The sequence below is a fragment of the Ambystoma mexicanum genome, chromosome 4q, assembly GCF_040938575.1.
Source record: "Ambystoma mexicanum isolate Mex_15411 chromosome 4q, UKY_AmexF1_1, whole genome shotgun sequence".
NCBI lineage: Eukaryota > Metazoa > Chordata > Amphibia > Caudata > Ambystomatidae > Ambystoma > Ambystoma mexicanum.
Window position 1 is genome coordinate 134,862,219 of NC_090928.1, and position 72,089 is coordinate 134,934,307.

Consider the following 72,089-nt stretch of genomic DNA (forward strand, 5'->3'; position numbering starts at 1 on the left):
ACTCGAACAGGGACCCTCCCCCACTTGCCCCTTCGTAGACGTTGTAACGGAGTAAAGGCGAAGAACGGCGAGGACGGGACGATCGAGCCGGGATCAAGAGGTGTACAATGTGCCCTGTAGAAGAGAGGAGAGATTCCTTCACAGATCTGCACACATCTGATCCCTGATCGACGTACCGGGCCAGAGGGCAAAGGAGGCGAGGGTCCCAAAATGAGGCAGAAGCCAGAGAAGCGCAGACACAACGTTGGGAGAGGTTGCGTTAGGACACAGGCGACTTGTTTTATCAGGTGAGTCATTCCCCGATTCAAACAAAACCCTGATTATTGGTAGAGTGTTGATTTTGCAAATTCAAACATCCAGAGTAAGGTTGGTTAACCAAGGGGAAGGTTAAAAACATGCCTGGAGTACTGTCCACTTTAGCGGGGCTTTTCCGCTGCGGTAGACAGTCCTTGGAAAATGGCCAAAGTGCACCGCCTGGGGGAACGCCGGCTTATAACATGTATGCAAAATATGGTGTGGGTGCGATAATATTTTGTGAAATTTGGCATAGGCAAACTAGAAAGCAACAGGACCATTAGTGGCCGATTAATGGTAGCTTTGAGATTGCGAGGATAGATGACCTAGAAAGGGCGTTGATAAGGGAAAAAGCGCGACACGCAGCTTTTGAGACTATCAAAGATCGGAGGAGGGAAGCAATGCTCCGACTTAGGAGTAGAGAGAAGTACGCCCGTAGGCACAAATCGAAGCTTGAGGTAGCAGAAGAAAAGGAGTAGGAGGAGTGGACGGCAAGTCTAAGACGGGAAGGGAGACGTGAGCAAATGAACATAGAAGGAATATACCCGCAGCAGGAACTACACATAGCAGACAAATTAATGGAACATTTGTTAACCCACACGGGTCGAGGCCCAAAACCAGGATCCAAACACGCCAGTAGTGACTGCGCAGGCCCAACCAGTAGCTCTCATATCCCCTCCCGCAGCCCAAGCGCTTCCCCTCACGCAAGCATTAACCCACGCCCCACCCACAGCTCGAGCCCTCCCACAAGCGCAGACGCGCAATTTCCCAGCACCCAGCAAGGCCCTTCACAGATGCCACCTGTGTCACTTGTCCCATCCGCACCTCCCGCTCCAGAGACAGATTCAGCACCATCCGCCCCTCCCGAAGTCGAAATTGAGACCGGGGAGGCGGGAGGCGGGGCTGAAGGAACAGGATTTGGACGGGTAACTCGCAGCGCGATCAGCAAAGAAAGAAAGATTGAATTACAGCAAGAGGCAGACAAGTACATAGAAGGAAATGATCGGACGGCAGCATTGGCCTCATTATATGGGTACCGAAGAAGCAACGAGAGACAGGTAGTGTTGGAATACATGGGGACATTTTTGGTGGGAGAATGGAAAAAGTTACTTGCGATATTACCGCCACAACGATTGTTAGATTTGAACCAATTAGCATGTTGTAGAATAAAAGATGAAGAAGTAAAGGAACATGTGAATGGACTTTTTGATCTTAAAAATGAGTTGGATAATGATTATGCTGAAATGTTTGCTGCACCTGGATACAGGGGTTGGGATATTAGAAGAGATGGGAGAGGGACGGTAGAACCATACATACAGCGGAGACATTCAATGACATCTGTACAGAGGGGCGACAAGCTGAAAGTATGTATACGGGAAGCGATAAAGTGGATGTCGAATCCTAGTATCCCAACAATGGTCATACATGACATATTTGACGAATATTCCATGCAAATGAAAAGAAAGGCACTGCAATCGATGGCTGAACATTTAATAGACAAGGATATAAAAAACAATAAGGCTAGCCCACCAAGGCTAGCCCACCTGAGATACTAGCGGTATACAAGAGAGCATTCGAGCGAAGTACAGGGGAAACGGGCCTATCACTGGACTTAGGAATACTATTGAACCTAAGAGAAGGGGGAGGGATTGTGAGTGGGGCATTTCCAATGAGAGAGGTTCCGGCCACGTTTGTACCAAAAGTAGAGGTCCCTGCGACGGGAACAGTAGGAGCGCAGGTAACACCAGCTCATTTCACCGCCCAGTATGTGCATGTCCCCTTTTCCAGGCAAGAGGTGAATACTATAAAACAGACGCCTCCCGATATAAGAAAGAATCCAGCAGGTTTCTACAAGGAAGTAGAGTCAACCCTGAGATCAGCAGCGCTTACTATGAGCGATATAGATTTGATTTTCCCAGTCATTTTGCCAGCAGATATATGGAAACAGATAAGGACGGTAGATGACGTGGGGGCTTTTGGCGCCACATGGGCAGAGTTACTATTGGAGGACAAAAATAAAAAAGTAGGGGAAAATCCGGGAACCCGCATGGCAGATCTACCAGAACGGATAATGCGGAGATTGAGAGAAATAATTCCAGAAAAAAGGATTCAGTGGGACAAATTAACTACATGTGCACAGGGCAAGGATGAGCCAGTAACGGATTATTTCAATAGATTTGAAGGAGTATTCACAGACTTCAGTGGGCAGTATGTGAGCACAGAGTCGGGGAAAAGGCTATTTGTTGATAAAAATGTGAGGGGACTAATATTAGCAATTCAAGATATGTTAATGGCGTCGGAAAGTGCCTGGGCAGCAAAACCGGTGAGTGAGATATTACACATAGCTCAATATTACGAGAACAGGGTAAATGTGGCGAAAGAAAGAGAGATGAAGGATAGAGTAAATTTAAAAATGAGGGTGTTACTGCAGCAGGTAATTGGATACAATAGAGGTAGAGGAAATGCACAAGGCAGGGGAAATTTGAATAATATGCATGGGCTGTCACTGGGATTAAATCAATGTGCGTACTGTAAAGAGGAAGGACACTGGCGAGCGCAATGCCCGCAACTACAGAATAGAGATGGGTTTGGCCAGAGAAGGCCTCATAGAGGACATCAGGGGTCAAATGGCCCAAGCAGAAATAGCTTGCAGCAGCAGCAGGGATATACCAATGGAGGTAATCAAAACCAATCCTATGGTCAAAACCAAGCTCAACAGAACCAGGCATTGAACCAAAGTGTTCCGAACCAAAATCAGGGCGGGCAGGGCCAACAGAGAAATGATCAGAGTGGAGGACACCGAGGGGGAAATGGGAATATTTTTGATACCTGTCTGTGGGCAATGCATGATAATGATGTAGGATGCTTGAAAATAGAGCCAGCAAAAATAACTTTGAAAGAAGGTGTTACATTACCACGAATTCCCCAGTATAAAATTTCTGTTGAAGGTGAGAAGGGATTAAAGAGTATTGTCACTGACCTGGTGAGATTGGGGGTGGTTGAAGTATTTGCAGGTAGCATGTGCAACAGCCCGATTCTTCCAGTTTACAAGAAAGGAGGCAATGAAGTACCATATTGTTTCATAATTGATCTGCGCGCATTGAACAAAGTGGTAGACCCACAATTCCCTTTGGTCCCAGATGTCACAACAATACTGACAATGATACCGACCACTGCAGAATACTTTAGTGTAGTTGATTTGAAGAACGCGTTCTTTAGCATTCCAGTGTATAAAAGCAGTAGATATATGTTCGTGTTCACTCTAGGAGGTCGATCATTCACATTCACACGCATTCCACAAGGATACACAGAAAGCCAGAGCATTTACAGCAGGGCACTAAAGGAACAGCTAGATATGCTAGAACTACCAACAGGTTACGCACTCTTGCAGAACATAGATGACTTGTTACTAGCTGCTGACATGAAAAAGATCTGCAAAGAAAGTACTATATTACTATTGACACACCTAGCGACCCATGGTCGCAAGGTAAGTTTGAAGAAATTCCAGTATAATCAAAAGGAGGTGTCTTATTTGGGTTACCTACGTTCGAAAGAAGGGAGAAGATTAACACCAGAACTCATAGATAGTATTGCTAGTATGCCTATTCCAAAAACTCAAAAAGGAGTGAGAGCTGTAATAGGCATGGCCTCTTATTGTCGGCAGTGGATCAGTAATTTTGCGTTGATTGTGAAGCCGATGATAAAATTAACTAAAAAGGATGCAGTGATGCCTTTACAGTGGGATGAGGAATGTCAGAAAGCGTTTGAACAATTGAAAGTTGCATTATGTTCCGCGCCAGTTTTAGGCACACCAAACTACAAGAAAATATTTAGACTATTTGTGAGCGAGAGTGAAGGATGTGCATTGGTGGTTTTGACACAGGAACAAGGTGGAAGAAATAGGCCGTGCGGCTATTATTCTTCCGCTCTGGACCCTGTAGCGCGCGCACTACCACGATGTTTGCGATCTGTTGCAGTGGCTGCTGCGTCAGTGAAACAAACGGAAGGAATGGTATTGGGACATACTTTAATTCTGATGGTTCCACATGCCATAGACGTTCTATTAAACAGAACACAGACGCAACACCTCATCTCTGCTAGACTAACAAGATATGAGCTCATCTTGTTTCCACCCCACATCCAAATTATGAGGTGTAGCGCATTGAATCCTGCAGAATTAATGCCACTGCCCATAGCAGAAATTGGTGACAACGAATCACCACCGCATGATTGTTTAATGGTCACTGAATAAGAGACAAAGGGAAGAGTTGATTTGAGCGACACCCCACAAAAAGAGCCGGATGGGGAGTTGTTTTGTGACGGCTTTTGTTTTAAATTACCTGATGGTACATCAACTGCCGCATATGCAATTACTACCCTAGAGAGTGTTGTAGAAAGCAGAAGAATCCCCTACAATTCTGCACAAGCCGCAGAAATAATAGCACTGACCCGAGCCTGTGAACTTTCTGAAAATTTGAATGTAAACATATATACTGACAGTCAGTACGCATTCGGGGTGGTTCACAACTTTGGTCGACTCTGGGCTAAGAGGGGTTTCTTGACATCACATGGGGCCAGGATTCAGCATGGGCTTTTGATTGTATGATTGTTGTCTGCACTCACGTTTCCAAAGCGCCTAGCTATAGTAAAATGCGAGGCACATAAAAAAGTAACATGTAAAGTGGGAGAGGGAAACGCATTTGCAGACAGGATTGCGAAACAAACAGCTACTAATTTGGGAAATAAAATAATGACAGTACAGACTGAGGAAGTACCTTATATGGTAGAGAATGGAGTTGCCACAGTCAAAGAAATGCAGGCTGATGCCACGACCGAAGAGATTCAGGGGTTGGCTGAGGGCTCTCCTGAGTTAGATTTGGAAGGATGTTGGGTGGACAAAGAGACCAAGAACTGGATGTTGCCAAATTGTTACGTAACCGCAATGGTTACAATGGCGCATAGCCCTACCCACATATGCGCGAAGAAGATGGTACAGCATTTATCCACAGTATGGAAAAATGAGCACATAAAAAAGAATGCAGAAAGGCTAGTGCAGAATTGTATTACGTGCCTGCAACACAATGTAGGGAAGGGAACCGTGACTCCAGTAGGTAGTTTTGGCCCACCCTCTATGCCATTCGAGGTGATCCATTTTGATTTCATAGAAATGGAAAGGTGCCAGAACTACAAATATGTGTTAGTGGTGATTTGTGCATTTAGCAAGTGGGTGGAGGCATATCCTTTAAAAGACTGTACTGCCATGTCAACGGCAAAAGTAATGTTGAAGGAGTATTTCTCCCGGTTCGGACTGCCCCGTGTCCTGTGGTCAGATAAGGGCCCACACTTTGTGGGCGCAGTAGTACTACAGATCTGTGCAAGTCTGCAGATTGACAAGCGATTCCACAGCTCCAGGCATCCGAGTTCCGCCGGACTTGTTGAGAGACATAACGGTATCTTAAAGTCAAAGATAGCTAAAATCTGTGCTGGGAGCAAGTTGAGTTGGGTGGATGCATTACCCCTAGCACTATTGTGCATGCGCACGTCTGTGCAGGCTAAAACTGGGCTCTCCCCCTATGAAATTATAATGGGGAGATCGGCAAATGTATGGTGCGCACCGCAGCCCAAAAGATTATGTGAGGTTGAGCATCCTGTGTTAAGCACGTACTGTGGCCTTTTAATGCAGAAGTTGCGTTTGATTCATCAGCAGGTGCAGGAGGCGTTACCAGTGCGATACACCGGACCGGGGCACGCGCTGGAGCCTGGAAGCTGGGTCCTGATTAAAAACTTTCAACGGAAGACGTCATTAGCACCCAGGTGGCGCAGCCCCTACCAAGTACTTTTGGCGACACAGACGGCCATTCGAGTGGACGGTCGCAAGGCATGGATCCATGCGACACATGCCAAAAGATTCCCAGGACTGCTGACAACTTCCGACGACCAGAGAAAGGAAACGGTCTCGGAAACGAAAGAAACTGTTGCCAGTCCACTGCCACAGCATCAGCCTGAGCGAGAAGTGAAAGTTGAAACAAAGCCTAAGCGAGAAGTGAAACTCGAAACAGAGCCTGAGGAGGCTGCCAGGGAGGGGAAAGGGCGAAAAGTGCCCCAACGTTGCTCAGCAGAAACAACATCACTGCCGAGCGACACAAACTCTGCATTGCAAACACGAGCAGAAACAACGTGTGTACCCTTTTGGCGCCCACCAGCTTCTGCAAACGCACCAAGGCCAGAGAAAGAAACTACATCATTGCCATGGCGCTCATCGCTACCCATCATTGTGCCGCTGGCTGACACTGAGCCTGATACTGGAAGTGCAACGGCACTATTCACGGATCATACAGTACCAGGAGTGAAACAGTATAATTTGCGGCCTCGACAGGCAAAGTGATCCACAGATCGTTGGTGCTTTTCTTTTGCCTTTGGTTCCACTTACGGACGCAGTAGGAACCAGGGGCGTAGAGGAGAGAAGTGTGAGAGTTGTGCAAGTCGGACAATTCAAGAATCACGGCTCCTCGGTGCGCTTATAATAAAGTACATGTGTCAGGAGCCAGAGCAGGACAAGCTGGATGCACATAAGTACTAAGGCTGATAGAGTACATGTGTCCTAAGCCAGAGCGGGACAAGCTCGATGCACATAGTACTCTGTCAATAAAGAACTGTTCAGAAATCGTCTGAGCAGTGGGAGAAAGAACAACTAAACTTGCTCGGAGGGGATAAGTGATCTAGGCTGTGAAAGGGCTGGCAGAATTGAACTGTGACATTTTCATTGAACTTTTGGCATCAAGAACGAGAGACATTTGCGACGAAATTTGCCAGCAAGAAGAAGGACGATGAAGAACAAATCAAGACCGGTTTCAGCCTCCTCCTGCACCCCTGCTGAAAAGATGATAGTTTTAGAGACTGTAAATTTAGGGAAAAAACATGGTAAAAGGAATAAGGTACTGATTTGGACATTGGTCCTGTGTTCTCTAGGTATGGTAGTACCAACAATAATAGCTATTACACTATGGTTCCTGGAGTCCGCGCACCCATTAGAAACACTTTTGCTAAAAGCAGCTACTGAAAGCCCGGTTCATGTAATCACTGGTACTTTGTCCCCAATGGAAGAAAGACATAGAGAAGGATATGGCAACAATACATTGTTGCTCATCATGAACATGACCCATGCGGTTTTAAAGAAAAAAGATTGCTGGGTTTGTGCCCATTTACCACAGCACGGTGGGAAAGGGATTGGCTGATATGTACAACCGTTATCACTGGTTTATTCATGTGAAGTATCATTGAGTGCAATGTTTTTTGGGAAATGGAACAAGAGTAATACAGGTCAGCTAGATGAGACCAATATGAATGAATTTGAGGAAGTGATCATGAAACCTGTGGGTTGTTCCATATTCCACAAAGCTCACGTGTTTTCACCAGATCCCATGAGGAAAAATACACGAAAGACAACAAGACTAGATAGATTACATAGGCAGAATAGACCAACCCCACCAGCAGAAGAAACATCAGTAATGACATTTCGAACGAGGGATGAATGGAATAAAGATGCTGTGCCCCCTGCCTATACAGTGGATTACAGCCCCAAAACTGCTCCCCTATGTTTAAAGAAAAAAGGTTCCTATAAAGTAGGAACGTTCAGCAGCTGCCTGAACACAGTGGTTTTAAAGCACGAAATAGAACCTGTGTACGTAGGGGACCCTGTTTACTTTATATGTGGGGAAAAAGCATATCCATGATTACCTAGAAACTGGGGAGGTACGTGTTACTTGGGTCTACTATTCCCAGGAGTGTTCCTCTTAGAAACTGCAGAAGTAGTGAGGCGATTAAAAGGTAGATCCCGAAGGAGTAGTGAAGATGGAATGATAGCAATGGATGTAGCCAAATCGTTTATACCATTCTTGGCCTAAATAGAAAACTCCTATAACAAAAGGAAACTGTCCAGAATACTACAAAATACAATAGATACAACAACGGATATCTTATACAACATGACGTTGGAAGAAAAAGGAATTAGGCTAATGGCACTACAAATAGAATGGCTCTTGATATAATATTAGTTGATCGTGGGGGAGTTTGCAAACTCGTAAAAACTGCATGCTGTGTGTTTATAGATGATTACTCCCCTACGATATTTAAAGCAATACTGAAATTACATGTCCTAAATTCCACACTCTCTACTGAAGAAGGGGGTTGGGGGATAGGATCCTGGTTTTGGGGACTATTGCGGTCCTGATGATGGAAGCTAATTTCGATACTAATGGTGGTACTTGGTATATTCATAACATGTTGTTGTTGCATACAATGCCTACCAATAGTTTGCACTGAGATAACTGAGGGATGTACTAAGGGATGTATGCACATGGTGTCAAGAGGAAAACAAACACATGGCCGAAATAACAGAGACACTGATGAAACAAAAATAGTAAAACAATTCATGGCTATAGACATTAATGATGAAGATGATGCTTATGATAGCATGAAAGGTTCAGACATAGATACCCCAGACTCATCCTCATCAGAGGAGGATACAATGAATGAATAAGACGTTTGGCATACGGCCAAAAGGAGGGTTTGTCAATCTGGAAAAATGAATACCCTTCATTTGGATGATAGACGTATCTTGATGGCCAAAGGCCAACCGTCTTATGCACAGAATTATAGAAATACAGACTGCTATGCTTGACCAACAAGCGGCCATTTTAAACGTAGCAAGAATCGCCATTTTGCTTGTTAACCATTGCTCATTGCTTTCTGTCTAAACTGCTTTGCAGCTATTCTTTCGAATTCTGCTTACTCTGCTCAACTGTTAACATTGTTGTCTGAATATGAAAGGTCAAGGCCGCGGGACTGAGGAGTTTGTTGAAACTCCTCATGAGCAGCCCAGAAAGAATGCCCACGCTCCCTCTCTGTAGCCTTGAGGGAGAGCTGCAGGGTATTTAATCATTTCACAGCTGCCAGCCAGTCTCGTACTGTGGTAGAATATGTTAGAATAAAGCAGCTAAAGGCTTGAATTATGCTCTTCTTACGGCCCCCCTTCACAAAACCCTTTAGAGCGTGTCGGCTCCCAGGACACAAATAGCACCTTATAGATAGCAAAGCTTGGAATGTGACTCTTCCCCCGTATGCAGCTTGCTTCCAAGAACAGAAGCAACGTGTTCTGTTCAACAACTAGAAGATGCCTCCCCACTTTCTAAATTGCACATTGTTACTAACTAGAATAGACATCGAAAGTGTCATAATTGTCATACTCGTCGGAAATGTCCATCATCATCCCGAGTTCAAAGAAACTCAATAAAAGGGGGGTGTTAAACATGACATAGCTGATTGTATGATATGCATTTTGTATATATGTAACTGATGTACGTAATTCGCACTCTTGCGTCCCTCGAGGTCTAGAGAATACACGTCGCAGGGCGTGAGACCACAGTTGGCCAATTGGGACTATTTTGCTTGCAATAAACCCTAGCATTGGGAATTTGAACCTTGTGTCTGGCGCATCCTTTCGTGTATGGTTATTGCCTTGTTTCCATATTGCGAGGGACCCCTAAGGGCCCCTTTCAGACCAATTTATGACCAAATTAAAGTTCCCACTTTCAGGTACTCACATAGGATGGGATGGTGGACTTGCCATTACTTCATGGTAAGTTCTTTTATTAAGTTATATTCAAAGGTGAATAATAGAGATGCATAGACATAGGATCATCGATGATTCATCACCCAGTTAACTGACTGTAACTTACACCAATGGATGGAACCACACCAGCAGGAGCATTCTACACATGTTACATGCCATAGCATAGATGACATCTGTTAAGGATGGTACCTTCTTAGTCCAGATGACACGGTAGCCTCAGGCATACAAGGAAATCTTCTTTAATTAGTTGCAGATTTCATAGGTGAAGGTTACAGGTACAAGACATGTTCAAATGGGACACATCCAGCGGCCACCCTCTCTCTCAGCCAGCCTCCCATCAACTGACTGTCACAGAACACACAGCTGAGAACACTCACTCTGCATTCTACATCCAGAGCAGAATAAGTTAAGTCTCAACATGTCGCTCTCCAACATCAGTAACATTAGGCACACAGGCACAAATAGAGGGGAAAGATATTTGTTACTATATTACTACTACTTGTTGCTTTTTCTAAACAAAAGAAAAAAAGATTAGTTAAGGGCTGTGCATGGAATGCTGATTTTCATAGAAATCAATTGGTTGAAGGCACAGGTGTTTTTATTTCATCAGGATCCGCTTTATAACTAAAATGTACACATTACCTTTCAGGCCGGTGTTTTGCAGGTAGGCGTGGATGGTTTAAATCACCTTTGTATGAAAAAGAGTACAGATAACAAATTGATGAATTGGTATAGTGTGTTCATTGCCTTCAGGCAGCTGTTTCTGCAGGCAAACAATGTGACAAGGATTTAGATAACACAAAGACGGTGCCACTGACAATTCTACTGGAGTATATGTTTCCCTCCACAAAGGCCAGAATCCTCATATCCTTTCCACATCAATCCTTTTTCTCAAACAGGTGACTAGCACTACATCTATGAGAGAAAACTAAAAATCACGCTTACATTTCTACAGTGCTCCAGTGTTCCGGTCAACCCCAATTATTTCAACTCTCTCCCAAACAACACACAGTAGTTTAAGTGCTAATGTGTGTTTGTAACTGTGCAGTGCTCGCTAAACCGAATTTTGCATTACATGGACACACAGACTAAGTTCAATGATCTAGCATGATACAGTACCAGTATGCCGGGGGAAGTACAGTCTAGAACATGAGGGCAGATGAGGCAGGAATATAGGCAGACATGGAGGAGAATTAGGAAGGGAATAGTTCCACAAGTTATATTGTAAAAAAGACCAGAATTATTTTGGAATAAGACATTTGTTCATTTACACGCCAAACATATTTTACATTTGCCTGATGTTTCAATTGAAACAATGGATCCGGTGTGGTTCTTAGCAGATGTGTTGTGTCTGGTGCCATGGGACTGGTTGTTGGGTAGGGATTCTGCTGTAATGTAGGGCATTGTTGTGAATCTGTGGGGTGGTTATTTAGAGGAGGGATTATATGTTGTCGTACAGCTGGCGTTGAGATTTGTCGGCAGTCCTTCAAAGGATATAACATTCACTGTGATGTGTCTATATAATTGTTAGTATTTGTATTTATAGAGAGCAAACATTGGTGAATAGAAATAAAGAGGTTATGATGGCCAATATTGCTAAAGAGCTAATCGTATGCACCAGTCCATTTGACTTGGGCCTATTGGTGGACTCATTGAGCAATCTGGTGTCGGATTCTCGACCATCCAGAGTTAATACTGCCTCACAAACAGACGAGGTTTATAGTCCAGTCATCTGGTCTCAGGTATCTAATCAGGATAATGCATCTCAAGCCAACACAGAAAGGGAGCTATCAGATCGAGCCATACAAATGGCCTGCTGCAGTAAGGCACCCTTGCTGTGCACTATTCCCACAGAGGCTAATAAGGAATGGGATGAAACATCTAATACTGTCATCATGGGCCCCGTACAGGAACTTTTGTCTTCCCCCCTGGGACATTATCCGAAATTGGTTCAAAAAGGGTCTAGACAACACTCCTCTGCGATTCCAATACTGGATCTATCGCACAACTTCCGCCTGAGAAAGTCTCAAATGACAAAAATAGATGACCCGAGTATACACGGCTTCATTATGGACCAGAGGAACTTCCTCATTACTAATATTCGTAAGGTTGAAGGTAATGAGCCCAGAGAAGCCTTGCGTAACAAGGTCCTAGCCTGGTTAAGACAGAGAACTGGGCCTGGTGTGGCCAGATTATCTGACCTGAAGATTCTTCGCAGGCTGGCCTACCAGACTGGTGCTCACAACCCAATAATGACTGTATTTTAGTGGGATGCGGGTCCAGTAGTTTACCTGATTTTTTAAGATAGTGTAAATATCTCCCTAGAGGGTATTCTAAATTTAATTTGATTCTCTGATTTTGTAGAGACCTGCTTCGTATCCCTCTGTAGGTTGGTTGTTACCCTTTATGTACAATTTTATCGCTCATTATTTGTATTATTTGTTGATATTCATGTTTTTTGTACTGTCTGCACCCTCACACCTAAGGATTTATCGGTGCGCTATATAAATGTAATAAAGTAAAGTAAAAAAGTAAATTAAATATTCTGTAGAATGTCGGGCCAACTGAATTCTTTTGTCACAAATGGTGTGAAATGCTATTGGAGCTAAGGGTGGTCCAGTGGGGACCTGGGCACATGTTCTCACCTGTCTCAACCGGCTCTGTCTTCTGGTTGCTCTGAGGGAGATGTTAGCTGGCATTTGCCAAGCCAACACTTCTATTTCAAGAAAGCAACTATCATAAAAATCAAACAGGGCAGCCGCGCTTCAGGTTTCTAAATGAGTGCGCGATTAGCCACTTTCCTGTGTGTTTGCCAAAAATGATAACACGCCTCTGCTGAGAATGAGTGCGGCTTTAATAGCGTGTTCCGTTGGAAGTGCCCATTCAGGAGGTTCTACGATGACATTTAAGCAGGCGCTGCCGTACCAGAGGAGAAATACCCATCGCCATATCCGTCTGCCCACTCCACAAGGACGGTCCAGCACCAAAATGCTTGGAAATTCTCCTCTAAACCCAAGTGCCAACAGCAACCACAGACATACATTTGCCACTTGTTGGGCTTGACCAATGAGATGAAGCTGTGTTATTCTACTCATAGAGAACAAGGTGTCAACAACTTATTTTACTAAACTTAACTTAAAACCCCAAGTCCTTTAAAATTTGCCAGGAATGTGAGAGCTCCTCTACTGAGGATGAACATGGCTTAAATAGCCAATTCTGCGAAATGTTGCCCATGCAGGAGCCCACTGTACCTTACCTGAGGAAACATACCCATTTCTATTTCAGATTGGTCCTCCCCAAAATGTTGTCACTTTTCCTTGTACTTTCCATTATAAATTCCAGACTACACGTATCAGAAAGCAAACATCAGGCGTTTGTGAACTACTGACTCGTGATATAGGGTAACTTCTTGCATCTATTCACAAGCCATTTATATTAAGTATCCAGAGGGGAGAGCAGCCAAAAGTAGACTATTAACATAATTAAAACGGGCAAATCAATCTTTTTACAATGAGTTCGACACTTGTTTTGAAGAACAATGTGGGTTCATGGACATTTTGCCAACTGGTAAATGGGGAGGTAAACACCTCCTCAATACCAACCAAAAAGATTTTCTTGAACCCAAGACAGCGGACCTCCAAACCAAGGCTACAGATGATGCCTCAGCGAAGTGCTAACCCAGGCCAGAGCTCAAGTCAGCACTCAAATATTTAAAGTTACCACAGGCTATAACTAAGTCCTTTTCAAACACAGAGGATCATTTTATAAAGAGTTGTAATTCCATGGAGGCGGCCACCAACGTTAACACTTACATTCTGCCGGGTCCCCTGCATGCAATTTTAAACATTAGTAAAACAGAGTGCTAAATAAAAGAGTAAAAACAGGTAAAAACGCCCTACTCTTTCTTTTTGTTTCATTTTCATTTCATGTTTGTTTTGTAACAAATCTGCCTATGGCTTGCTTGTAGCAGGTACTAACTGGAAACTGAGTGTATAGGAATCCATTCAATGTGTACATTGCATTCCTGTACTCTCACTCGAAAAGTACAACTGATGCTGTCCTGTATCAATGTATTTTTTGAATGATGAAACAGCCTTTTCAGAAGCATGGAGTCTTTTTCATCTATGCAATCGAAATGTTGTTACTCATCGATATTTGAAGTTCACTAGAAATGTACTGGAATGTTACATAGTAAATTGCATATATTGAAACACTTTTTCATCCATTAAGTGACTTTCACATGTGGCTCTGAAATAGGTACATAGGTGCTTCTAACCTGCTGCTAGTAGTAGTTTGAATCATTTTCAAAATACAATCAATGAATATGTTTAGGCAGTCTGATATCAAACCTCCAGTTTTCTTTACATTCTGCGAAAGCCTTGAAATGAAAATACATGTAAAGGTGTTGATGTATTAGTCATATACCAATTTACCTCATTGATTATTCACTGAATGGCTCTGTATTTGCCCCAGGTTGAGCCGGAGTCTGTCTCCCGTGTGGTGCAGAGGAGCCCTGCAGTCGCCCGTGTGTACGGCGAAGTGTAACAATTGATCTGTAAATTAATTGCTACAATCCAAATGGAATGCGAGTCAAAATTGAACAATATTACATCCAGTTACTGTGAAATATCATGACTCAGTGTGGTTGTATAGTGGCTAAGTATCTCACAATTTATTTTCATTTATCAAATGAATGTAATATAGATACATTGAGCTCCATAAAAGCAGCTGTTGCATTTCTAACTGACACAGTATTTCCTATACTAGTCATTTCACAATGAAGCTGATTTAACTTGCTAATGTGGTTTCCTTAGCAGTGCTGGAAAATGCACTTTGAAGCAAGGTTGTTCATCGAAAAAATGTATAATTGCCCATGTCAGGGATACGTTGTCTGAATCATGGGGTGTAATATATGTGCAACAAGATCTGCCTATCTTCGCACAGACACCACCCTCCATACCGGTGAACGTATCGAGTATGTCTCTTTCTGCAGTGTCATTAATTTATTGGCCCTTAATTCTTCCCTTTTTGCATTAAGTGCATGCTTGGGATCATTTGCAAGCTGTACAATTTCCCTATATTTTATTTGTATCCACTTGGAGTTTGCTGCTGCCTGTATTCCTGGAACGAGCAGGGAAGTAAAAGCCTTTTCTCTTTTTGTGAACAGCAAGTACTGCATGGGATTGTTATTAAGCTTCTATGTTGAGTTTTGGGAAAAATAGTTTGAGTGTTTATCGTGCCAGAGGAGGGTCTGTGAGCAGAGGGCCTGCTGGTGGGTGGGGTGCATGGGTGTGGCCGGGGTGAGCACATTTAATATGGTGAAATGGTCCTCAGGTACAAGGAGGACAGAGGAATGTAGAAAAGCTAGGGAGCAGACACCCTTCCAGAATGGTGGGAGCTGGATATATGTGACGCCCCAAAGGTCCAGAATATATCCATAAGCACTGCAGTTCCTCCATTGACTTCTGGAATATGTTATGGTCTTATTACATTGTCCTTTTGTGCCAACTGGCACGCTGCCATTGCCCATGAAAGACAAGGAAAATTGTGTACTTTTCTGTACTTTAGTGGGTTGCTCACGTTGCTTTATCCATGTCAGTTTTTCCACATATCGTTCCCACACATCATAACATGTCTCACTGATATATTCCACTGTTTCCTCCAGACACCCTACCAGTCTTCCTGCTTTACACCCCACCAGTCTTTTATTCCACTTATTGCTGTCAAAAACAGCACCTTCCTTCTGTAATTGAGGTGTTATTTTGCACTGTAACCATTCTTGCCTTTTTTCCGAACGCTCACTGTTGTCTGCTTTTATCAAGGTTGCTTGAACCCTGTTTCCCTGGAGCAACCCACACACACTTCATAGGGCAAGGTGCACTAGGCATTGTGCTACTAGAGGTGGCATCTCCATTGGCAGAAACAGTTTGGGTGTGCCAGATGCATGGGGAATTAAAGAACAAATATAACGGAAGTCATTTTACTTTCCTCTTCACACCTGCCTCATGCGATTATACCTCAAGCTATCTGTCTTGGGGTGATGCACATCTACACTGCTGTTTAGGAGACCACCACATTCACAGTGTTCCTTAGAATTCTAGTTACTAGCACACTACTATTTTGCAACAATGCAAGGTTGCTATCATTATTAAACCTACCCCCAAAAGACCAATACACTATTTTAACCATAATGAGAGAGAAACAGAGAGAGAGAGAGTGAGAGAGAGAGAGAGAGAGAGAGAGAGAAAGAGATAGAGAGAGATAGAGAGAGAAAAGAACAGGAAAACAACACAGGGCATTATCACTTTTCTACTGTCCAATGCCATTGGAGCCTGTAAAGACATGTTATGGTTCACCCGCCCAAAAGGATGCACTGAGTTCCCAAAATAAAAAAAGGTTTCAAAATAACTAATTTTTTTCTGGTGTTTTATTTCTCCTCCTGTTGTTGGTCACGGAACGTTGCTCTGTCGGCTTTCCAGGTGTCTGTTAGGTGTATACAGGTCTTCCTGCCTGTTATCTTCACTGCTGTGTGCATGGCATAGACAACAGTAAATGGTCCCTCGAAGCATGGTTCATTTAATTTCCTGGTCAAGTTCCTGATCAAAAATTGTATCTCTGGTGAAAGGTTGCTGTGTTCGCTGGCATATTGTGTCATGCTATGCTGCTTTTTCCTCTGTTTATTTTGGAGCAAGTTCCATTGGAAGAGGGTCGACCTGGCAGAAAACAAGACTGAGAGCTTTGGTTAAGGCCCTAAGATATAACTCAAACTCTTCTCCTAAAATGTGTGCAGAATTGTGGGCATCAGAGGTAAGCATGCAGGTGTGAGTGGGGTATGAAGACAATGTAACCAGTTTTTTGTAATGAATGGCCTGTTTTCACTAAACATTACTTTAACAGAACATTGAGACTGTCCACAATCCCATTGGCTTGTGCGTGGTATACAGAACATTATTTGTGTTTTATGACCAATAAGGAGGGAATTTCTTAAAAAGGTTAATTAAAAAAGTGTGTCCCATTGTCAAATTGCGGGACATCACAAATTCCCCAACTAGGAAATACCTTGTGTACCAGAGATTTAGCTCCTAATTTTACATCAGGGTTGACACGAGGACCTGCTTCATGCCAATGAGAGAATGGGCACATCACAACAATTAAATAACTAAAGTTACTGTATCTGTTAATCCTATCAATATAGTCAATATGTGTCAGACGGGCTCTCCTCCTTCCCTGACTCCTCCTCACCTGCATGCTCAGGTACTTCCTCTACCCTGACTGAGCTCTTCTTCTTGGTCTTTATCTTCGTCCCTTGTCCAGGCTTCTTCTCCTTTTTTTGAAGTAAGTAGGATCGCTCTCCCTCGGCCGCCTCCGTGGTCTGAATATAGTACAGATCTGGAGGTAACCCGAGGAACACGCCCTAAAAATGGGGAAAAAGCCGGTTGGCAGAAAAAACCCCTATGGATTCCAAGACTGTTGAAATGGGAAGGTCCGATGATAAACCAGAAGACTTGCAGAAGTGGGGAATCTGGTCTGCTGACACCACAGACGCGAAGCTCCGATGTAAATAGGAGAGGCTGGTTGCTGGAGCCTTCGGGACCCGTTGTAGGGGGTCCGTAGGCTTAAACGGTATTGCAGACTTCCGTGACAGATACTGCACAGAGGTAATGATGCACGTATGAATTGATCAGAAAAGGTGACAATAGAGGGAACACGAAAAGTAGGATAGAACAGAGTAAAGATAGAAGTCTCCCGACACTTGAGAGGAATATGACGGCGGAGACTAAGTGGGTTGCAGAGAGAGACAAGTACACGGAATACGCGTGGAGGAAGGGAACACGTAGTGAAAGCGAAAGTCGCTAGAAAAGTCCCCGGTCACCTTACTTGAAAACCATTAGACACCGCGAGTGGCAAGGAACAGTAAAGGCAAAAGCAAAGTAATACGGGAGACGGAGTAAAGCTAGTCGCTGTAAGAGACTGGCAGCACAGGTAACACATACGATACAACGTTCTGTGCGCTAGTTTGATCAGCCAGTTATAGGTTCCGTCGGCCATCTTGGAATAAGCTAGACCGTTGGTTTTGCTAATGGATTCCATCTTAGTAGTACTTCCAACGGTAAGCTATCTTCCAGGGCTGGTGCATGACAGTATGCCCCCTCCTATACTTGCTTCCTCCTGGCTTCCCCAGATACAGTCTATGGAAACACTGTACAAGTCTGGGGGCATTCACATGGGTTCTTGGTTCCCATGTTCTTTCGGCTATAGGATAGCCCTTCCAGTGGATCAAATATTGTAATGTTCCTTTCCTGTAACGGGAATCCACAATTCTGTCCACTTCTTATTCTTCCGGTTCCTCCTGAGGTGTGACTATGGGTCTTCTCCTAGATCTCTTAAAGAGATCTTCCTTATGTGTCTTGAGTAGGGAGGAATGGAAGACAGGATGTATCCACCCCAAGGCGTGAGGTAGCTTTGATCGGAAGGCCACTGGATTGATTTGAGACTGAATCTGATAGGGACCTATATATCTGGCTGCGAACTTTCCCATATGCGCCCACTGGGGAAGATATCTTGTAGAGAGCCAGACCAGATCACCCGGCTTCCATAGAGGAACAGCACTGCGTTTGGCATCAGCATATGTCTTGTATGTCTTGCGGCTGTCCTCTAGTGTTTGTAAGGCTTCCTTGTGGGTACGGCGGAGATCAGTGAGCATCCTTTCCAAAGCGGGAGGGGTGGTCTGACCTCTGAGAACAGAAGTTCCTGGTAGATGGTGAGGATGATATCCATAGGTGCACTTGAAAGGACTCATTCTGATTGCAGTGTGGTAGGTGTTATTATAGGCGAATTCCGCCATAGGCAGCAGGACTGCCCAATCATCTTGTTCCTTGTTACAAAAACAGCGAAGATACTGTTCTAGGTTGGCATTTAACCTCTCTGTCTGCCTGTTGGTTTGTGGGTGAAACCCAGAAGACAGGACTTTTTGGATACCCAGTTGGGTGCACAATGAATTCCAGAACTTTGAGGTAAATTGCGTCCCTCTGTCGGATATGATGGAACGTGGTAACCCATGTAATCTAACCACCTCACGAAGGAAGACGGTAGCTGTCTCTGAGGCAGAAGGAACCCCGGAAAAGGATATGAAATGTGCCAGCTTAGTAAACGAATCTACTATCACTAGAATAGCGGTCTTCTCCTTTGAGATGGGAACTTCCACTATAAAGTCCAGTGAGAGATCTTCCCAGGGACGTGTAGGTGCCTTAGCTTGGTGCAAGAGACCATGTGGTCTATGACGGGAGGTCTTGTTGATTGCGCAGGTGGGAGACGAAGAAACATAAGATGTAATGTCTTTTTGCATAGCCGGCCACCAAAAGCTCCTGGAGACCAGCTCAAACGTTGTCTTTTCTCCCTTATGTCCGGCTAAGGGTATGTCATGACAAAAACCAATGGCTTGTGTTCTCAGAGTGGGTGTGGGAAGAAACAAAGCCGATTGATGGAACCACAATCCCCCACGTTCCTGCAACTGGCAGGAGTTCTTCTCTTCCTGGGAGCTATGAAGTTGTTTCTCTCTGACCTCTTGAAGGAAAAGATTGGCAATTATAAGTAAGTGGTGTCTGGGCAGGATCTTCTCTGTCTTCACCTCAGATAGTTCCTCATTAGCCCAACTTCGGGATAAGGCGTCAGCGACACTGTTTTGAGATCCCGGTATGTGGGTGATCTGGAAGTCGAAGTTAGAGAAGTAGTATGCCCAACGAGCATGTCTTGAGTTTCTGCACTCCATCTGTTGAAGAACCTTCAAATTTCGATGATCCGTCCGGATTATGAACTGATGTAAGGCTCCCTGTAGAAGATGTCTCCATTCTTGGCAGGCACTTCGTATAGCCAACAGTTCTCTCTCGAGTACCGAGTAGTTCCTTTCGCTTCCTGTCAAGGTACGAGAGTAATAAGCAATCGGGTGTTCCAACTCATCAGTTCCCTTCTGTAACAAGGCGGCTCCCAAGGCACCCCCAGAGACATCTGTCTCCAGAACAAAGGGCTTACTCTGATCAGGCTGGACCAGAACAGGAGCAGAGGTAAAAGATCCTTTTAGGTTCCTGAAGGCTTCCTGTGCGGAGGGTCCCCAATGGAAAGCTACTCATTTCTTGAGGAGATTGGTGATGGGCAATACGAGGTCAGAGAACCGTGATATGAACCTGCGAAAGAAATTCGCCAGACCTAAGAAACGTTGAATCTCCTTGACTGAGGAGGGTTCTGGCCATCGATCTATAGCTTGAACCTTGGCTGGGTCCATGCGGATTCCCTTGGCAGATAATATGAATCCCAAATAAGGTACCTCCGAGGCCTCAAATTGACACTTCTCCGGCTTTGCAAACAGGTTGTTCTCTAACAGTCTGCGGAGAACCTCACTTACATGGGCACGATGTTCAGCCAACGAAGGAGAGAAAATCAGTATATCGTCAAGGTATATGACAACTGATACGTATAACATATCCGCGAAAATCCTGTCAACAAAATGCTGGAACACAGCAGGGGCATTCACCAGGCCGAATGGCATAACACAATATTCGAACAACCCCAACGGTGTTCTGAATGCCGTCTTCCACTCGTCCCATCCTTGATCCTTGACAAGTGATATGCTCCTCGGAGGTCGAGTTTGGTAAACACCTTGGAGTCTCTGACCGCCTCGAGAATGTCTCTGATAAGTGGCATCGGGTATCTGTCTCGAATGGTTATATTGTTCAGACCCCTGTAATCAATACAGGGGCGTAATTCCTTCGAGTCCTTCTTGGAAATGAAAAACAATGATGCTCCTCCTGATGATCTTGATGGTCTGATAAGGCCGTTTTCCAAGTTGGCAGCTAGGTATTCTTTCAAGGCTTCCTTTTCGGCCAAGGATAGCGGATACATGTGTCCGAATGGAAGTGAAGCTTCGTCCTTGAGGTCTATGCTGCAGTCCTCGTTGCGATGAGGCGGGAGGAGTCTAGGGTTTAGATCTTCGAATACTCTAGCAAAAGACTGGTAGTGCCTAGGTAAGGAGGATACCAAGAGGCTTCCTTGAACATTGGCCAGACTGGATCGGACTTCTGTCGAGGAGACCCTCGGATTCAAGCAGTGTTCTTGACAAAAGTCTGAGTCAAAATCGATCTTGTTCCTTGTCCAGTCGATTCTGGGATTATGTCTTCTCAGCCATGGGATTCCCAGAATCAACAGGAAATGGGCTGCTCTGATTACATCAAAGCAAAGAGTCTCGACATGATACTCCATTCCGATCGTAATGGGAATGGTCTGCATAATAATGGGTCCAGAAGTTAGAGGACGCCCGTCCACCCCCTCTACTGGTACCGGCCTGTCCTTTTCTCTTAGTGGGATCTTGTTCTCCTGGGCCCACGTCACATCGATGAAGTTTCCTGCCGCTCCGCAGTCCAGCATGGCCACAACTGAGAGTTCTTGCCCTGGTCTGCAAGTAAACGTAACTTGGAACACAATCAATCGGTTATCTTCTACTCCTTCTGGGGTAGCTCGGGCAAGATTGCAAGGGTTTGGTCTGTCTTCCCATGGTTTCCCTTGCAATCACCTGGGGTCTGGCGTTTCCCTGTCGCTTAGAGGGTATGTCAGGACAGTCCTTGAGAGTATGTTTTGCTGACCCACAGCACATACAGAGATTCAGGTCCTGTCTTCGCCTCCTTTTGGCCTTGGTAAGAGGTCCTCGGGTAGAACCTATCTGCATGGGTTCCTCCATGGTAGGACGTTCTCTTCTTCCCTGTTGGGGGCTATACTGAGAGGTCGTTCCCCTTCCTCTTCTCCTTTCTTTCCGCCTTTCCTGAAGACGGAAATCGATCTGGAGTACTAGGGTAACTAGTTCTTGGAAGCTGTTAGGCTGAATCACTCGAGCCAGCTCATCCTTAAGTTCTTCATTTAAGCCTTGTCTGAATAAGGCCTGTCTTGGGGTGTCTGGCCATTCAGTTGACACGGCTAAGGCCTGGAATTGTGCAACATAACCTTGTAAATCTTGATTCCCCTGTTTGACTTCGAGGAAGGCGTCGTACTTAGAGTACTGTACGTCAGAGTGCTCAAATCTGTTCTTGAATCCTTGTACGAACAGGGCATAGTCATTCACCATTGGGTCTTGGCCGGTAACTAAAGGGGTCGCCCATGCTAGGGCACTTCCAGCCAGATTGGCTATGAGGAATCCAACTCGAGCCCTTCCGGACTCAAATGCTCGAGGTCTAAAGGAGAAATAAACCGAGCAGGCATCTAGAAATTCCTTAATGTATTTAGGATTTCCGTCGTATTTTCCATAAGTAAAGGGCATTGGAGGTAGGTCATCTCTGCTGGCTTCTCGAGCCGCAGCTTGCTGTCGAAGAAGGAGGTTTTCAGCACGGAGTGATTGCATATCAGCTCTAAGGCCTTGTATGGCGTTACACATCTCTTGGATTTGTTCCGGAGATGCCATTTCCTTCTTTTGGCGTTGTATACTGTCAGACGGGCTCTCCTCCTCCCCTGACTCCTCCTCACCTGTATGCTCAGGTACTTCCTCTACCCTGACTGAGCTCTTCTTCTTGGTCTTTATCTCCGTCCCTTGTCCAGGCTTCTTCTCCTTTTTTTGACGTAAGTAGGGTTGCGCTCCCTCGGCCGCCTCCGTGGTTGAATATAGTGCAGATCCGGAGGTAACCCGAGGAGCACGCCCTAAAAATGGGGAAAAAGCCGGTTGGCAGAAAAAACCCCGATGGATTCCAAGACTGTTGTAATGGGAAGGTCCGATGATAAACCAGAAGACTTGCAGAAGTGGGGAATCTGGTCTGCTGACACCACAGACGCGAAGCTCCGATGTAAATAGAAGAGGCTGGTTGCTGGAGCCTTCGGGACCCGGTGTAGGGGGTCCGTAGGCTTAAATGGTATTGCGGACTTCCGTCAAAGAAATTGCACAGAGGTAACGATGCAGGTATGAATTGATCAGAAAAGGTGACAATAGAGGGAACACGAAAAGTAGGATAGAACAGAGTAAAGATAGAAGTCACACGACACTTGAGAGGGATATGACGGCGGAGACTAAGTGGGTTGCAGAGAGAGACAAGTACACGGAATACGCGTGGAGGAAGGGAACGCGTAGCGAAAGTCGCTAGAAAAGTCCCTGATCACCTTACCTGAAAACCATTAGACACTGTGAGTGGCAAGGAACAGTAAAGGCAAAAGCAAAGTAATACGGGAGACAGAGTAAAGCTAGTCGCTGTAAGAAACTGGCAGCGCAGGTAACACATACGATACAACGCGCCGTGCGCTAGTTTGATCAGCCAGTTATAGGTTCCGTCGGCCATCTTGGAATAAGCTAGACTGTTGGTTTTGCTAATGGATTCCATCTTAGTAGTACTTCCAACGGTAAGCTATCTTCCAGGGCTGGTGCATGACAATATGGAACTGTCGAAAGTGTTTTGATGGGTTGACCTGTACTATACAGGTAGCATGTAGTACAGTTTGATATGAAATTATCTATGTTTTGCTGTAGGTTGGGAATGAACCACTCCTCCTACAGGTCAGCTGCAATATATCTGGTTGGAGGTGTGTGCAGGGTAATGCAATTGCTCGAGGGCAACTGAAAGCAATTCCGGGGGCATCATTGCTTGTCCTGTAATGCTGTCTCCAAATTAAATCTGTGGGTGAAAGAGAACACCCTCTTCTGTTCCATAAATCCTTCCCTTGCTTTGGGCTCAACACTGCAATTCAATAATCTGGGCCGGGAGAACGCATTGTAAGGATCTCGCAGCTGCACTTGCCGATATGCAATCTTAGGGGGTGCTGTGAAATGTGATATTTCTAGATTTGCTCCTTTCTTTGCTGATTTGTCTGCTGCATCTTTGCTGTACGCAATTGAGTCAGTGTTCCTTGTGTGTGCTGTGCACTTCACTATTGTCACTACTGATGGAAGAGTCAATGCAATTAGTTAAATAAGTAATGCTGCATGCTGCACGGGTGCGCCATCTGATTTTCTTTATCCTCTCCTGTGCCATCTTGACAAACCTAAATTTACTGTAGAGGTGACATATGCTGAGAGAGAATAAATTGTGATGTGACATCCTTTGAACATGTCTAATGGTTCAATGAGTGCTCTAAATTCTGCCGCCTGTGTGGAATAATGTGAGAGTACTTCATTAACATTACCTCATACTCTTCATCTACAAGGCTCACCACTGATTCACCAATGCGCCTTTTGCCCGTATTCTGATCAATCATTGATGACTCTTCAAATGAAGAGCACTTTCCCCTCCCCAAGGGTGTCCTCTGTGACATTGGTATCCTCATCTGTAGTCCCCTAATTTGTTGCACAATCATGTACGGAATCATCTGGCTGTAGAGGCTTGTCAATGAATGTTGCTGTTGCAGGGTGCACTGTGTGGAATCTGACAATGTGATTAGAAGAGTTTGATAGGATCACCTCATATCCTGTCGCTCTCTGTGTGGTAATGGTGGACTTCGATTTTTCTAAGATGATGAGAACTGCATGTTACACATATAATGTCACTGGACAACCCATTGTGATAGTAGAGGACCTCTGTATTGTGAACCCAGCTACTGCTAATGCTTGCTTGCATGGAAAATGACCCTGCTTTACCTGGTTTTGCAGTCTACGGTAGTAAGCCAAAGGCTTGTGTCCGATGGATATCTGCTGAGTGAGGACAGCTATCATCACTTGACAATATGAGAATAGGAAGAATTGCTTTTTATAATCTGGTGTTCCTAAAATCGGTGCATTACTTATGGTGTTTCTAAGGTCCCGAAAGGATTTGGTCATCTCATCTGTCCAAACAAGGGGTCCATTTAATTTATGTACTTCCTTTAGACCTTGCAGTAGAGGTTTAGTATAGCTGGAATACTCAAATATTGATCCCCTGTATTAGTTACACAATCATGAAAACTGCTGCATCTGCTTAGTTGTGCTTGGCTTCGGTGTGTGTTGAACTGCTGCTGCTCATCCTGGGGTTACTCTTCTCCCCACTGATGATATTATTTGTCCTAAGTACACTACCTCTTTCTCTTTATGGCAATACTCCAATTTGCTTTTATATACCTTGTAACCCTTCTCTGTGAGTAAGAATTCAAAGGTTTACTGAGTCCTCTCTACATTGCTCCTCTGTTGGAATGCAGACCAAAAGGTTGTATACATATTGAATGGCTGTGCTGTGTACTTGTAAGTTCTTAAATCCATTTGCTAAACTCTATTAAAGATGCTCAGGGATTCACAATACCCATGAAGCAACCAAGTGTGTTGAAATCTCTGCCCACGGTAAGTAAACACTGTGAAGTAGTGAGAGTCTGGATGTAATAGAATGGAGAGAGAAAAATGCATTCTTTAGGCCAATTACTGTGAAGTGAATCGCTGCAGTGGGGATGTTGTAAGTATTGTGTCAGAATTAGGGACCACCGGAAATTCAGCTTCTACAATGTTGTTCAGTGGGCGTAGGTCCTGAACGATTCTCCAACTTGAATCCTTCGCTTTTATCACAGGGTATATAGCCATATTACATGGTGATTATGATGGCTGTATTATTACTTGTTGCCATAATGCTACAATTATGGAATACATTCCCTCATCTGCTTCTTGTGACATGAGGTACTGTTTTACTCAGGGGCAACACTGCACCTAGTTTTAGCTCGATTCAAACTGCCCCTATACCCTTCAATAATCCTACATCATGGGAGTCCCTTGTCAGCAAGTGACTGGGCACCTTCTGTAGGTCCTTATGCAAGTGTGATGGTAATGTCTTAGCAATGAGCACAGTGTGTGGTACTTCTCTATGCTCTATTGTTATCTGGCAAGGCATGCGCATCTCCCCTGTGTCAGTGGTGTCTTTGAACAGTGGTTCATCAGACACCCCTCTGAGTGGTTTGGTTGGATCTATGCACAAATCTGTGCACCAGTCACACTCATCCTCATCTGTGCCAAACAGTACTACCTTGTCTGTCTTTGTGATCAGTGCTTCCAAATCTAATGTGACAGTGGTGCTTGGTGCATTTTCCTGGGGAACAGCTGGCCTGGAAAAAAAATCAGCTGGTATATGCAGTGTCTTGTCCTGTATCATGGACACCCATTCTAAAATTACTGTTGCTCCATAAAAAAAAAATGTGGGTGTACGGGTACTCCCCGCATGGTGCTGTTACTACAAAGTGATTGTGTTATTGCTGCAGCTCTTGCATGGTATATACCTGGTGTTGAATACACTTTCATCTTATATATATGTAATAGGCAAGCATATATATATATATATATGCTTGCCTATTACATTGATGTTGGACTAGCCCTGATTTGCCCTATCACTTGAATGTCATATCTAGTATATGCTTGCCTTCTACTTTGATGATAGACTAGTCCTGATCTGCCTGATCACCTGATTATGGTATCTAGTATATACGGCCACTGCCAGCCACCAAGTGGCCTCTCCAGGTATCTATCCTCCACCTTCAGCCCACTTCAAAACTGTACAATGTGCCTTAGCAAGAGTCAGACAGCCACCCTACTGTATCTCCTCATACCCTTATTATACTCCACCATTTCTATTGCTGCATTAACCATGTACCCAGCAGAAAATGCACCTTGTCCGACCACAGAAACAAACATCAGGCTTCGAGCCAGGTTACCCCGTCTCTATGTGCCCATCTGCCACAACAAGATACCTAATCCTCTCCTGAAATCTACCTCACGACACCCTATAGTATGTCCAAACCTAACTACACACTATAATAACTCCACCCAACCTAAGCCTATCCCCATAACAATCCAGGATACACCCAACACAACTATTCTTTCCGGTGCCTTGATCAATGCTAGATCCCTAGTGGCCCACACCATGGAAATAGCAGATACCTTATCCACCAACAACCTAGACCTCCTGGCGATCACCGAATCATGGCTGGACGAAGCAGCAGGCCCAGAACTCTCAATAGCCATTCCTGAAAACTATCAAATAATCAGAATGGACAGACCCAACAACAGAGCAGGCGGTCTGGCCATCATAGCAAAAACCAATCTCGAACTAAGACCATTGGCTCAATCACCTCGCAACTCCTCATAGCCAAATTGCCTATCTCCAACTGTCGCACCTTAACCATTTACCTAATGTATAGGCCACCTGGCCCCATTGGTTCATTCGAGGCAGACCTATCCAGCCTCCTAGCCAACAATACAAAAGAAACCTCTCAAATACTATTACTAGGCGACCTGAATCTTGGCTTTAACGACCCCGATGACAAACCAGCACTAGCTATAGCCAACATGCTAGCTGAACACGGCCTAATCCAAAAAGTGCTTACCCCTACCCATAATAAAGGTAGGACCTTGGACTGAATCGCCACCTTGAACTGCGATACCACCATCACCAAAACTACTCCTCAGCACTGGACAGACCACTACCTCATTGAATTCACATTGTCACTCAATAAAGAAGTCAGTAAAGAAAAAATCATGGCTCCACCACTGGCCACTAGAGCAAAAAAATATATAACTCCTGACAACCTCCTACCACTATTGCTGCCAACCCTTATTGCTCTCCCCGACAACCTAAATCCAGAGTGCCTAGTAGAAAGCTATAACAATGCTATGAAAAAAGGACTAGACATCATTGCCCCTCCAAAATTGCAAAAAAGCAAACAACAAGCTCACCTGAACACCTGGTTCACCCCCCATCTGAAAGAACTAAGAATGCGAAAAAGGAAACGAGAAACTCAATGGCGCAATACCCCCACAAAAGAGAAAAAACTACAACTTAAACTTTTCGCAAATAACTACAAAAAATAAATCTTACTCACAAAAAAGAACATATTCAACCAAAGAATCGAAAAATCCAGCTCAAACACCAAGGAACTATGTGCTATCCTAAGGGAGCTGGAATCCCCTACACCCCACCAGATAGCATAACTAAAGACAAGCAATGGTGCACCAGCGTCCAAAACGCCCTAATTAACAAAATAAAAACTCTCCAAATTAAAATCCCTCTAAAAAAAGACTCTCTAACCACCAACGATTCAACTCATAGCAATCATGCCAAAATAGCTAACCCATCAGGCCCGATTCGGTAAAATATCCATTCTAGAAACAGAAAGGGTTATCGTTTCACTCAAACCATCCAACTGCAAAGGCGACAACTGCCCACCCCAGATAATCAAGGATGCGGCCAGGGACTTAGCTCCCTTTATAACCAAACTGATCAACGCATCCTTCTCCTCCAACACCATACCAAGCAATCTCAAAGAATCTTGGGTTCTGCCTCTCCTCAAGAAGCAAACCCTAGTCCCTGCTATTCCCACTAATTACAGGCCCATCCCACTGTGCCATTACTATTAAAGATAATAGAAAGAGTAGCATACCTACAAATCCAGCAATATCTAGAAACTCACAAACTCCTAGGTGCCCGCCAATCTGGATTCAGACCGCAGCACGGCACAGAGACAGCCTTAATTGATCTTAAAACCCAGAGCAATGAGATTAACGACAAAGGAAACACCACCATGCTACTCCTCCTCGATCTGTCGGCGGCCTTCGACATGGTAGATCACACAGTCCTGTGAGAACACCTGGCCTCGGCTGCCCACTTTTCAAAAGAGGCCATAGCCTGGATCCAATCATTTTTGGACAATCGAACTATGAGAGTTTTCTCCTTACTAGCATCCGCAGACCCCATCAAAATAACCTGCAGTGTACCCCAGGGCTCCTGCGTCTCTCCCAACCTTTACAACATCTTTACCAAGCCCCTATTTGACAAGTTGGACAGACTGGGTGTCACATACACTAACTATGCAGATGACACCCAGATCCTCATACCCCTTTCGGGCAACTTCGACTCAGATACGGCCTTGGTAAACAAAATATACCTCATCATTCAGGCATGGATGGCCACACATGGCCTATGCCTGAATGATGATAAAACCGAAATCCTGCTCCTCGGCTCCAACGCCAACCTAAAAAAACTCAGCTCTGACTACAAGGTATTCAACATTGATGGCAACACTATCACATTTGCCAAAACAGTGAAAACTCTAGGCTTTCACCTTGACTCAGCCCTGTCACTAAAAAAACAAGTAAACTCACTAGCACCCTCTACCGCCTGCACGTGCAAGCTTATCAGGGCAAATAGACAATTCCTCTCCCAAGCTAACTGCATCAGCATCGCCAATGCCCTAATACTCTCCAGACTTGACTATTGTAATGCCATGTACCTAGGAGCCAACAAATACATAACCGACAAACTTCAAACACTGCAAAACAACGCACTTAGAACAGCCCTTAACTTACCACACAAGGAACACATCTCTAACAAAAGAAGAGAACACAAATGGCTCAAAATCTGTGACCGCATCTCACTCAAAACAGCATCACTTACCATCAAATGCCTAAATAACGCAGCCCCCCATCTCGCAACCAGAATAGTAAAAAGAACCTCCACCCACCCCACCAGAATGATTAACTCTTCTGCCTACAGGTACCCAAATTCAGACAAAAGAAAACAGGCGGCAGTAGCTTCCCTGTCATGGCAGCCCAACACTGGAATGCTCTCCCATTCAACATCAGAACAGATCAATCCTACCACAGCTTCAGAAGTAACACTCTCACCTGGTTACAATCGAACGACTGCCATGAATGAACCGTGCCCTCTTACACTAACTGACCTTAGCCAACCTGACTGTATATATGTACATTCCTCAACTGACCTGCCGAAATGTAACTTACTGCATGTACATATGAATATATGCCCTCTCACCAGATTCTACGAAATGTAATGCTCTGCTTTATACCCAATTGTGACTTACCTTGCAACTAAGCTTTTATGTAATCTTATCTTCCTGTTTTCTGTTGCACCCTGTTACCTCTGTGAATGAAATCGTAATATTCAGTTTGTTCAGGAGATCCCTGCCCAGAGGTTTAACTGGGGTGTGTTTCGGATACAATATAGGTGCTGACAATTCCTGTGTGCCTACATTGATGGGTAAATCTTCAATGAAAGGAACCGATACAATTGTCCCAGAGAATTGCTCCGTGCCCATTATTTTATCTGACAAGGGAAACATTCCTTCACTCATACAGGATTTGGTAGCTTCTTTGTCAACCATAAAATGAAATGTTCGGTCTCCTATCTCACTCCCACCTGGGGTTCCTCTTCCGGGTTGGAAGTAATTGACAGTACAGGGAACACCAGAGCTCTCTGTGCGATGTCATATTGGGGAGAAACTTTTGTGATTCGGAGCAGAAGGGATTGTCCCATAAAACCCTAACTCCTGTGTAATGAGTCACTGTGCTCTGTGGTCGTTTTTTTGTGCCAACCCCTTTGCACCCATGTGACCTTTGGCCAGGGACGTCAATTCACCAAAGTTCCAGGGGTAGCGGAAGTAACATAGCACGATCCTTGACCCCTGGTGACATCACAGGAAGTGATGTCATTTGACTCCACCCCGAAGTGATATCGCGGGATGCGATGGAATGCGACTTTCACCTGTTGACAAAACAGGAAGTGCTATCACATAGCATTGTACATTACAAAAAATATGGTTACGTTATCGCTATAATGTGATGTACATTTCATACAAGAATGGATCGCCATATGTATCGTTAAAATCAGCGTGTATAGGCCCATATTATCAAATTACTGCGAATGTAAGCAGACGTCCATGACCAAATGATAATGATGTGTTATTATACAGCACTTATGCTTAAGCGCTTTATATAGAAAAAATATACACCCACTATCACCCTACCTGTGTTGGTACTCATTAATCGACCTCAGAAGGATGAAAGGCTGAGTTGAGGCATTTAAGAACAGATTAAATCAGTGACTCACCCCTGAAGTGTGCCTGAAATAAACCTTTAATGAGTCTAGCAATTATTGTATAGAGTTCCAGAAGACACATTATTTGGTATTCCTAATCTTTCTTATTTAGGGTCAGTGCTGAAAGTGTTAGACTTGTGTCACTCCTTTTCTTCTTTTTTTAAGGGGCTTTAACAAGAAAGCCAGCCACTCCAGAACTAAAGAGCCACATGGCGCTGGCCACAGCCCATGAGCTTGCATTACAAAAAAAAAAAAAAAGAATTTCATTTTTTTCATTTTTTTCTAGAGGTTGCAAGTGTGCCCACAGAGGTCGCAAGGGAGACCTCAGAGGTCGCAGTTGCGACCTCTGATGACCCCTAAATGACGTGCCTGTTTTTGGCGCTGAGTATGGGATCAGCTAAGCCTGCATGGGGCCTGGGGCAGGCATGGGGCCTGGGGTATATGGGATATCTGGGGGCTGCATTTGAGATGGTGGGTGATAGGTGAGCTTAAATGCTGGACCACTAGGGTTGTTATAAGGAAATGGTGGTGTCATGACCTCTGTCCCTGACCTTGTCAGACAGGCCATCTGGGCTGCACCACGTTCTTCCATTATGGCCTCAAGGTTCCCATCATGTCCCCCAAGACCCTCTTGGAGTCAGTCCTGGCGCCTTTGGCGCCAGGCTCATATGGGAAGTCAAAGAACTGGGACTTACAATAGACTTTACACATCATGGATGCCCCCGCATAGCTCAGTTCCAGAACTGAGCTATGCAGTCTAGCATTTTAGGTGTGGTCAGGCCTTGGGCACCTGGGATACCTGCAGGCTATTTATTTTTCAAGTGTTTATTGATATACATATAGCAAAAGCTTTGTATAACTTTGCATATAAAATAATTTAAAATGCATTCATAATACAAGCTATATAAGTTAAAACACATTTTTTCATACAACTTAAAATCTTTTCCTCAATTTTCACAATTGGAATTATATTATACAGTTAAAAATCTCAACAATATGCATGTAAAATCTAACAATAAAATAAATTAAATTGATGTCATTGCCTTGTATGAAATTCAACCATAAACAGGGAATATCTAACACGTCGCAGCGTTGTTATATGACTTAAAATATTTCATTCGGAGAAAATTCAAACTTTCACATTCAATGATTAAATGGTACAAGGTTTCTTCCAACATAGTCTACAATATTTATGGTTGTATACTGTCTTGTTCATCCAACTTTTTGGTGATAGTGCAACTGATACATTAAATTTGAGGAGAGGATAAGTCCGAAATATATTGGGATTCGGATACGCTAAGATATATAGCGGGATAGAATTACAAGCCCATTTATAGTTGCAATATTCGGTGGCAGGAGTCAGGGATTCTAAATGATGGATATTTTGCAAGAACGCAGACTCAGATAGTTTACTTTTAAGCCAATATTTGATACTACCTAAGATATAAGTAATGCATCCTTCATAAAGCCACTGATAATGAATATGTTTCAAAGTACCAATTGTACCCAACGGTGTAATGACATCTAAGCTTAGGAATGCTTGCATAAATGGGACGATTATCATATCGGTTGGCACAGTAATCAACCGTTGGAAGAACATTACACTTTGAGATAAGTGAACATTCCAAATGCCTTTTATATTAAACTCCAAGTATAAATATTCTATACTAATGCATTTAGGTAAACGAAACAGTCGCCTCAAAAGTTTGGTTTCAAATCTGATGAGGGCTTTTTTGAATTTATGTCCCCATATGGCTATTGCGTATGACAGCATGGCTATTATTTTCGATTTATAGATAGATAGGACAGCGATGCACTAAAGCCATTATTGTGACCAATAAATGCGCTTAAAGAGTTGACTGAGGCCTCACATTTCAATTTTGTCTCAGCCCAGTGAGAATTCCATCAAGCTTATCATCTATTATGACGCCTAAATATTTGTAGGAGGAGACTTGTTCCAATTGGACGTCAGTTAAATACCAATGAAGACGCTTAGGCCTTAATTTCTGTGTGAAGACCATAATTTTACTTTTGGAGTTGTTAATGGTTAAACCATTGTTGGATGCATAGTTGGCTAGTGCATTCAGCATAAGTTGTAAGCCAGCTGGTGAATAATCAAGAAGTAAAAAGTCGTCGCCATACGCAAGCCAACCTAAGGCTACTTTCTTAATTTTGATCGGGTTAGCAGCATAGATATTAAAAGAAGCAATCATATCAGCCAAGTAAAGGTTAAAAAGGGTTGCAGCTATCATACAGCCCTGTTTTACGGCACGTTTAGTGGGCATAGATTTAGATCGTTTCCCTAAAGCATTAAGACGAATACGAACTGAAGTGTCTGCATGAAGAAGCATCAACATACGGAGCAATCCACTTGGAATCCCCCAATCAACCAATTTGCGCCATAGATGATTCCTAGATACTGTGTCAAAAGTGGCAGAAAAATCAATAAAAGCACAATAAACATCCAAATTCCGCCGCGCCAAAGGGTGTTCAATTGCTGAGCTTAAAATAAGCAGGTTATGTAAGGTGCTAGATTTAGATCTGAAACCGATCTGATTGGGAGGAAGGATCTTTTGATTATCGATCCAAGCATTTAGTTCATGGAGTAGTACTTGGGTGAAGACTTTAAATGTTGAATCTAGCATTGCAAGCATTCTAAAGTTAGATGGAACATCCCAGGCTCCCTTTTTATGCACAGTTAGAATATTGCTAGCTTTCCAAGATTGTGGTAGATTTCCATGAATGCCAATGTGACCAAATAGTATGTGCAAAGCAGCACCCCATAATGGTGGATCACTTTTTAAAACCAAATTGGATATGCCATCAGGGCCAGCAGCACGGAATGGTTTTAAGTTTTCAATAATGGCAACAATGTCTAGTATTGAGGCCCTACATTCCCATATAGCATTGGGGATAGGTAGGACCGTAGAGACAGTATCAGTACTGCCTAGGGTCAAAGCTATGTGATCGTCCCAAGATTCTTCGTTAATGCAGTTTATTGTCAGATCTCTTTTCTTATTTTTAGCTAAGAGCTGCCAAATCGCGTTGCCATCACCTGTTAGGGATAGTCTAGCTATTTTTTGCCAAAGTTTCAGCTCAAGTTCTTTTTTGTGAGATTTTAACATCAGGCTATTCAAGCCACGCCCAAGCTGCGGAGCACGCTTCACGTTACTCTGCTGGTTGCAGCGTGACGCTCACCACGGTCTGTTGGAATCCTCATCTGCATTCCTGGCCCGATTACCTGCAAGAACAAGAACACTGTTAATATTCACTTACCTGCGAGTGAGCCCTGCTTCTGTCCTCCGCTCCCGAATCCCGAACATCCAGCATCTCGGCGAACGCTCTTGAAAGCCGCAACCTGGGAAGAAAGAGAACGGAAAAACAGCATTAGTAAGCGTTTATTCCTCAGCATTGAAAACAACCAAAAGGGTGCACGCTTAGCTGGATTTGACTTGCACTTGGCTCACGTCCATCCTAGGCCTTTTAACGACCTGCTAGAAGAAATTCTAGAAGGCGGCACGTGCAACGCTTTACTCACCGCTCTCCATCTTCTCGGCAGCATACATTCCGGGACATTGCGGCGGCCTGCAAGAACGGGAAAACAAACAGGTCAGCTTTGAAAAGGCACATAGCGCTGCACTTTGCGCTTTCGCTTACCATCTTGTGCACAGCCCCAGGCAGCACAGCATCACTAGAACTCCTTTCGCACCTAAGAAAGAAGGAAGTACATTAATAGGGGCAATTGCAAAATAAAGGACAAACTGCCAAAACAGCAGATTTACCTGACGAACTGAGTCGCAGCAGGCCTGGACTCTGTGGGGCCCGTACCAGTGAAGCAACTAGGTTGCGACGCGGCCATTCACAACCCGCCACTGCACAGAACAGCAGGACGGAGAGTGTACCAAAACAAAAACAAAGGTGAGGAGTGCACTAAGGGGGTCGTTGGGTCCACAAGGGAGGTGGGCTCTGGGCTAGAAGAGACAATAAAGCTAAACCCAAACTCCTGTGTTTTCAGACCTGGTCCTCAGCCGAACAAGGGAGTGGGTCCAAGGTCGGAAGCAGTCCAGCAAGACTGGGTGGCGTCCCCATGGATATCAGGTGAGTGTTACAGGTGGCCTGCTTCAGCATTCTCGTGCAAAATGCCCTATTTTTACAGAAGACCAACACTGCCCTTCAAACCAGGGTCTACTTTCTCCCCATCCATTCCCTCTACCCCTTCCTCACTAGACGTTTTCTGCTTCCCATCTGCCATCTCCTAGCCCTTCATCCATTACTGCTGGGCGTTCTGTACCTGCTGCCCATCTGTTGTGTTAGAAATCACTGCCCCTTCCATGATGAATTTGGCTAGTTTTTCCATGAACAATTTGACCTCTGCTCTCTGTGCTTGCTCCCCTTTCTCTTTCTTTTTACCCTGCCTTCACTTGCAAAAATATAATATGCATTCCTGTATCTCAGGCCAACCCTTTGCCTCGAAACCAATGACTTTATCTATATCAGTTTTCACTTCTGTGGTGAGGCACCTCTGCAACATGTGGTAAAAGACAGATATATTCTTGTCCCATCCTTTGCCTGTTTCTAATCACCACATCTCCTGAATCTGATGAATTTAGAGTACATGGTCCTCATCTGCTCTCATTTTGCAGGCCATGAGGACATTTATGGGAAAAAGGAATGTAAGCATGAGTAGAGGGGCACTTCTTAGGTTCTTGTTATCAGTTAGCTATTTTGACATTCTTAACGTACATAACATTTTATTGCACTTCAGGTGCATAGGGGTATCACCTCCTGGCCTGTGTAGACTAAATATGACAAAAAACAACCAAACCTGTTATCGCTAACAGGTAACCGCTGTGCACTCTATTGAGGTGGATCACCTCCTTTATTCACTGGCATATGCCACTACTCAAAAGCGCAGTATAATACATCACATGGTTAAATCAGTTGTAAAGGAGGTTCAGGCTCAACACCCAAGTGTACCAAGTTGTTCACAAAAGTATACAAATTTAATGAAATTCTGTAAAAATAAAATTCAGCTTCCCAAGCCGAATTGCATTCCAACTTAAATTTAGTACAAAGAAACTTTACAAGGTTGGAGTAATTGAGTCCTTGTACAGGTTAGTTTGCATACAATAGTAACTCAAAAACTGGTTTTCACAAATTGTCCATTCCAGTTTATACAAGTCATAATTCAAAAGTTAAGCAAGTAGCCGACGTGTTTCGGATATTCCTTCCATCATCAGGGCTTTTATAATTCAACATTCCATTTTAAGGTATCAGTACACATTCATCTGTTTGCCTAAAATAAGATAAGTGATATTATTTCATATTAGTGTTATGTAAATGTGAATCTTCTCCATAGCTAACTAAGTGTATCTACAAGGGACTGACCTCCAGTAGTTTTCCGTCACCCAAGCATGTGTTTGTTAGGGTCTGTCTCTAAAGCGGCAATTCGTAGCTCTCACCATTAGAACACCTAATTGAAAAAACATAAATACCACAACAATGACTAATTGGGTGGCGCTGCATGACCAATATAAATACAGTATCTAACACATTAACTAATGAAATTCCCATATGTAACATGATCCCGCACTCCGTTACAATTTCTATAGTAATTATGTAAGGTTTGCACTGGTACAGTGCATGTTCAGATGCCTGCCAAATAACTATATATAGCTATCACTTTGGGACCCACAAACAAACTCTTCATGTCTCTCACAGCTAACATGATCCCTGCTGCGTGATGCCTGCTGTCAATTTTTCTAGGGCATAGATCCACTTGCCTGCTCCCGCTGTGTGAGAAACCTGAGGTTATTCCCTCAAGTAGACCTCAGGAAGCACTTATTCAGGTGGCCAGGGATGGGATGGCACAATCAGATCCCAACCCTGGTGGTGAACGTGCGAGGGAGAATCACCTAGGTAAGGGAACCCGGGGTTATGCTCAGGGAATTGCCCCATGTGAGACGCAGTATTGTACAGGGGAAGATGGAGAGGAGGACGATATACATGGGGCCTTTGTAGGCTACAATACGTAAATCAATCTTCCTACCATTGAATCAATCTTACCCAAACCTACCATCCCCTCTGCATGTAACAAATCCCCTAGGATCCCATACCCTGTTGTATTCAGAAACCATCTATCTCAGAATCCCTGTTTTCCTGCTCCATATCCAAATACTCCCAATCATTCTTCTTCCCGTACCTCTGATTATTATTTTCCGCACATCCAACTTCCTCAGATAAATGACTGCAGTTCCCACAATACCCTTTGCTCTGTACTCAATCCCGGTCATTCCCGTCCATTTCACAAACATTCCTTGTCCCATCCCGTAGGATACTCTGACAATCCAACCCCTCACGTTTCCAAAATAAAGACTATAATTTCCAATACCCACACTTTTCCCTGATGTAGAAAACAACAGACTTGTAATAAAACTGTTAACCTGGCATGTCCCGACATAGCGGTCAGGCAAACTCAGGCAATTGACTTAAATCACCTGACGGCCCTTCCTTTTTCTCACAGCTGGGATAAAAGATGGAGCCAGAGAGCACAGTATGAGCATGGCAGACAGCACGACAAGACAGCTAATCAGGTGCAGCAGTTCAAGAGGAGGCAAAAGACATCAGGAATCGAGAGGGTGGCGAGGAGAGAAGTGACCATGCCCTTTTTTCGTCCCAGGCCCACGGAACCTTCGTGAAAGAGAGCCTAAGACCGCAAACAATAGCTCATGTGTCATGCAGCAGATGTCAACGGTACATGGGGCAAGCCTACACCATTAAGCAGGAGCGAGGGAAGGTCCCGCATCCCGCAAACGTGGTACCAGCCTTGACTCCAGAGAACCCGAAAGCCAAGCAGTTCATCACAGCTGGTGAGTTGAGGGAAGAGCCGGTAAGAGCCGGGCTGTGTTGAGTGAGAATCGCAAAGTGGCAAGTTTTGAACCAAGTTCAATGAACTGCAAGGGAAGTGAACACTGCATTGAGAGAAAGCAAGCAAGGGAAGTGAATTCTGCATTGTGAGAAAGTAAGGCACATGAATCCTGCAACACTTGAAAGTAAAGTAAAGTGAATGTGAAGTTAGCAAGAGTGAACCTGACTAAGGGAGGCTGACAAAGAGGGGGCAAGTCTTAAGTCCCGAGGAACAGTAAGTTGACAAACGTGAACCCGACCGAGGAATGTTCACTATGAACTGTTTAAAAAGACATTGGGCCTCATTAGGACCCTGGCGGATTTCGCGGTGCTAAATGCACCGCGAAGCACGGCGGAAAGCCGTCGATAGCGCCATGGGGGTTGGCGGATTTACCGCCCCATTCCGACCTTGGCGGAGCGGTAAATCCCCAATCCCCATTCTGCCCTTCCCCATTCCCATTCTTGCCCCATAGGGTATAATGGGAGTGGGGAAGGAGTTAATTACGCCACCGTAAAATACGGTGGCGTAATTAACAACGAGGTCCCGTAGCGCCATGGTTTTCTCCGCCTGGTAAAACCAGGCGGAGAACGGCGCCATGGCGCTAAGGGAACTCGTAGTACGGCGGACGGGTCCGCCGCGATTAGCGCTGGCGGAAACCCACTCCGCCAGGGTCCTAATGAGGCCCATTAACATTTGAGGCGGGTCCGAGCCCGCCGAGGGAGATCCAGGGGTGAAGCTATCACCCAAAGTTCATTATAAAAGTCCCAAGAGATCTGAGCCCGAATGAGGGGGATCCAGCAGTGAATCCATCACCCAAGAATGAAGACTGAATGTCAATAGGGGTCTACGCCCAGAAGAGGGGGACCCAGGAGTGAAGTCCTTACCCGAGAGACATATGTGAAAGAACATTGAGTATGTTAATTGTTTTTGTGAGCCTATCAGGCCCTAAGAAGCAGGGAACTCTGCTACCGGAGGCCTTGATATTGATAAGGCCTGTCGAAGGGTCAGTGCCCAGAAGAGGGGGACACAGGGGTGAAACCATCACCCATCTTAAACTGTGGAAACAAACTTTCATTTTGTTAACAGAATTTAGTTTTTGGTAATTTGAAAATATCAGGCTCTCGAAGGCAAGAGACTTTCTAGAGAAACGAGACTTGGCCATCGAGGCTCCTGATAGACTGAAACAGAACTGTCAACTTGTGTTAGGAGAGCCTGAGTGTGTGCTGTGCTCCAAAATCCCACCTTTGCCGGTGCTCAAAATGTGGGGAAGGGAGACCCAAGCTACTGCATCCTGACATATTGTTTAAGAACACTTCTTTCCTTTCTTTGTAAACTATCCCACACAGTTGTAAGGTTTGGCAAAAGGTTTCTTAGTATAGGCCCTTTCTATTTGACACAACGCCACTAGGACTGCCCTATTTTTCATTTGATGGTTGACACTTGCTCCCATCTTAGATTTAGGCATTTTTCCAAACCTGCATACAGCATTCATTGTTCAATAAGCACCCTTGAACTATGATCACTTGTGTCTGTCTTACTTGTTGCCACAATGAGTTCCTTACAGCTGCAAGGGAGGGCTGTGTCTTCATTAAGTTATTTTGATCCATTTGGGGCCAAGACACATAATGTGCTCTCCCTGCTCCCTTCTGTAGAAAGGGGAAATGCATCCCCTTTTTCCTATTCTGCAATGTCTTCCTTCCCGCTTTACCCTTTAATAGGGCCATTCGGCCAAGTCGCGGTCTGAGCCTAGGGCACCATGCTGTTATTTCCCTATGGTCATCATCTGTCTCCCATTCCTCCTCCTCGTTCGCTGCTTCTCCTTCACCGTATACCATGTCATAATCTTTGCTATTGCTGTGTTCATCTCTAAGCTGCAAAACCTCTGGCGTTCTCCCCGGATTGAGAGATTCCTGCTTGACTCTTCATTGAGATCTTTGATAACCTTAGTATCAATCTTAAAAAGATTCTGTCCTGTCCTCCACTCATCTGTACCTATCTCTGCGCATTGCCCCTGCTCTTTTCCATGCGCCACTTTCACCAGCTCCTCCTCTCCTCTCTTTAATGCTGTGTTTAAGTCTCTACAAGCTTATTTTCTATTTCCATAATCAATGAGTCTCGAGTTTTATCTTTCTGTTCTTCTTGTGCTCCCTTTTTGGGCTCAGTGGTGGGCAATAAGCTGCGGTGTGCTGTAAAGGAAAGGACCCATAAGGAGGTGGGCAGTGGCTTGTGTCTGATTGGCTCCCTCTGTCCTGTCATCAGGGGCATTTTCCGTAATTCAAGTTTACTCTGCCAGTTTTTCGAATTTTGCCCCTTTTAAGTTGACCACAAATGTGTATACATATGTTCTAACAAGGCTTTATCATAAGTGCCCTCATCAGGCTAAGATATGCACATTCTTCCTTCCATTCCAAGAATCCAATCGGGGTGGTACTTTAGGATTTTCTCCCAATATTGCAGGAGTGTCTTACACATTTGCTCCAACTGAGTACCCATACTCCTTCTCAAATTCAACCTTCTTTAAAACAAAAAATCTCACCAACACCATATCACCTCAAAACCACCACAACACACTCAAAAAATCAACTCTCTCATACACACACACACATTATTAGCGATATCCCCCCTAGCCCCGTAAAACACTTCTACTAATACAAAAAGCCCCCAATCCTCACCCACACAATGGGCTACCAAACACTTCTATATACACAGCTATTAATAAAAACCAATAATAAAACACATCTATTTACACAATGGTGTAGACCCTTCCTCTATCTCCTTCTCTTCAGAAAATGGTACTCAACCCTCCCCACGTCACAACCCTCCCCACGTCACTTTCACTCTAGTATGAAGGGACACCGGGTCTGTTTCACTAAGGACCACCACTTCAAGATACAGCAGTGTTTTTCCTCGTTTACATTTACAGAGGAGATACCACACATCAATTCTTCACTTCTTCAATTTATGGGGTTATCTTTCCCTGTGGTGGGAAGCTTCACCTGGCTACTAGTCAAAACTCATGAACTATTTCACAATGTTGTCTTCCCTCGCCTTCGAGGGGTTTCCCCATCTCTCTTCTATTCTCTCATGCACCACATAATGGAAAAAAAACTATCAATTTCCCCCTCCCTGGTTTTCCTCTTATGCTGCTGCCACCTCAATTGCTCGCACAGCTGGGTGCAGCGCCCTGCTGAAGGGATCAGGCAGGCCTTTAGAGAAGCAGGGCACACGCAAACCTCCTTTGGGTGTTCATATGGACTGGTCACTGCAGCTAGGCGCCACAACCCAGGGTGTGTGACTGGGGAACCCCCAGCTTCTCTGGAGTCCTAGAAATGACATTGGGGTCGCTATAAATGTACGATAGGCCCAACTCCTGATCGATAAAAAAACAATCTGAGAAATCAATAAGGAGTGAATGATTTGCATGTAAAATAGGATTTATTACATGTAAATACGGCCAGGAGGGTCAGCCAGCTCTGTAGAACAGGAAAACTGAAAAAACACAGAACAACATTTGTTACAAATGTCAGATACAGGTTAATCCCACATTCCCCATTGGCTAGTCGCTATACAAAAATCTAAACACAACCAATACAGCTCAAACCCATTGGTCAATAACCTATGCATGATCGTTTGGATGCCGTACCCTGCGGATGACCTAATTGTGGAGTTAGCAGATAATACTCGGTTTTGATTGGACAACATTATCAATATTACTGTTGCTACAATAGCCTTTTCCCATTGGCCAGTAAAACTTCATGATGTGCATGCCCCCTGAGATGTCCCAAACCTGAAGTCAGTGTAAATAGTGAAGTCAGTACCATGTGGCAACAAAATGGGAACAATACTGCTTTCTCATGAGACCAGACTACTTGGTATGCAGTAATAAAATTGCGGCAAAAATGTTGCCTTTACAAAAAAGTGCAGCAAAAAGGCTCTGGTTTGACCCAGTAAAGGTGTTCCCCATTATACCATTTAAGGGGATTGGGGGTTGCAGGGGTGTCCCCCGCTCCCCTTAAATGGTATAATGGGTCTGGGGTTGCGGGGATGTCCCCCGCATCCTTTACATGGATTGCAGCGGCAAAACCATGGCCTTATTGCCACGATTTTTTGTGTAAACGCCAATTTTTGCCGCGATTTTTTAACACATGGAACCAACTACTTGGCACCCATAAGCGACTCCCTGACCTTGCAGCTGCACATTACGCGTCGCCTCATATGACGCCCGTCTAGAAACATGTTGGATTCCTAGCACACATCCTCCCATCTCTTGGGAACCAGCTGGCTTAATAAAAAACACAGCCGAGGCACTGCTCCTGGGGACTAATTTCTTGGATTTATTTGCTCTATTTAGCTTGTCATCTGTAGTTCTAATGGTCCTACCACTGCTCAGTGGGGGCGGTACCCACAAACTCGTTCAACATCCTGACTAGGTCTTGCCTCTAGACCATGTTCACACCAAAACATATCCTTCACTGTCATTACTTGTATCTAATGTTGGGACATAGCATTACCTATCTCCTCCCTACGCCATCTGGGGACAGCTTAGTCTTGCAACAATAACCACCATTTGTGTTGCGCTTCACCTTTCCTCGAATGTCTTGGCAGTCTGAACACTCGCGGGGGGAAATGCAGAAATAAAATCGAATTCATTGAACAGAACAGGCAGTCAGAAATGCATCCATGTGCCCTAAATGGCAAAGAACTACCAACTCTTAGCTGGGTCTAGTTCGAAAATGGCAGGGCTCCAGCTACGGTGACAAGTCGTCCTTATGCAAATAATAACTAATATCTACCTTTCTTAATGCTTGCACTACCTGGCACTTTAGCTGTGTATTCAGCACTAGCACAAAGCTTGCCCTAATACAATAAAAACACAATATAATTATCTCCACTCCAACAGAAACATCTACTTCAGTGATGCTTGCTAAACAATCTATAAAGTGGCACAGGCCCTAATGCTACGTGTAATGGACTGTATGTTTTGCTGCCCCTCAATTCGTCATATAACGCTTTCTAAAATGTGTCAAAACTTTGTGCACTTCACAAGTGGAAACAAATGCTAAAACAAATGATAGAAATACCAACACTAAAATAACCGGCAGTCCATGGTTATAGAATGTATGCAGCCTGAACCGCCTTTCACATTTGGGACGTTGCATCTGCTTGCCTACCGTGCATGTGGCATGACAGTGAGTCAACATCTTTTTATTACCAGTTGTACTGAGGAGTGCTTTCACTTAGGCCTATTTAATGAATGTGTCCTGTATACATTGTTTAATGAATTGCTTTGCTTGTACAATTACCTTGTGAACAATGCTACTCTGTATTTCTGTGTCTAGCGATGTATTCTTTCCAGGTACATTTGGTTATTTGATTTATCATGTATACTTTATATCATGCCTGTGTGATTCCTTGTCTGTGAGTTGGTGCCCCTTAGAAGCTACAAAAGCATACAATATACAATTGAAAAATAAAAATCAGAATGCGCATTTTGGTTTTTAACTGATACATTTGAAAGGGTCGCGGGTGGTTTGTTTCTAGTGGGTGTTCCTTCTTCGGTGGTCATTTTTAAAGTTAGAACAAAAGGCCACAATATGCTGAATCGCTTCTTGTCTGATAATTCTCCAAGCAAAATTACCCTCAAGCTTTCCCATGGGTGAGAGCATAAACCTCTCCTTAAGAACGATAAATGCATTAGTGCAGCATTCTTCTGTGGGTTGGCGGCGAGGAAGGCTCGTTGGCAAGCAGTTGCGAATAACCAGGCGATTGAAATGGGGGACCTGGGGAGCCGGCAACCATGGCTGGGGCCCAGCAAAGAAACTTGATAAGGCAATAGATGCTTACTAGACGAGTGTGAAGTGATCACTAGGTGTAAAATACAAGCAGAAGGCGGTGAACTTTTTATTTCATTTAGCAGCTACCAAAAGTACACATGCTCTTTGACCTCATTAGTTACATTCGATATCGGAGGAATTATTATTGTGAATAATGACCTGCCACCAAGTTATGGCCCGAGGTGGGAAATGGTCATTATTACATGCGATAATGACCTTTCCCGAGGTGTATAATGCTGTTAGCCCATATTGATAGTAACACTACCTATTTTGGAGTTTTGGTGGTGAAGTCGAAATGGTACTTTAATAGTGAGTAAAGTAAATAGATAAAGACTGTACATTAAATGTGTTTTTATTTTTTACTTTTTAAATAACAACGCTGTCTTCATGAGGTCAGTATTTTAATTTCAGACTTAGTTTAACTGGAGTGGTTTTAACATAAGCATGCATTTGGCATTATGGAAAAGTAAAAGGTTTATCTATAAGAAAGTGGAGGTAGGATGATGCAGCAAAAAAACTGGTACTCTCAGAAAAGTGTCTTGATGAAAGAATCCTTGCCTGGAAGTTGCATTATGGCTTCTCTGCTTGTTTTTGAAGTGAGAGTGTTCAAAATGTTGGCAATACCAGTAGTTGTTGACTGTGCCCTGAACATTCTGATTGGTTGAGAAGAGGTCATTAACGATCTCCATGTGCTAATATCCATGAAATTGTTTTCAAAATATACTTTTTGCAAAGAGTTATGTATTAGCACAGCTTAAAGGATGACATTGTTATTCACTCACTCTCTGGAACTCGACCCTGGTGTCGGCTCAGATTGCCCCCACAATTCTCCAATTTCACAAATCTCTCAAAACATGGCTTTTTCAACAACACCTGACCAAGGACTAATTACTATGGACACACATACCGAGCACAGACATCAACTCACAGTACGGCGCTACTGTCAAAAGATGCCAACCAGAATGCTGGCTACCCACACTCTGTAAAGTGCTCTGCTGATCCTGAGCTAGGTCCGGGCTTAAATAATAAAATAATTAAAATAAATATTTGTTATCTTGTCTTGAAAGACCAGCATGGGCACTACAACAATGGAGTGATAAGCAAAGGCATATGTGATAATCTTTCCAGTGCTGATTTCCCCTTCAAGTACTATTGAATTTAACAAAAACACACCTGCACTAATACAAAAGGAAAATGCCATATTGCTGGACAGATAGTAGGCCGTTCATCAGAGATATATTAATAAATGTCGACAGTGCACATTAGTGCAAGATTCGGAGAAGATAGACAAAGCTGTGGCTCGGCTCAATGAACAAATTGACTGTGACAGAATGCCATCTGTTCAGGCAAGCATTCCCAAGCTTTTTTTGTATTGTTATGTTATGTTATAATTCATTTGTATAGCGCCTTATGTAGCATTGGTATGATCTCAAAGCACTGTGGGTTGAACTCCCTCGGGGACCGTGGTCCGTATGAGTTGAGAGAGTAGTGTAGCATATAGTGCTAGGGTGCCCTTAGTATGTGAGTGGCCAGAGTGGTTTGCACGGGTTGACTGCATTCTAAAGATAAGTGTGGTGCGGTGGATGTGAGAGATCAATGTTATGTGCGCAGCAAGGAGGGTGGCCTCTGAGTCTGCATTCTGGCTGCCGCGGGGCATGTGTAAAAGATTATGTGTCACTAAACCAATTTTCTTATGGGGTATAGCGGCGTTCTACTAGGCTGTTGAGGTGTTCCATGAGCGATGTAGGTATGTGTGCAGCTAGGCCGAATTGATCAAGGGATGTAGCTGCGTTCTATTGTTTGTTGATGTTAAGTGGAGAGTGATTGGTAGGAATGAGTGTCTGTGGTTATCGGTGGGCGGCCCCATTACATGGGATGCTTTCGGAGCTCCGTGTGCCAGCCCTGTATTCTCAGGGGGTTTGTGGTAGTGGATTTCAGAGAGAAGGAAACTCCTCTGCTTGCGGCTTGCTGCTGCATTGGCCAGAGGTTCTTGGTCCAAAGGCTGACCTTCGTGCCCTGACTGCTCCTATTTGTCCGGGGTGAGGTAATTAATTGGTCAGCCATCTTCCCTGGCTCTCCAGTTGTGTTTCACGTTAGTACTGATTCTCAAAGGACTTTGGTTGTTGGGGGTGGGTTTATGGCCTTGGGCAGACCCTTTAACAGAATTGAGAAGAGCTATGTTTTTATTGATTTATGGAAGGCCGTGTAATCCTGGTTGTGTCGAACACAGGGAGGTAGCGAATTACATAGAGTTGATGCCAAAGTCGAGAAGGGTGACCATCCAAGTTTGGCTGAATTGGAGGCTGGGATCATTAGTAGGAGGGCTGTGCTTGACCGTAGGGTGCATATTGGGCGGTACCGCATAGTCTTCTCTCTGACGTATGTCGGGCCGGCCTTGTGCACTGCTCAGTGGGTGGTGCAAAGGATTTTGAAAGTGGCTCTTTGTCCAATGGGTTGCCAGTGGAGGGTGCGGACAGGCGAGATGTGGTCTTTTAGTCCCAGAGCAAGGAGGAGTTTAGCAGCTGCGTTTTTGGACTCTTTGGAGTTTGTTAAGTTGGTATGCCAGAGCACACAGGTATATGGAGTTTGCATAGTCTAGTCTGGACATGGCAATTCACATAATAGAGGTCAATCTGTTGGGGAATGAGAGATAAGGGAAGATGTATCTCAGCAGCCTGAGGTGGTAGTGACAGGATTTGGATACATTATTGATCTGCTGAGACAGGGTTATGCCTGTGTCCAATGTGCAGCCAAGGTATTTTACTGTGTTGGAGGTTGGGGGGTGGGGGTGCCAAGGGACGGAGACCATGGGAATAGTTGCAGGAGTAGAGCTATGTTGCCAAATACCATGATCTCTGTTTTCCCTGGATTGAGAAGGAAGTAGTTTCTAGTCATCCATTGGTCTATATCACTAAGGCAATCTACTAGGTCGGGGATGATCAGAGCTCATCTTGGGTATTCTCAGAACCATTCGGGTGTCATCAACATAATTGTGGCAGGTGAGGTTCTGTGAGCAGATGATCCCTGGCAACGGGGTCAGGTAGAGGGTGAAAAGGATTGAGGAGAGGCAAGCGCCCTAGGGTACTCTGGTGTTCACTGGGTGAGCAGAGTGGGTAAAAGGAGGAAGGATAGTGATTTGTATCCTGTTGTTAAGGAACGAGGCAATCCAGTTATGTGCCAGGTTTCAGATTCCAAGGGAGTGGAGCCAGTCGAAGAGGATTGAGTGGTTAATGATGTCAAAAGCAGCTGAGAGATCAAGGAGAACTAGAGCGGTGCATCCTTCAGAGTCTGTCCCAGATCGAGATCACTGTGGTTTCAGTTCCGTGGTGAGGTCGGAAACCATAGTGAGTCGGGTCTAGTATGTTGTTGGATTGGGCGAAAAGGTTGAGAGTAGACAGAGCGGTCGATGAGTTTCACCAGGAATTTGGTGTTGGAGATGGGCCTGTAATTGGATGGCTGGAGGGTGTCGAGGCCTTCCTTTTTGAGAAGGGGTTTGACGTGTGCTACTTTGAAGGGGTCTGGGAAGAAGCTGGAGGTGAAGGAGTCATTGAGTATGGACCTAGTCTGTTCTCTTGTACAGGTGAAGGAGAAGATTTCTTTGAGGAGGGGGGTGGGGCAAGGGTCCTGGGGGGACCCGGAGGGTCTGCTGTTGAACTTTAGTTTGAGGAATACCTCACTCGAGATTGGCTTGAAGGAGTTGAAAGTCAGCACTGCAGTGGGGGGGCATGGGATCTTGAGCTGCAGATGTTGGGCGGGGGGTGAGGTTGGAGAGTTTGGCATTGAGAGGGGCTGTCCTGTCCAGTGCTGTCCTGTAGAAGTGATGGGAGAGGGAGTTGCTGAGTGCTGGTGTGGGCATTGTAGGGGCAGTGGTGCAAGTGGGCTTCACGAATTCCGAGATGACGCTGTGGAGTTTAGGATTCCTTTATTATAGTAGGTCCTTTTGGCCTTTTGGATCTCAAATGTGTAGTTACGATGACGGCAAGCAAACAGGGATTTGCTAATGTTTTTTATTATGCTCGCCATTTGCGCTCGAGGGAACGGTTATGGGTTTTGACGGATTTCAGGTGGGGCATGAACCATTTGGGGATTGGGCCTTTGCGAGTGTGAGTGGGTTTTGAGGGGTGAGAGAGAGGAGTGAGTTATTGAGGCGAGAGTGAAACAATTCAGTAGGTAGAGGTTAGTCTGTGGTTGGGAGTGAGCATAGCAAGGCTCCAGCTATGTCAGGAAGTACCTTGACAATGTTCCAGCAATTGTGGCCGTGTGGTGAGACCGGGCGGACCATGAGTGGTTAGGTCAGTGTGCGAATAGAGAAAGGTATGGCTGAGTCGTCTGTCCAGATGAGGGTTTTGAGGCTGGACACCGAGACGAGTTCAGAGGAGCTGAAGATTGCATCAACGGTGTGTCCTCTGGTGTGGGTGGCATCAGTGGTATGCCCAGAGAGGTTGAGTGCCTCTAGGCTGTCTACCATGGGTGGGTTCATGGGGTTGTTGGGTATTTCAAACCAGATATTGAAGTGTCCCACTAGGGTGAGTGAAGGATGGTTGACCAGAATGGTAGCCAGTGAGTCACAGAGATTGTTGGCAAAATGTCTGTCATATCCCGGTGGCCTGTAGATAAGTAGGAAACTGTGTGAGAAAGTGGGCAACAGAGTGAATCCGACCAGAAGGGATTCGCAGTTAGCTGCGCATGGCTGACTTTCGATGAACGAGAAGGATATGTAGGGTTTGTGGAGGATGGCTATTCCGCCAACTCTGGTGGCGCTGATGTAGATAAAGAGATAGTGTAAACATTTATTGGATATTATGAGTCTCTATGGACTCCTGGTTGAATCCTGCTTACATGACACTCCTCATCTGCCACGATGCATCATCTCTTCAACTGAAATTGTCACAATTAGGGCAAGATGTAAACCTTGATGCCATCACCAAACTTTAAAAGTGAAAAGCTCCTGGTCCAGATAGACACCCTATAGACGTCTTTCATATTTTGCAAGATTTACTTTCTACCAAGTTGTGGGCTCTATTGGGATGCTATAACTCTCAGGGAAATCAACATGGCACCTTCTTTGATGCCATGATACATGTTATTCTGAAACCAGTGTAGGATCTCCTTTTTTAAAAAGAATTACATGTCCTTGTACATAGTCAACACAGAAGCAATGATTTATGGGAAGAAATTGGCAAAGAGACTCACGCTCTTATTGCCTGAATTGGCATGGGCAGACTCTTTTCCAGAAATGCTTGTTTACTTACTATGTGACGCTATAGAGATGGCCAAACAAATGGACAAACCATGGGCCACTGTCAGATTAGATGCGTAGAAGGCTTTTGATAGGGTTGTTTGGTCATCCTTGCTGTACATCGCCAGAAAACAGCCATGCCACCGGTCCCCTCATTTATTTATAATATCAATAGAACAGCTGCTCCATCGTATTATTATTGAACATTTGATTAAAGAGGTGGAGTACCAGTCTCTTTACAAATAAAAATTCAGGGCCTGTGCAAGTACACAGATATAAATCATGCCCTTTCTCCAAGATGGCTCGATTTGGAAGCAGACCTGGCCATCCGATAATGCGTGCGTGACAATCCTCATTTGAAATCCAGACTGTCCCTTCATGATATGAGCACAATCCTGTATACTTCTAAGGTACTACACACACATGGGAAAGATCTACAGGGTGGAAACCAAAATCAGCAGTGCCTCTGGTTCAACAAGGATCTGAAAGTTAACTTTCACAATCACTTTATTTCGACAATTTAACCATAAAAGCATAAAAGCATACATTAAACATTATCAACAATACGAACCTCAAAAACATTAGTACAAAATCCATGAATGCTATGTTTCAAACCCTGCGTCCAATTAGGATCTTGGAGATCAGTTTTCACAATATTGTGCTCCAGCTGGAGCCAACCACAAATCGACAAATATAATATTCTATTCTTTCATTTTAAGACCAGTGTCATCCTTCATCCTTCTCAAAAACCTGTGCATAAATATTGATTCAGCAGGATAAAAGCTAATCATAGATAATCAGTACAAAAACATATGTTCTACTGATTACACAGTTCTCTGCCTCAGACATTTCAATTTTATAAACACGCAACTAACACAGCATCCTCCATCTATAGAACAGTAAAGGAATAAGAACGGTGGAGTCATCATCCCAGAAGCTCTTTGGACACTTGTCTGCAGGAAAATCAGGTCCACATCAATGAGATTTTCAACTACCGAAAGACTCTTTTTGTTTTGCAACAGAGCCCTCATTACACCGTCTAGGCATGGGAAGGTTAAACCAGGTTCCTCTAATGTGCTCGGCTGGTCATGCCAAGAGGAGGTGGGATATCTTAAGCATGTGTTATTTAACTGTTGATATACTTCTGCATTCTGGAAATCCATATGGCCTTTAATGTTACGAATCTGTAACATTGAACTACATTTTCTTTTTTCAGTTACATGTGGCAGTACAAATCCTGATTTCCACTGTTGTACCCGTCAGGGATGACTTCTTGATGCTCTGATTGCCACCGCTTTTAAGGTGCTCACATCAAATTGGAAAAACATACCCAGCTCTCAGGGGTCAGCTGGTGGAATCAGGTGGCTTATATGCATCGCCTGGAAAGATACTTTTCTGAAAATCTCCTCAGTTCCATGCATAAGCATGCCTCTCACCTCAACACACTTTTGGCAGATGTCACCGCAGTGTAAGTAGCTCTCCCACTCGCCAAACCCCTTATAGGTGGTGAGATTTTGGCGATATGCTGCACTTAACATCATAATAATGCTTAACAATCCTTAGCAGTTTAAACTACAGAGCTTCTCTTTTCTTCTCGTCTTCCTTATTCTCCACAGCTCTTCCTCTCTTTTCTGTTCTTTCAATCTATATTCTCCCTTAATATTTCCTCTCGCTTTAATCCACTCTTCCCCCTCTTTTGGGTATTTCACTCTATATGTCTCTTCTTCTGATAATTCAAAATGGCTAACATAGGTTGTGGTAACTTAACCGTGGTTAGTCAGCGAATAAATACTTGTTTTTGTTTTTGACTTGCTGTTTAACATATGCAATGTCTTGCTCTAATGATAACTGAAATGTAGAATTATGCATTCCAGTTTCTTGTTATTACAACCTTTTTTCAATAAAATTGGTCAATTTGAAAAAAGACAAGGTCGCATATTTAGCTCATGTTTCAAGGAGTCACAAAATAAAGAACTCTAAGCAGTTGCTTAGATGTCATGATGTCAATGTCCCCCTTACATTTAACTTTCAAAATGGCTGCCAATGGCTTCTAAATCGAGTAAACTAATTGCTGCAACTAATTTGGTGATTTGCATTTTAAAATTAAGTTGTCAAGAAAAGAGATAGCTCTAAAAAATGTGTAAACATAATTACCTACCATGAAATTGTGGTAATTAAAACCACATAGAGGCATAACTTAAATATAATTGGCTTTAGTAACATTGGATTTAGTAATATAGGGCAGGGTTATAGTGTTCTCCATTATTTCTGCACTGTGCTATGACAGTATGGTTTAAAGAAAATATAAACATTGACCCATTTACTATTAAGGCACTGGGAGAGCAATGAAAAGGACTGTTTTTCTAGAGGTTATTGCAGTCTCATTCAAATTGGGAGAATGTATGACAAAAAGTTAGCATTAGTCTACTTCTGCACAGCGCAGTCCAACCATTGCGAATTTGCAGCTGTTCCAGGTTTTCACACCAATTTCAGTGAAATAGGATGTGGGTTGGACTGCAACCCAAGGTGACAGCTCTGAGCAGAGAAAAGACAATTAGCCAGGTTTGCAGCGGCGGCGCCAGCACTGGCAAGTAAAGCTTGCCAGTATGGGGGTTATTGCCATATGTATCTAGGAAAAAATAACAAGGTGCTGATGGTGATTCAAAAAACTGTTTTTAAAAAAAGACTTTGTGCTCAGAGGATAAAGCACTTTAAGGGCAATTAGTATTTCTGAAATGTAGCAATGGTCAGCAAGGACATAGCTCTCAACTCACACGCTTTTGGCGGGTGTCACCCGCCTTGTAAAGGGCTGACTCACCCGCCAAGCCTCCTGCACGCCCATTCATTCCAATGGGCGTCTCACCCGCCAAAAACAAAATCGGGTGATTTCACCCGCCTTTGCAACACAACAATGGTTGAGAGCTATGCAAGGAAATCAGAAATGGAGCTCTTTCCAAAAAGTCCCCTTTCTTTTTCTATGATTGCCTTAGGTGAGGTGTGGTGAAAATGGGGCAGCAAGGGAGGACGATGGTTACCATGATAAGGGTATGTTTTAAAAAGAGGTGAGCGGGTGGCCTTCAGGAGGTGCGGGCAAGAGCAGCCATCAGACTGTGCAGTAAATGGGCTTGCATAATTCATTAACTACCATATCTGAGGGCGACAGCTGGACATTTTGCTCTTGCCTGCTTGGCTTAGACACCCAAACTACACTTCTTTCTTTATTACCTTATTTTTTGGAGTGAAAACACCCCATGAATGTGTAATCAATAAATACTCTATAATTCCGCAGTTTTAAATAAATGCAGTCCCAATGCAGAGCAAAAAGCTGTATGATTGTGCAACATTAAAAAGAAAAGAGCTGGACGGTAACTTATAAAATTCATTCCCCCTTAGGATTGGAATGATAGTTCTCTGCCATAAGTCCCTTATACATTGGGCAAAGGAACATGACATGTGCGCCACATTCCACTACGCGTTGATTGCATTTGCACCCAGACGACCCTTTGCTTTTGTTCCAGTTGCTGGTATCACTCTTCAATGCCAAAATATTGAATCTATAGTTTGCTATCAGAGAGCAAACATACCTTTGGGTGATACATGATAGATAAGGCTCACAGCCCCTAGTGCATTTGAGAGATGCATGCGTTCTCACCCTTGTCTCCACAAACTCAAAGCTTTCTCTCTGTCTACTACACTTTCGAAGTTTAGGAGCTTGAGTGTGGTTTACGAACTAATGTTCAATTGGCAAGGATTCTTATACTACTCGGCTAACCCAAAGCGTCTGAGCTGGTTTTTCACACAAGCGAGGTATTGGATTTTATGTGCTACTTTTCTTTTCTACAGATCTTCCAAAATGGTTTGTGCTAAAGCAGCCAGATGGTTAGTTCAAATAGAGACCCATAACAAGAGAGGTTTCAGTCTCAGGTAGTCCAGTAAGTACATAGCTCCCAGCTCTAGAAGGACTGAAAAAGATGGGGCTCTTGCAGGACCCCTGATAGGTTTCAGAGGAACTCGCTTTCACAGCGCTCCAGCAGGGGCACCTTGGTATAACTACAAATTCCGGCACCATATGTCGTTGTTTCCACTATTTTGCTTCTGTACCGGGTCAATTTGTTTTATCGGAAAATGCCCAATGTTTTTGGCAAAAGATAGATGTGTTTTCTTGCTTCATGCGAATGTAAACTTTTTCGACCTTGTTTGTCTATAGAAATTCTCCCCAGAAGGTTATCCCCAAATAGACATATCTGGTTACACATTCCAGCTTTTGGTTTATACAACAAATAACCATTGTCAGCAATTTCCTTTTTCCCATCATCATCACTTTGGCCTTAACGCTATGAAACAGAATTAATTTGCTGTATAAGCGCCTAACAAGCAAAAAATAAATAAATAAATAACTAAATAAATAAATAAATAAATAAATAAATTGGTAGACCGCTCCTGTTCATGAATTCTGTGAAATGATTAACAAGAGACTGAAGGGCTGTTGGTGTGCCAGCCAGCAAGACATTCTCATACCCATAGAGTAGGAGTGGGTATGAACCAACCGCTCCCCTAGAAACCTCACTGATGCCGTAAAGTTCAGCTTACAGATCATTAATGTACAAGATACAGAGGAGTGTGCCCAGCACACTGCCCTGCTGTACTACTCTCCCCGTTGGAAAAGGAGATGATAACTCACAGTTTGGTCCATAACTTTTCTTAATTGTAAAATCCAAATGCAAGCCTGCCAAAGCCTTTAATAGTGCAGAGGGTATGCATTTATACTTTAGTGCTGACCATGATTGAGCCCTTGCCACACAGTCAAATGGTGAAGATAAATCTATGAAAACTAAACATGAAGGCAAGCCATAAACCTTTGCTAATCTCCTTGTTAAGAGAATAAGGTTCAGAGAGTGTTCATTCGTGCCTATCCCTTCCCTAAAGCCATATTGTGCATCAGCAAAGGTATGGAATGTCTACAGCCAGTCAAGTGTTCGAACATGGATTGTAGGGAATATTGATGCAAGTGAAAAGATGCAGATCAATGCGTCATTTTAAAAACAAATTAAAAACTGCTGCCTGCATATAGCAGTTGTGAAACACACGTGCAAACGAAATGTCCAATGCTTTGCAGCCACTCCAAACTCACTGGCAAGGTCTGGCATGAAAATTATAAGCACCAGAAAATATCCTGCCACTTTGCTTAAAATAGGGAACTTCTTAAACTGAGGAGAAAGAGAGCAGAAGTTCAAAAAAGAAAAACGGATTTGTATTTTGTCTGCTATGTGTGTTCATTTTCTTCAACAGAAATCAAAGTCAGGATTAGGAAACCTTTAGATGTTGACAGTATGGACTGTTGATAGGGGTTTGATAAACCAGTGCAATATGAACTGTGATGTTTTATGAAAATATGCATATTCAATGTTGCATTTGTGATTGAAACCAACTTTAAATTGAGCCAGCAATTAATTGTGACATATGGCTCTCCTTTCAACTCACAGGGACATCCCCAAACCGCAGCATACAGGATGGGAGGACAGATAGGGTCCCTTCTCAAGCCAATAAAATCTTTGAAGCCGACTTACTGCAGATAAGGATCTTTCTTCAAAGAGGCGAAGCAAAGCAGACCACGCCATACATTTTAAGTGTTGAATTGTATTACTTGTCCTATGTGTATCTTGGGCCTGGACATTGAAACAAATAATTTAAACTCATTTGAAACTGGGATCCGCTTCTGTTTTATTAACACCATCTCGCAGATATTCGTGGTCGAAGAATGTAGCTTGACAGGAATGCATGTCTGGAACCTCTACTAGAGGAGACAGAAGTCAAACTAAATTCACAGGTATTCAGATTACAAAGGCTCTTTAAATCAGCCAGGCACGAGCCATAAAGTCCATATGAGCGGGCCTGAGTCAACAAGAGCAGATTTCCAGCCCTGACTCAATAGAAAATTACCATGTTACTTGTTTTGTATCTAGGAAGAAAACAATAATTGTAATGCCATATTTTTGTATCCAAGAAAATGCCCTTTAAGATGTTTATTGAATTGTTTAAATCACTATATCCCTGAAACCAAACCCCTTAGAGAACTCATTAATGTTTAACTAAAAATCCTCTATTAGATGGATCCAAAACGATTTTGTTTAAATGTAGTTTTAATATGTAAATTCAGCAGATTTGCATTTTGCTAGAATGAAAGGTTTGCATGCTAGTGTGTCATATGTCTCCACATTTGCAGTGATGAGCCTGTTATGTTGAGATGAAAATTAATTTGAATATAAATATAGAAGTGAGTTAAAGGGAAACATTTCTAACTCAGACATTATTCATGTTATAATGATAACACTTGCATCGATTGATTCGTGCCAGAGAGTGAAACCAGATGAGCTGATGATTCTTGAAGTGGTCACATAGTATGAATGTAATGCTTTAGAATGTGGCAATATTTAATGCAAGAAATCCTGAGATGAAATCACATTAAATGGGAGGAAAGCTGAGGTAGAGGGTGCTCCCTTCAGATTGCCCTCTTCATTAATACGCCCAATGACTGCAGAGGGGTATATCTACTGTGATTTCACTTTAGCAACCTCGTCTGATCAAATACATTGACCAATTAGATCAGGGAAAGTAAACACACCTCAAAAAGGTGGGGTTTTCAGTTCTATAAAAGGTGAAACACAGGAGACACTGACACACTCACTCATGGACATTTACTGAAGAAACACACTTGGTCACTTACTGACTGATGGAGACAAAGATGAATTCATAACACCAAGAAGGAGAAGTGATAGATTGCCTTCCTTTGCACCCTTTGATAGATTATTGGTAGAGACTGAAAGTGAGGCCTTCTTCACTAGGAGAGAAAGTGTCACAACCACCAGTCCTGACCTGCAAACATACAATCATTCATTGACCCCCAGTTAACATCATGGCGAGAACAGATCACCACTTAAAAGGCACACCCGGGGGGCGAGTACAGCCAAACCACGAAGGGTAAGGAAAAGGGCCAACTGGACCCTGTCTTGGTACATCTGGAACCAAGTTCATTGTTCATTGTAAGGGTTAAGTAGCTGGGAGATATGGTTGCTTCCTGTTCCCCCAACATGGCGGAGAAATGGGTCATTGTGATTCACCACATGCAGGCCTGCTCCTGGGTGTGGCTAGCTATATAAGCCACACCCACGCATGCAACTCTGCTTCGCGTTATTCTGCCCTCGGCAGCGTAACGCTCACCGCGCACCAGAAAGAAGAGACAGTTATCCGCTGCAGTCTTCATGCTCGACTTCAGCACAGCAGCACCTTACTTACCTGAGGTCTCGCTTCTGTTTTCCTGTTCCGCGACGTATTCCTGTCATTCACAGCACCAGCTCAGCCTCTCACCGTCGCGTCTGCAACCGCTGCTCCTGGATCTGCTGACACCTGCAAATGAGAAGGACAAGTAAGTCGGGCATCAAACAAAGCACATGAAAGCAGCACAACTTAAAGACAACACGGACAGCAGCAATCTTACGCTAAGTTGAAGTCTTCTCTTACAGACTACCACGCAGCCTCTGTCATCACCACCCACACACGTGCACACGTTCTACCTGCCAATATTGCTCACACACGTGCACACGTGCTAAGGAGGCACCAACTTCACGCAAAACTGCCACTCAGCTGCACACGTGTTAAGCAGGCACCAACATTGTGCAAGGACTGCCACTGCCTGCACACGTGCTAAGCAGGCACCAACAGCACGCAAGGACTTAAAGGAACGATAAAGACTGCAACTCTAACAAAACCAACGCTGCAGCAGGCCTGGGCTTGGAAACTATAACCAGTGAAGTGACTGGTTCCACCAACACAGAAGCACACACATTGCGCCCCTGCTAAAGAAAAAGCAGGACAGAGAGTTTGCCTTCAAGGCATAAAAGGTGAGCAGAACTTCCAGGGAGGGTGCTAGGGGCACGGGGGCAGGTGGGAGGAGGAGAATTCTGGCAAACCATAACATTAACCTCCATATCCTCATTCTAGGAGCAGCCCCCAGAGAACAGAACCCAATCACTCAGCACACCCTCCTACAGCCGTGCCGAGGCCTCCAGATGCTCCTGCAGACACAAGGTGAGTGTAACAGAAAAGAGACAGGCTGTGGAGAAAAGCTGATCCCATTTTACTGGCTGATGCCAACCTGTTCCTAGAGGGGAAGAATTAAAACAGTCCTTAAAAGGGGGTGCCCACCTGTCTGAGATTCATTCAGCCAAAAGAAATCCTGATATGAGTATTATCTAAGAGGGAAATAATTGTGTGGGGAGGGAACCTATCAAGGGAATTCCCGGCCCCGATAATTTGTAAGTACTGAGGAGGTGGGAGTAGATGCATTAATTGTGCATCCAGAGAATATGGAGAATAGGGAACATTTCAGAAGTGTATGTGCTTCTGGAAAAATATATATTTTATAGATTAGGTCCCATGGTGTATCTACAGTGAGATCGCCTCACTCCAGAGGTCGAAGTGGGCGGGAGCGGTCGGGAGCGGTGCTCCTATACTTTTTATTTTTCAGTTTCACCGTTCCTATACTTTTATTTTAAAAAGAAACCGTTCTGGAAGGGTTTAGTTTTAAAACAAAAGTGTAGGAAGAAGTTGAAGCTTGCACTTCAGTGCAGTGCTCTGAACAGTCCCTTAAATAATTGGTGTGTTTGTTTGGGGGTTTGGACTGTGCTTGGGAGGTGCACAGCGATGGGGTTTGTGGGGAGTGGGGCAGACTGGCAGGGAACATAGCTCCACTGCTTCTTTTTGTACACTTCCACCACTGCCTCACTCTTTCACTGAGAATTATTGGCGAGTTAAATGGACATCTTACTGTGCGCATACCTAGAAAATCGAAGGTAATTGAAGTCATTCCTGGGTATATCAACAAGCAAAATATTGATTTTAATGCACGGTTGCTTAAGAGAAAAGGGAGAGAGTGATTATTTGCTGTCCATTTCTTTTCACTGCTCAAGGTGCCCATTGAAAGGGAGAACGGTACATTTTACACAGTAACTGAATAGAAACATCACTGCAGGGAATTTTGCTAACATACATTTGTTTACAAGCCATTCACGTACCAGAAGGTCCAATAGCTTGTTACTATTGAGTTGAAACTCTGAACTGTCTATTGAGTAAAGTGGGGTGATATTTTTACTAAAGGGGAAATAGCGAGAAGTGGATAAGCACAGATATTGTATCTAATTTGTTGTGTTCACAAATTAAAGATTCCTTCTGGACTCTCATGCATCAAATCTATGGTGCCTGCATGCTCAGGGTGAATTACATGCATGGATACTTATGGTGAAGTGTGTGTTGCTATAGTTTCTATTTCCATTTCTGTGGCATTGAAAACTAAAGTGACTAGTGTGTTGATTATTCCTTGTCATTGACCTATTGTGAAGAAACAATTTGTTTCTTCACCCCCACAAGTACCACAACTAAAGGTGTTGCTTGAGGAGTTAAATGTAGACAAGTGACCCAGACGTGCTAAATGGACAGCTACACTTCACTCATGATGTCCAATGGCATGTGATCAAGCAGTTCGGGCTGGACTACCCCTTTTGGGGTGGGATCAAGCCATATTTGCATACAGTCTTTCCCCTTTCTGTAATGGCTTGCAGGATGAAAATTGGTGTGGAGAATAGCACGGAGCGATGCCAGAGATTTTGATTAATTTTAGAGCTTCCAGCTTCTTTTGTTTTGATTACAGAACTTGTCATCAACATTGAAAGATTTTCCGACACTCAATGCACACTTTGTCTATAAATTAAACACTTTTTCTCAGCAAGAGGTCACTGGTTAATGTATTACTTTGAATTTTCTTCTACCAACAAAATGCCTAAAAAGCACCACTCCACTCTTCCTACACAGTGTCATGGATTGCCATCTGCAAGGGTTTGGAAAACCTATCTTTTTATTTTTTTTTACATAAAATGATGTGGGTAATTCTGCTTCTGAAAGGGAGGTCTGCCAATCAGACCACCTTTTCATAAATGTTCCATACTAAACATTTTAGGGCACACAGGTTTCATTGCAGTAATCAGTCTCCTCACATCTACAGCTCCATACAGAGAAGGTTCAAAGGCCCAATGTGCATGCCTTGCAGCTGATGTGATAAAAAAGTACATGTAGGCAGATGTAGCTGGTAAAGTGACTTTACCTCTGATCTAAATTATAATAATTGTGTTCTGTAGTCAGTTTGGAGGCACATACATCTTTAAATATAAACTATACCTGGTTGTTGCATGGTGACTGCTAAGAGTACACACTTATACAGACACAGTAATTTGGTTTCACATTAGTGTCAGCTCTGTCATAAGGGCCCAGCTATGACAGGCCTGATGTATATTTGTGTCTGGACTGACTGTATCTACAGCTGCTGTGTGGCCTAACAGCCAGGACCCTGCCCCTTTGATTCTCATGCAGGAATGGTAACATCTTCACTATTAGCATAGGATATTTTCCAGGACATCACGTGGATACTGGTACTTGAGAGTCAGCACATGCATAGCAAAACCTCTCTCACACACAGTGCTGACACTGGAGTACCTTTGAAATCAGTAGGCATGGACAGGGGGCAGAGTTAGAGTAGCCAGTAGCGACAGGCAGGCCAAGAGAATGGTCAGTCCATCTTGATTTCTGTTAAGGCTCTCTCTCTCATTTTCTAACCCATCCATGTCCTGAATGCAAGGTCCTCTGGGTATTATATCATAAGGGAAAAGACATGTGTTACGACAACCTGGATTGAACCCCTTGCAACTGGGGTGAGTTTATCTGTTTATCTGGGCGTCTACACAAAAGTAGTTAGCCAAACTACATGTAGTCAATAACTGGAACTATTGTATATTCCACTCATTGAGAAAATAAGATAAATACAGGAGGAACTGAATTTCACTAAAACTGGCTGGCAAGAATCCATTTGTGCATACTATTGCAGATGTAGATAATGGTTAGTGGTGTGACACCAACTTACTTGTCCACCTGATTAAAGAGTAGATCATTGAATTGTCTCCGAGCTCCAATAGTGTAGCAAAAGTGAAGGAATTCTAATACAGCTGAGAACAAATGGATGGTTCAATCCTGAAAGTAACTGGAGATCCCCTCTGGAAGAGCCTACCCCAGGAGATTGGTATGCGCTGTCTCTATCAAATTTTAAAAGTAGACTGAAACAACATATTTTTTCCTATTGTGGGCTACAGTTAATTTTGAGTCTGGATGACCTGTTAGCTGGCTCTGAACATGCATTTTTTCAATTGGCACATAGTCAATATGCCATTTGTGCTTTTGGTGTTTTATGTTTAGCAAACTTTGAATTGTAATTTAACTAAAAGTACATTGATGCTTGCAGTCATGTTGGCATTTGTTCTTACTTAATAAGTGCTCAATACTGCTACTACCTACCACTTCCACTTCTACTACTAATACCTCTCCCACTTCTACTGGTTTTACCACATTAGTAGCCCAGTGTATATTAATGGTAGCCATTGGGGTACCAATGTAATTCTTTAAGTTCTAGACTCAGTCATTTTGTTTTTGGGCTTTCTTTTGTTACAGAAAAACATGAGGCAGGCCTAAAATGGCAGTTGAACATACATGGACTCTCTCTGAGCCCAGGCCTGCATCCTCTAAAATGGTTTGGACTAATTTAGACCAGTCCCAGGTCTCAAACAGGCCGCTACACATACAGTGTGGACCAATGTTCCCTCCAAGCTTGCGCATGGGCGCATGCTCAACTTCCTTCTGGGTGCCGCACAGAAGTGTTTTAGCAGCGCACACAGACAATTCCCACCTTGTCAAGAAGTAATAAGGCACAAGCCACAGCAGTTACCTGAAATTTGCTTTCTCACTTAATAAAGCTAAATTAAACTAACTAGTCTTGATAATGAGGCATAGCCCATTTACAGTACCATACTATACAAACGTGACCTTAAAAACCTAAAAACAGAATATACCCTCAAGAGGTTGAAAAACTAATATGAAAAACTGGCACCGTGAACAGAAGATGTAACTCAGATATGCTTGCATACATTAACCAAATAATATTTCATCCCTAACCATGACTCCTATACTTGACTCTAAAACACTTACACCTCATGCGCTAACTTCCTCCTGATGCAACACTTAGCTAGCACTGGAGAATGCTGACTCTCAAAAGGTTACCAGACTTGTACCTACATCCACTTCTTTTATGTTTGTTGTAATATGAATAACGTTCATGCACCAGAATTTCTGTTCCTCATGGTGCCTAAGCAAAACTTTCACCCACATTATGTAACCCAAATGTCATCACAATTATGGCATACTAACTTTTAGTAAGGAGCCTGCTTGGACATGCACACCCATCCCATACATCCAACTCTTTGTACATTTGTCACACAAGCACTTTGAAGCAGTACCCTTGCAAGTTAGCACATCATTAACTGAAATATAAATGTACCCTCTAAGGATTTTGAGGAGGAAATTATCATGCTCACCCTCTCCTACTTCAGCATCGCTAACATTATTCTAAGCGGAGAACAATATTGCCATATAATTACTTGCCCTGAAAGGGATAGGGTTGTCCAACTCCAGGATTCAAGGGCCAGATATATGCTGGGTGTTCTGGATACCACTTGTTAATATTTGTTAGTTAAATTTGCATAAACTGATTCTAAATGTATGCACATTTTCCCTCATGAACATTAATGAGGGATAGTCTGAAAACCTGTCAGGATTCCAGCCCTCGAGGCTCAGAATTGGAGAACCCTGGCATTATTAGTACATAGTATTATGGCAACATATATTCAGCCAGTAACATTACTTTTCACACAATCTGCATCCTTTTCAAGTTTTCAGTGTTCCATCGGGTATAGACCGTAACCAATTATACCAACTAACCAATTATAACCAATTGTAACCAATTATATGTTAACCCTCTGCTTGAGAGGATAGCTCAGGGGCAACAGGCTCACCATGGAAGCAATATGACATGGAGCAACACAAGGTTCGAGCCCGGGGTCTGCGCCTAGAAACCTCTGGGTATTAAGCACGTTATAATTAACCAATCAAATCATATCATAGATCGGAACCAATAATAGGTCTGCTATACACATATGGTTACACTGAGAATTTGTATAATCCTACCCCTAGGGTGGGGGATATTACAAATCATCTTCTATGCATTGCAAAATAAATGTGTATATGCAGATTCATGACATTTTCTCAGAGTGCCTATAATTGCATAGTGAGGGTTTAAATATGTTTTATTTGCAAAGTGTTGTGGTTATGCAAATATCCCAGTGAGCAATTTACTGCTACTGTTTCTCACTTTTTACATAGCTCTGTCAACCAGTATTGGAGGCTAACACAGGAGCCAGGGAAGGTTATGGAGGGGAAGGGCACCGTAGAACACTCTTACGGTGTGACAAACAAATCAAAAACGTTCAAAAACCAAGTCAGATGTTTCAGCAGTACAGTACAGTGAAGAAAATGTGTTGTTTGTTTGGTAAACGATAGGACACTCTAGTAACTGTCTAGGAAGCTGCACCTTCTGTTACTTTCTATGCTCAGTTGCTGAAGGCATTTCAAAATAGCCATATGGTCTGTGTTGATTGCCTATAGCTTCCTCATGCATTTTGTTAAACTGATAAGAGTTAATTGCCAAAGAGGGGTACCTAGTAACGGAAGAAGGCACTCCTTTTCCTTTTGTTGTACCTATAACCATTGCTGATGTTAACTTAAAATGCAAATCTGTGTAATTTTCTTCAACAGGGCTCCATAAGAAACCTCAGTGAGGCTCTATATTTTATAGTTTTGACTAGGCTGTCCTGAGGAAGGGTGGGCAAAAATATAGGATGTATTACGTTACAGCCATGGCTCTGATACAATTTTACTCCCAACTTGGAATCAGATGATGTTTCAAGGAGTACAAAAGTATTTTGCTTTGCCAGTAGCAATACTTTATGCTTATTAAAATATGCCATTTCTCCTTAAAGTTAAGGGGAGTAATATTGTTGTTAGAGTACTTTCCTATGTCACTCCTGAGTAAGTTTTGCCACAGCTCTGTTCACAAGACAATGTAATGTGGATGAGAGTGGAGGCACAGGAATTCTGATCATCATATTGTGTGGTGAAGTTATTCGGATGTGATTATCATCCTTAAGAAGATCTTGAGGTCTTGGATTGGTAGATGAGATCACTTTTTAATTAAAAAATATTCGTTTTTTTAGGCTATGTCTTTAGAAAACGTTTTGTACCATGCACTGTTTACACTGAATTGTAAAGAATTGCAGTAGTTGGGGAAGATGAAACTCCCTTGCAATCTCTCGTTGGAGATGATAGCTAACTAACTATGCATGCCCCCGAAGTGGGTTCCCTCGTTAGTCAGATGAACACATGGAAAATAACATGCACACAAAAGCCCACGATTTCTGCATTTAGTGAAAATTAATTAGTGGGAACTTTGGTGTGGACCTGTGAGTTTGGTGATTTCTAGGGCCAGCCTGATTGTATTGCCAGCAAAACCTCTGTAGCTCAGCCCATGAGTGTTTATGTACATCTAGGGGTATTCTAACTCTGCCTCAATTCTGGTGGGATTTTGTTAGGTTGTTTACCTGCCTGCTGGAGGACTTTGCCTTGAAGCTGTGTTGCTGAAATTAGGATCAGGTCTGGCCATGCTGGTTAGGTCCTGTTTCCTTACCCTTACTCCAGTTCTCATTTTTGTCAGCTGCAGATCTTTCCTAGGCTGTCCTCAACCTCCCCCTGGTCATGCCCGTGGGCTGGGAATCCAGTGCTGGGAAATGTCTGTGCTGTTTTTTCACCATCTTCCTGAATTATTTCCTTGGTGATGTGCGTTGGGAAAGGGTGCTGATGTCATTCAGAAGTGGAACAACTCAACACTACCCCACCACTGCTGCTGATCTTGGCATTCCTAGGTCACCTCCACAATTTTTACTTTGTGGAAGCATTTTCTACTGCCTGGCTACTACTCTTGGACTTTTGAGCAGCTGGAATCTGCTTCAGGTTCCTACGTCTTCACAGAGCCATTTTTGCCATTGTTTTTCCTACCTAGCTGCTCAGTCCCTTTCCAAGGGAAGCTGATTGTTCTTCTTTTGGGTGTTCTAGTTTGTCGCTGGCCAGAGTTAAAATCCATAGTAGACCAGGTGCTGAACACAACTTGCAAGAGAAGATTTCTACTCACCAGATTGTATCACCATTCCTAGGCCATATTTTCAAGAACTGTCACTGTAACTACGTACCTCTTGGCTGGCCATGGGTTCATGTGTTATTTGAGATATTTACCCTCTGAAGTCCCTGTGGTCTGTGGCCATGCATTTCGGCAGGTCCTCGTCTACCGAGTTTTGCCGTAGACTTCCATTGGCATGAATCTTTCTGTGTTTCCTTTCATCTTAGTAGTCCTGGGTCTCAGACCTGTAAGTGGAACTCTTCTTGAGGGTCTTGTCTGGTGTCCCCTTGATTAGTTTGCTGCCTTCTCTTTCCCTGGGATGTAGAACTCATACTTATGTCATACCTACTGCAGATGTGTCTTCAGATAGTTTGAATCCTGTGGTGAACTTTTGAACTTATGTAAAACTTTTTAAAAGTGACTTGGGAGGTATTTACCTGTTCCTGAATATTTTTCCTGCCCCCATCTCCCTTGGTTCCTTGGAGTCTTAGGCCAAATAACTGGAATTGTAATATGTACTCATGAATTCATCAGTATCTATTAAATGATGGTATTACAATCCTCTCTACTGAAAATATACTGTTGATCCTATAACCAGATACCACCCATTGAAGGCTGCATACCAAAATGGCAGCGTTTTTAGGCTGATTTAGTGCAGCCTTAAATGGGCTGGTAAACTGCTATTTTGTGGGTTTTACCCCTTAACCTCCTGCTCCTACAAGCTGCCCGTCCCAAAAGTTTCCAGCATTGGCAGGATTTACTTTAAATCCCATCCCCCAAAAACGTACTCTCAGACACACACCGACATACACACACTTACCTACTCTCTGCGCCTGCGTCTTCCCTCTTCCAGCCACTGGAGCTTGGCAGCACCTCTGTGCACTCATATTTAGCGTGTGGGTGGCAGAGATTGGCCTCTGTGGTCTGCTGACTTTGGTAAGCAGCCTCTTTTGCCTGCAAACTAAAGATCGGCAACAAATGGCTACCGTACGTATATACGTATTACATATATACATATAGTGTATAACTTTAGTTATTACTGTATTTATTTTCCAAGAGTGTAATAAGACCTGAGTCTGGTACACTATGTGTATCCTAAATCTTACTTTTGGTGGCTCTCTGGGCTTTGGTTTTACAGTATTATATCATTTCTTCCCTCTAAGTGGAGTATTGAATGTATGATGTGCATTTGTATAGTTTATGTTTGTGTTACTATGTGACTTTGTTCTTTGTGGCATTTTGGGATCTGATAATGACTCCATAAATGTACGTTTTTATTGTTACGATTTACCTTTTCCTCCCACTACTTAACCTGGTATGTTGCCTACCACAAGGTAGAGAGCAACACATTTCATTTAGTAGTGGGATGGGTTTTCAGTGCCTATTACTGTTTTTATATGCTCACTGTGTTGATACTATGTATTAGGTTTAACAAAAGTACTTATTGAGCTCGTAGAGATTCTATGTGTGATTCAATAAAAGTGTATACATTTCGGTATACCAGTGTAATGCATTCCTTGGGGGGTACCTGTGCAGACTAACTGTACTTCACTATAAGCCTTCCTCCTGCATGCACATTACCGTTCTGCTACAGCTACGGCTATATAGAAGTCTGGTCTACTTTTTGGTTCGAATCTTCTATTAGCTTTAGGTTAGATGGTTTCACATCCCTCACCAGAAGGCTGTGGAAAACTCTCCCGAACAGGATGTAACCTGCCCTGTGCTGGTAGCGTATTTGCATACAATAGCAATTCTAATTATAGTTTACTTTCTGAACATGTTGGTTGTATTGTATCAAGAATTACCTGAATAACAATGTGAATTCAATTCAGTGGTTGAAGTGGAATAAGATAAGGGGATGTACTCTGGCCTTGGATTGGGAGTGGGACTTAAGGAAGTGGATGGGAGAATGATAAAGGGGATGGCCTTACTTTTCAGTTTATTCATAGTCCCCAGTGGGTAAAAGCCATTTGTTGGGACAGCTGTTTGTATGGAGGCCAGACATTGCTCGAAGATAATATTCATTCACAGCAGAGCGCTAGCGTTTCCCCATACCATGAGTGATAATAAAGTCATCAAGCCCTGTTTTCTGGAATTCTGTGATTTGTAGATCTAAATTTGAAAAGACAAAACTGTCCCAAAATTCCAAAAAAAGATTAAACTAAAAGTCCCATAATTCCAAGACAATGTAGGGCTGATTGTCTCTGATTAGAGCTTGTCATAATATCTGTTTTTTCTGAGAATGCCACCAGTGTGTTTCCTATTAGATCTCTAAATTACAACTGATCACCAATAGCTTTAAAATAATGCACACATGTTGCACCATAGCTCACATAACTGTGGGATCAATTACAGGCCTTTTAATTACTTGTAAGCATATGCAAAGTAACCGGATACCATTGCATGCATTCATAAAAGCCAACAAGTGGTACACTATGATTCAAAATCTGCTTGTTAAAGGCATGGTCTAGTAAAAAATGTTATTGTCCCTACGGGTCGGCCATGTTTTTTTAACCCTAAGTGGCTCGATATTAGAAAACTTTCCTATGGACCTTACCCTAGTTCTCGTCCATTAAACGCACGCGAAAACAAGCACCAGGGAGCCGCCATTTTCTGATAATCCTATCTTTTCCCCGATCGCCGTGGCTGACCTGCTTTTGTGGCACTAAATCAATTCCCCCGCCCCTGAGCCTGACATTATCAAAACATTCATATTCCCCGCCTCTCTCCGTGACGTTACTGTGCTGCGTAGGCAAACGCGCCCAGTCGTCTTCTGCGCGACTCCACACAGAACCCGGAAACCAACACAGATCAACTCACAACACAGCACGCCACAATTCGGAATATGAAACTGTACTTTAAAATGAAACAGCAACACAGTACATTTGGTAAAGTACATTTATTTGACACTAAATGTTTAGAGAATATTCAGTAATTGCCATATGAACTCCGAAAGCCATTTATTTTCTTTTATCTGTATCCTCAATAACTGTTCCGTTTCATCTTGAGTCACGCGCTGTTCCTTTATGGTACACAGGGTGTTCATTTTCGTAAAAAGAATCACTTTGGAAGCACGGTGAACCGCAAGCCTGTTCCATCAACTAGGCACTAGTCCAGCGTAAAAGGTTGATATGTTGCTTCTAGCCACAAGTACAGCGTAAGGGCATGTGGGCCCTTCGCGATCGTCCCATAATATGGTGATCGTGCTCCAGTTGTTGACACGAAGCTGCAGGTGTCTGCTGAAGAATCCATCCGCCGGTGTCTCAAACAGATGGCAGTGGCAGAATGGGATCAAATACCTGTCATGAAAACAAAAAAATTATAATTAGTCTTGCTAGCCGAACTTCATTAATATTACTCATTTTATTTATTACGGCCGATCAGAAACTATTTGCTTGCAAGGATAGATCAATGGAGTATGTTTGTCTCTAAAATCAATGCGAAAGGTAACGAGATAAATCAAGGCCAACACACAATGATAAACAACAGTTAGTCTACATGCGTGAGGAATGATATGATATATGATATGGCATTTGTAACGCGCCTATACTAAAGTGTTTCTAGGCTTGACGAGGCAGGTGGGGAACAAGGGCAGACAGACAACGATCCTACTAGGCCAGGTGTCTTTCTGATCACGCATGGGGAAGGGCTGTACATGGTTAGTTGAATACAAATTAAATAATAGGGCCAGCTGGTGGCAAGTGCAAGGTAAATGCCGGGAGAAGGGGCTGAAGGATACAGAGACAGTCCCGTAGTGCAGGTAGGCAGTGCAGGGAAAAGTGGCTGGGCCAAGGACCGAGATCGGTGAGACCAGTGGACCTGCATGCCCATGTGCCCACTACGAACACGTTTTACTTGCTTTTCCTAGCTCTTCATTCATTCATTTATTCATGCATCCATTCATTAAATCTTCATTCCGGTATAAAAGCGTGTAAAGATTTACTTACATTATATTTGAAATTTCCATTGTGTCTCTTCGTAAGGCAGTCTGTAAAACGGACCGTGCTCTTGACAACGATTTTTCGTATACTGAACTAAAATGAAACTTGGTCTTGTTTCTGAATTTTCTGCCTTATCGTCTCTTACGTTATTGCGCACTCCCTTCTAATGTAGTTCTTTCGGCATGGTCCCTGTCTCAAGGTCAAAAAACAATAGACCCTTATACTTCCAGTGCGACTTGTGGGCCTCATCTGGGCGCTGTCCTTCACATTCTTTATTTGCAACGTCACGTAGTATAGGGATCTGTGAGAACTTGAAGTTTAGAATCCGTCTATGTAGTGCGCCTCAATGTGCAAATGCGAACTGGCTTCTCTCCCAAATGCCACGGCCCGCTTGGCTGGCACGTTCTAAGTGCCCCAATTTTGTCCCCGTTGTCTGCGAGTTTTGCAGCCCAAATTGAGACATTTAATTTTTGGCGGAAGGTCAGGGAAAGTATAAAGTACCACAGGAGTTGAGTTAAAAGTGAGATTTATTGTTTGTTTGTTTGTTTTATTATTTGCAATACACAAGCCTCCCCTCCGTTAACAGTGCGCAGCATTTACATTTACATGAGATGAGACATGAGAAAAATATATACATACACATATGTGAGGTGAATAGAGATAATTCAAAGATGACACCCAGCTTGTTCGCCACCCATGATGGTGAAGGTAGGGGTTAGGTTTACAGGTACACTGTACAATAACATTTATTTACAAAAAGACAATCGTATTGCAATTATTTAAACCAGGATTTGTACTTCACAATCAGCTGTGCTTCGGGTGGGCATGGCACAGTCGCAATGTTCTGTGGCAATGGATCACTGCTCTGCACAGAAACGTCCAAAATTCCATATCTGTGCTTCTCTAACACAGCAACAATAAGGCCTTTCACATAGTCGAACTGCATTTCATCATAGACTGGTTTGATCACCCATTGCTTACTTTGTTTTGAAAACACCTTAGTGTAGAGAGGCATCCTTACTTTACCCCTAGTCCTAGATTGTTCACGTCCAACATTGCTGTTATGGGCCAAGACCGCTAGTAGAGTGCGATGTTTCATGCCCCGAAAGCTAAAATGCAAGCGCTTTGGCCTGTACTTTAGGCACATATTGTGGAACACCTCCAAATCTCCTGTGTGACAGAATTCTGTCAGTCCTCTCAAATCTCTTGATAGAGTTTTGTCGAAAACAATCTTCTCAATGGCTTTGTGTGTCGGTGAAGATGGAATCAACCACTTCTTCTTCCGTGCCTCCTCTGGGGACAAAGGGCCATGTTCACATTGGTAGAAATGTTCATTTGCTGTCCAGCGGTGAACGTTGGTACAGTGGTGCATCAGTGACCGCCATTTTTCAAGAAGTATTTCCACTGACCCCTCACAAGTTTTTGAGCTTCACCAAAGATGGTTGGTGATAGAATGTGACCACTGCAAAATACTTTCAAAACCTTTTTTTTCCCCTGCAGCCGAGATTTTCTTATTGATTGATTTAGCAAGATGCCATACGTCAAATTGATGTTTAATATGTGGGAACTGCTCTCTCATTGTCTTGGCAATTGAAACGTGTCTATCCGTGGCTATGAGGTCGATGTGCATTCCCCTTGATTGTAGATATTCCACTGATTTTATAAATCCTAGTTTCTCCATGGCCACTGACGATGTACATTGTGTTACCTGCACGACCACCAAACTCACAATTTTCTTGTCCTGAAAGTGGTAGGTGCCGTACTTGGCAGAAAATCCAGGGCTGTCGCACTGTCCATCACCGGCTAGCCTGAATCGTTTGCCTTCGAATGTACTTGCTAGAGACAATTGTTCAATTTTCCAAGCATCACTAATGGCCGGAAACAGATAATCACGTTGGTATATGTAGTACAGCGCTTTAGAAATGAAATGGAGTCCCACAAACTGAAAGAAAGCCTCTAACTTTCTAAAACTGGAGCCACTAAAAAGTGATGCAGCTGCACACAGTAGATTGCCTGCTGGCAGTTTCCCCAGCATCGGTTGTGCAGACCATGAGAACCTATGATTTAATCTACAGGCGGCATTTATTTTGACGTTACTGCCTTTTATTTGACGAGTCACATTAATCAATGGCTTCCCACATACTTTCCCTCTAATGGAATGCACACATTTCAGCATACTTATAATTTCCATCAAACAATTGTCGAATACAATGTATTTGCTCTCTTTCATTAGACTGTCATCCTGCGTCAACGTTGTTTCGGCCTGTGATGTTGTGGAGATTTCAACACATTGGAAAGTAATATCGCTGATATCAAGTTCTGATGCGTCTATGGATGCTGCGGCTGGTTCATTCTCTGTCATTTCGACATCTATTACTTCAACATTGATGGGAGAACACAACAATGTCGACAGGTTTTTTGGTGGCAAATTTTTGGCGGGTGTAGATTGTGTAAATTGATCTGCAACTACTTCAGAGCTATCTTCAATACATTCAATAACATCTTCTTGTGGTGGTGCAGTCTCACTGTAGCTATGGTCCAATGCAACTTTGCTGTAGTCTCTAAACACAGTTAATTCATGTTCTGGCCATTGGACATGAGCATCTCGAGCCTGAACACGCCTCGCCTCAATTAATAGTTCCTCCATGGTGTACACGGTCTGGCAAGCCACATCTCTCATTCGCTTCACTGTCTGTGTGTGTATAGTTCTGACACCCACGGGTAACTGGAGGAGAGATTGGAAAAGGGATGTTCAGTTTAAACACAAGATTGAGTGTAGTAGAATTGACTGGAAAAAAACATAAAATAATCCCCAGCACAAACATTTTTTTAAAGTTATGAACTGTTTGTAACTAATCTTTTTTTGTTTTTTTTTCTTTGCAACTTTTTTGACTCGACCTTCAACATCTGCACGCTGTAGCTCTGATTCGTTTCCGCATGTCCTCCCTTCCTCTTGCGCTGCAACGACTATATTTTCTGTATCCTCATAGACAGCACGGAATGAGGCTCCATTGTCTCCCTGAAACATAGTACTTTCATTACTATGTATCAAAATATTGTTAGCATAAAACACACGTGAGGACGAACACACAGGTACATCTCAATAGCCAAACACGATTTAAACATTTTGTGCAACAATCAAACGACAAGTATTCGACCAGTGATGATCTATTTCGATGGAACTGTCAGTATCCATACCTCTGGCTCTGCATGGACTGCCATGAATGGTTGTATTGGAGAGGAGGCATCCGCATCTCCCTGAAACACAGTACTTGCATTAGTATGCTTTTCAATATTTGAAACACAAGAAACACTTGGGGTCGACGGCACAGGTACATATAAAGAGATAACCACAAATGATGCATTGTCCAAAAGAATCAAGGAAAATCCAAATATGATCACATTTCATCGACTTATTTCAACGATTCCTTTACATCTGCATCATCTAAATGAGATCTTGTGATTGTGGTGGAAGCTCCGTCGTCTCCATGAAACACAGTACTTGGATTAGTATGCTTTTCAATATTTGAAACACAAGAAACACTTGGGGTCGAACGCACAGGTACATATAAAGAGATAACCGCAAATGATGCATTGTCCAAAAGAATCAAGGAAAATCTAAATATGATCACATTTCATCGACTTATTTCTCCGATTTATTTACATCTGCATCATCTAAATTGGATGTTGTGATTGTAGTGGAAGCTTCGTCGTCTCCCTGAAACACAGCACTTGCGTTAATAGTGAAGAAAGTATAGCAAATGGAATCACGTTATATGATCACGCATGATGGAGCTGTCATTATCCATACCTCGTGCTGCTGAAGAATATCTGTGGATGTTGCAAATAAAGTGCGCACTTCCGAAAGCTGTTGCGCCGATTCGTATATGCATGGTCCCGCTTCCACTTCCCCTGGATTTACTTGAATGTCAGGCTCTGCATCAAGTGCAGGGGTTGACGCTCCATCAACTGCCTGAAACATAGTACTTGCATTAGTGAGGATTACAATAGTGAAAACATAACACACACCTGGGGTCGACAGCACAGGTACATATCAACGGCTAACCACGAATGAAACATTGTGTAGAACAATCAAACGACACGAATTCCAGCTCTGATGATGACGCTCGATGGAGCTGTCAGTATCCATACCTCCTGCTGTTGAAAACCATCTAGAAATGTTGTAGATGTGGCGGACGCTTCAGCATCTCCCTGAAAGACAGTACTTGCATTAGCATAGATAACACTAATTATAACTGAAAACAAACACCAGTGGACGATAACTAAG